Here is a 72,089-nt window from a genome sequence, read left to right as displayed (position 1 = left end):
GTCGAAAAGCTCAATTATTCTGTATTGCTATTAAAATAACGTTAAAGTCGGAGTTTAACAACAGGGTAGGCTAAAGTTATTGATACAACTCGACCCGAAGCATAACGGGATAAATCACCACCAGGTCGAAATAAAATACCTAATAAAAGAGCGATGTTAAACCCAGGGTCGGAGAGAAAGGGAGATCCCGGCCGTCTTTGTATCCCCGCAGCGCGGGATATGAGTGTGTACACGCTCGGGGAAACCTCCACTTGAGTCAAGCACCACGATGGGAAATGACAGACCTTAGGTTAAATACAGAATCATAACTGGGAAATGGTAAGGGACAAATGTTAAAACTTTTAATCATTTCTTCATGCGTCAGCGAGGGTCGGGGGGAGTATGCCCCTCCCTCCAGGTGGTGCAACACGGACAAAGACGCCTATGAGACGATTTGTAACGTCTGTGTTTTGGTTCATGAAGAAGGCCAAACAAGGGATGAATCGCACCCATGACCTCGAGGCAATTTGTAACACCTGATTGTTTGCTCGTGGATTTTATGGAGGGAGTATGACAACGGAAAATGCCGTGGGTGATACACACAAGGACACACGGACGTACGGACACACACATGAACACACCTACACACGGACAGATCCTGACACAGTAAATCAAAAGAAACCCCGCCTTGTGGGCAGGACCCAAAGGGATTTTTCGGCATAAAAGAAAGGACTCTGAGCATTGGAAACCAGTTGGACCAGGAGAGTCAACTCATCACGAGGGCGACCAATGGGTCGACTCATGAGCGAGCTCGACCGGAAGGGTCGGCTCAACTCATCAGCCGAGTCCGACCAGAAGTGTCAACTCATCAGGAGCTCGACCGAGCGGGTCGACTCAAGGGCGAGCTGCGACTAACGGGTCGGCTCGACTCTTCAGCTTCTGGGACTCAGCCGAGTTCAGCTGGCTCTCGGGGCTCGACTCAAGCAGCTCCCCGTCGCCTCTGCAGGCGGGCAAGACCCGCTTGACAGTTCAACCTGCCGCGTCAGAAGCCCCTGCTGGCAGCCAGGGTCGCGGTCTGGTGACGAGAGGACGACGGTGCGCTGCGAGCGAGCTGCGGGCGCCACCTACCGACCGGGTTCCGAACTACGACAGCGTATCAACAGGCATCCAACCAATTCCCCACGACGACAGAGGAGCGACTAATACGTATGACGCGCACCGCCCCCTCACCACACGACCCCCAGGCATCTGTTTGACATAAAGAACCGACTCCGAACACTGACTATTGAAGACAACTCTTACCACTCAAACCCACTCGAACCCATAAGCCATCCGTGGCTGTGAAGAAAAACTCGAGACCGAGTGATGGCCATCCGTCATTTGTAAGAGTATTATCTTTAATATTTAGTGGACTGTACTCTTAACCGCATAAATTCCCAACAGATCCATCAATACGAATTGATTCTTGGCACCTCCTTCCGCCGAGCCACTCTGTTGTCAGATAACCTGCGATGTATCTGTTGAGATTGGTGCCTTTAAGAATAATAACTGTTTTGATTGTGTTTTATCGCCGTATAATCTTTCAAGCATCTTTCATTCATTAACGTTAAGGTTTTCTTAGCATAGTATTTGCATGTTTTAACGACTCTCTCTCTCACTAACAACCATCGCGTTACGCGGGATCCATGTGCCGTTGTCAAGTGAAATCAGACAATCATTGATGATACTGTATTGATGCCGTGTTGACGTTCCGGGATTGAGAGTTCGCATACTATACCATAGTCGAAGTTGAATTAGTAATAAATTGATTAATACAGAAGTGGTTGTGTGATTCCTTCCTGAAGTCTATGCATAAGATCTGCTTCTGCGTTGAGATCTGAACTTGGTGACCTTAATAAACACACTAACACATACTCAGTAAATGTTAAAGCGATAACGGGGCGAACCAGGGACCTAAATAAGCGAGAATGAGACGAACCTAGACAACGAGGCCGAGTTAATCTAAGTTAATCTTGTATACTTACACCACACCTGCATAACTGCATACGATTAATTGCCTTATTCCGATCGATAACCCACCCTCGTCACCGAGGCGGGGTCTGGTTATCATAACGAATTGCATTATCATAATTACACCCACTCGCATAATTACTACAATTACCTCTCGAATTGGCATAATAAATGTGCGTAATTACATGGATTAAAGTATTTCCGGATAATTACACCTTTGGCCAAATTTCGATTGATTATTATTATTTTCACTGAATATTCATAACCCACATATACAACATAATAATTTCACCCACGCACGCATACAACACATCAAAATTTTCACACCCCACATATACAACATAATGGGGGCTCGGGTCCGGGATTTCTCGCAGACAGTTTGTGCATGAATTCAGGAACGAATCACTGTTGTGTTAATCAAAGTGGTGTGAACTAACGTTGCCTTGTGATTGTAAACGGGCGTAAAACAAAACAAAACGCGCTCTGAAGGGAAATACCAGAGTAGCAGAGTATAACAAAGACAGCTGGGCTGAAATTATTTGCTCGAGTTGAACTGACGCATCCTGTGATACAATTGTTTATAAGTGCTCTGAAGGGGAATTCTAGAGTAACTCACGCCGCACATGAGAGGTTAGAATTAAGATACACTCTTAAGTCTATTAACCACACTACGTAATAGAGATGGCACAGGATTCACAGCATTCTGAGGTTGACACACCAACGCATAACACTGATACAGAGTGGACCTCTGAGGAGGAGATGGAATCTATGGAAAAACAATATCGGGAATTTGTGTTAAAACGTACTGGACGGACTGCTAGCCAGCAGACGGAGCAGAGAGATATATGGGAGGGGTGCCATACAGAAGATGTTAAGGCCCACAGAAGGAAACTACTTAAGGACGTGATGAAATGTGGCAAAGCCAAACGTGACGTAAAAATTGCAGAAATAGCGAGGGTAGACTCGTATCTCCTCGCACAGACAGACAGAGAAAGATTATGGAATGAGGAAAAATTTGAAAGGGAAAGACAAGAGAAACTGTCCTTAATGGAGCAGGTAAAGAATCTGCACGCCCTCGTGAGAGAGAAAGAATCCGCACTAAATGCACCAGTGAAACACCCAGACGCTGATACACAGAACACATACGGGAGTAACAATTTACCACACTCCGAGCCACGTGGACGTAGCCCAGGGCCAGATCCCACAATGAGTATGGCTACTGTGCAAAGCAATTTTGATGAAGTAACACCCTCGCAAATCGAGGAGAGAGAAGAGGAAATAATAATACAAACGGGAAAACATGAGGCCGACCACCCCAACGTTAGAGAGAGACAAATAATTAACCCTAAGTCATCAGGATACACTGTAATGATAGGGCGGAAAAGGGCGGAGCTGGTGCAAGACGGGAAACATGACCTAAACAGCACACCAGGCAGACGCACGCTACGCAAGTATGACCGACATGATGCAGATGACAGAGACAGCTCACCAGAGAAACGCACCTCGCACAAACACGACCAACACGACACGGGTAACAGGAGCTCACCAGAGAGACGCACGTCACACAAGCATGAGCCATGGGATAAGCAGAAATCACCGAGCCAAGTTGACCCACGTTACAGGTGCAAAAGGCACTACAAAAGTCATGTTAAGCAGAGCCACCGTGGTGGTGACGGCTCATCTGACACTGACTCCTCTGACGATGACCAACACGACACGGATAACAGACACAGCTCACCAGAGAGACACACCTCACGCAAACATGACAGACACAGCTCACCAGAGAGACGCACCTCACGTAAACATGACAGACACAGCTCACCAGAGAGACGCACCTCACGTAAACATGACAGACACAGCTCACCAGAGAGACACACCTCACGCAAACATGACCGACATGATGCAGATGACAGACACAGCTCACCAGAGAGACGCACCTCACGTAAACATTATCAACACGACAGGGGTAACAGAGGAAGCTCACCAGAGGGACGCATGACCCGTAAAAATCACCCACGCAAAACCACCCGCACCACAGATGACAGAGACAGGAATCCCGATAACCATGAAGCACGAGACAAACATAAATACAACACCTCACCTAGCAGGCACTCCACACGTAGTAGGCAGCATGAAGGACAAGGACAAAAACACTCACCACATAGACACCGCTCAAGGAGACCACGCACACCAACCCACAAGCACGAATCACAAGACCCACGTAAGGAAAACAAGAGACACAAGCAACGGGACAGATACGAATCCTCGGACAGAGGGAGATCACGACACAGACACGGGAAACATGACAACAGTGATAGTAGAGACAAGGGTAGCTCAGGTGAGCACTCCTCAGGAACCGACACCACTGATGACGAACAACACACTTTTAACAGTAAGACACTAAAACTAATGGACAAAGCACTCGTGAGAATTCCCTACTTCGATCCACATAACAAGAACAGGGACATACACACTTACATAGCTACAGTAGAACAGGAGGCTAAGATCCGGGGTCTGGGTAAATCAGCAGAAAAGGCATGTTTATTATCAAGGAGCCTACATGAACCCGCCAGACCATGGGTAGCCTCCCTGCCAAATAGGGTGAAGAGTGACTTTAAACAATTGAGCCGAGCAGTAGTTAAGAGATTTGGGGAATACTCCACACTATCCGAAGGATTGAACGCGGCAAAGTTGATGACCCAGCGTGTAGACGAAGACCCACGAGATTATCTCCTACGCCTTAAGAAAGCATATTACGCAGGGGACGGGGACAATGCCCAGGGAGATAAGACAGTTTTAAAAGTGATGTTCTTTCAATCATTGAGACCTGAAATAGTGAGAATAGTAGGAATGATGTTGGACCCCGAGACTGCCTCCCTACGCCAGATTGAAAGCAAGGCCCACACGGCCTGGGTGAACGGACGGAAAACCACTAGCATAGCCAAAACCCACATCGTCACCAGAGATAAAGAATGCCTCGATCTGGAGGGAAGCGAATCTCCAAGGAATAATATTAGCGCCACACGGGGTGGACATGAATTCCCCCAGGAGAGGGCGCCTAACCCAATAGAACCAACACCCGGCCACAACACGCTGAATAGCGTTCCACGTGGGGGGAGGAACGAGTCAAGGGGAACCTGGCACTCACAGCCGCCACCACCATGGAATGCAGAAGAGGGCGGAGGCTGGAATTATGGAGGAGGAAAAGCGAGTGACGGGCCATACCTACCCCGCGGAGGCCGACGCCCACCAAACCAGTCACCATATCGTCCCCTACTGCCGCCTCCACTAACAATAGAGCATAGACCACCGTTAGCTAACAGGAATCGATATGCTCACCACATTAGGATGGAAAGAGAGCTCCTAGGGAGTATGAAGACTCCCATGCAAATAGCGAAGGGAAGACTACCAACTATACCCACACCGGAGGAGGACACACCCAGCGCAAAGGTAGCCCAAGTGAACGTAGGGAAGACAAGAAGCCCAGAAGCAATCATCGAAGTGGTACCAGAGGGAAAAGGGTACCATCTGGGGGAATTGATTCCCGTAGGACCAGTCGGACGAGTCCACGTGGAAGTAATACTGCAAGACACCCTGACTAGCCAGGGCCTTTGTGATACTGGAGCAGAAATATCCATGATATCCAGAGAATTATTTGACGAACTCCAGACTGCCCTCCAGAGGAAGAATGAAACACTACAGATGATGCCAAGTAAACTTACCTACTCAGGATGTGAAGGGACCCACATGCGACCATTGGGCAAAGTTATGACGAAGTTGACGTTCAACAAAATCAACATGAACCATCCCCTATATGTCGTACGGAGCCCCGGAAAAGAGTTGATCATTGGGATAGAACTAATGAATCGCCTGAAACCCATTATGAACCTTGAATCCCGACAAATTTGGGCACAATCAATGCCGGAGCAACTAAGGGACTCAGAAGATGAAGACGTTATGAGAGACTCCACGGGAATCCAAGGGATAACACAAGAGCTCAACGTCCTATCAACGACAATCAGGAACGAAGACGAGGACCCAGCAGGTATTCGAATCACTCAGCTAATGACTAACAGACTGAGAGAAGACCGAAAGGAAGCCGACTTAGAGTCAGTACCACCAAATGACCATCCCCTCATGGAGTATATACCGCCCCCTGGAGGCCAAACCTACGAACTGCAAACCGATGAAGGAGAACACGAGGGCAAGAGCGTATTACCCTCGGATGAAGCCAAGGCAACTCAACCGATAGTAACGCAAAAGGAACTTTCAACCGAGCCGCCCGAAACCACGAAGGCCTTGGACCCAGACCCAGGACAAGGAGTCTCCCTAATAGAAGAACAAATCGAACAACAAATTGAAGCAGCAGACGCCCTCGAGACCGACACTCATCGAAATGAGCTTCGTCAACTGCTCCACAAATACCACTCCCTGTTCTCAGAAGACCCCTATGATTGCGGCAAAACCGACCTACACGTGGTATCTATTCCCACACTGAAAGGAGCGCCAGCGGTATATGTGAAACAATACAAGATTCCACTGGCTGCCTACGAATCAATCCAAGAAACCTTGGAGAACCTACTCAAGAAGAATATAATTCGAGAATGCAACTCAACCTACAACTCACCGATTTGGCCTGTATTGAAACCCACAGGCAAGTGGCGACTCACCATCGACTATAGGCAACTCAACGAAACGGTTCCCCTATCTCGATGGCCAATGGCAGAGATCGACCAGAATCTCAACCAAATAAAAGGCGCAAAAATTCTCACCACCATGGATCTATCAAATGGCTTCTGGACCATGCCCGTGAAAGAAGCGGATCAATACAAGTTGGCATTTACATTCAATGGAATACAGTATACTTGGAACCGATGTCCATTTGGATACTCAAATTCACCTGCGAACTTTAACATATTCCTACACAAGGCAATGGACGACGCAAAAGAGCGAGGTACCATCGTCTATGTCGACGATATACTGGTCAAGGACTCCTCATGGGAAGAACACCGCGAGAGCCTCCAGCATACCCTCGATCAGTTAAAGGAAGCAGGCGCAAAGATTTCAATACAAAAAGGACAGTGGGCACGCAAGAGGGTGGACTACCTCGGGCTCCAGGTCGGCACTGAGGGACTGTTACCCCAAACCAAAAGACTTGGAGCCCTCCTCGCACTCAAATCGCCCACCACAGTCACGACCCTTCGGAGCTTCTTAGGGATTTGCAACTACCTTCGACAGTTCGTGGACGACTACGCAGGAATCGTTCGACCCTTAGTCAAACTACTGCAAAAAGACGAACCATGGGAGTGGGGACGGGAACAGGAAGCCGCAGAAAAAGAATTAAAACGACAGATCACAGAGGCATCCTGCCTAGCATACCCAGAGAAAGGGAAAGAATACTACCTGGAGACCGCATACTCAGATCATAGTATCAGCTCGGTACTGTACCAGAGACAGGAAGCAGAGAAACGAGTTATTGCCTATGCCAGCAAAGCCCTCCGGGGAGTGGAGATGAAGTTCTCCGAGTGTGAGAAGGCGATATTTGGAAACATCTGGGCCATACAACATTTTCGGAACTTGTTGAACGGAGAGAAGATCATCCTGGAAACGAATCATGAATCCTTGGCATACCTCAACAGTAAGAAGATTCGAGAGGGCCGCGTAACCAGCAGCCGAATAGCCAGCTGGGCACTGACACTTCAAGGCCTACCAATCACAATGAAATACGCAAAAAACAAGAAAAGTCCAATGGCCCAAGGTCTTGCCGATTTACATGATTGTACCTTTGACAGCGTAGAAGCAGAGGACGAAAAGATACCTCCGGAGGACAACAGGTACCTGCCCTTCAGGAAGGAGACATGTGCCGACCTACCAGTGGTATACATCGATGGATGCTCCCAGATGAGGGAGAACAAGCTCCACGCTGGGTCAGGAGTCATTTGGGAAACTGGCCCACTCACAGGGATTCAAGAGGGATTTCAGCTGGGACCAAAGTCAAACCAGTATGCAGAGTTGGTCGGGGTACACATCGCTGTCCAAATGGCATCCGATAACCAAATACGGACCATGGTGGTGTGCACTGATTCCAACTACGTACAGCACAGCTTCCTGCACCACCTACCCATATGGAAAAAAAACGAGATGAAGAACTATAGGAATAAACCAATTCACCATCGAGAACTATTCGAGGCCATAGATAAGATGGTTCAGAACAAGGATATGAAGATATTTTGGAAGAAAGTAAAAGGGCACTCCAAGATACCTGGTCAAGAGAAAACGGGGAACGACCAAGCAGATGCCATAGCAAAAGTGGGAAGCCTGGAAGGCACCTCGTGGAAGCTAGAAGACCAAACCGACAGAGACGGACAACAAGAGTCGACGAACCAAGACATCGCCGTGATAAGACTGGTCACAAGAAGTGGGAAGAACCCGGCAGAAGCTGGAACCAGAGCCCAATTGAACAGTGCCCAGCCTTCCGAAGACCTGATCAGAATGCAACAAGAGGACGAAACACTAAAGACCCTCGCCGATCATATCCAAGATCCAGCAGGAAAACCGATCACTACTGACAACTTGAATGACAACAAAGAGCTCGAGATCATGCATAGCCAAATCAAAAGGTTCTCAATGCGGAAAAGGCTACTGGTGTACACAAACGAAAAAGACGGTCGACCTAGATGGGTAGTCCCCTCTCAATATCGGGAAATAATGTTACAACACGCCCACAATGAACCGTGCAGCGGCCACCGATGCGAGGTGAATACGGGACAGATGCTGCGACAGGTGGCCTACTGGCCAAAAATGGGGGAAGACATACACAAACATGTGTCCAACTGTGTGTTGTAAGTACCAGCCAACGACTTCACAGCATAGGGCACCCCTACAGAGGAGGGGCACAGATTATCCTTGGGCCAACCTACAAATCGACTGGATAGGACCTGTCAACCGATCAACCAAAGGGAACAAGTACATGCTAACTGTGACCTGTGCATTCTCTAAATGGACAGAGTGTTTACCAGCACCCAACAACACCGCGGAAACGACCGCTATCCTACTGATCAACCAAATATTCAGTAGATGGGGCCTACCGTCAACGATCGATTCAGACAAAGGAAGCCACTTCACAGCCGAGGTCATCACAGAAGTGTGGAAGATGTTGGGAGTAAAAAGACAATTACATGTCGCATACCATCCACAATCCTCAGGACAGGTGGAAAGAGCCAACAGGACCATCGTGAGCCTCCTAAAGAAATATGTGTCTACCACGGGCCGCGACTGGGATACGAAACTACCCCTAGTCTTGATGGCCATGCGAGCCACACCCAACCGAGCTACAGGCAGGACACCCTTCGAGATCATGACAGGGAGGCTAATGACCCTCCCAGTACACCTGTTATATGTCCCAGCGGAGGACGAGACCCCGACGGCAATGACGCCAACTGAATACCTGACGGGACTCAGTAGTCACCTACAGAGCACATTCGCTATGGTCAGGGACCAGTTGCAAGTAGAGGCTCAGGGGAGCAAAGCATACTATGACCAAAAAGCCAGCCACGCAGAATACCAGCTAGGAGACCAGGTGTGGTACCTCAATTACGAGAAAAGAAAACAGAAGTGCAGGAAATTCCTACCTTCCTGGACAGGACCACACGAGGTTGTTGACAAAATGTCCCCAGTAGTATATCAGCTAAAAATCACAAAGACAGGAAGAGAGCAGCAATACAAGTGGGTGCACATCAACCAAATCAAACCGTACCCTGTGCTGGTGGAGCAAGATAAGGAATAAAGGTAGGAAAAGGGGGGGGGGGAACTAAACTAAGGGGCATATCACACTACAATAATGTGTAATATGTTTTCCAGGAAATGGCAGCCCTCCTGCTCACGCTCCTGCTAACGTACCTTGCCAAGCTAGAAGGGAGCCAAGAGCTGATCAAGCCAGGACCAGAATCCGGGGTGATGCTGAGAGACTCCTCCAGCTTCCTAGTAACCGAAACGAAAATAGTAACCCAACAAGTCTATGTCTCCTTGGAACCTGCCTTGGTGGTAAAGAAGCACTTCGGGAAGTTACCACCCCAAGCTACCCAAGCAACCCGAATATGGTATTATGACTTCCTAAGATACAGTGAACAGAATGTCGGAACGATCCTGAAGCAATTACAAAGAACCATGATACTTCCCCCCACCACTGTCAACCTAACACGTTCCAAGAGGTCTATCGGCCTGGGAGGGGTCTTTGGAATACTATCCGGTTTTAGTTCCTTAATCACACTAGGAGTATCCATATCCAACGCCGTAAAGATTGGACACCTCACGCAAGGTATCGAGAATTTACAGCTCGATATGCATCAGATCCAGCAGCAAATACAGCACCAACAAAAGAATCTGGTCGAAATGGGATCCACCCTCCGAGACACCGTGGTTCTCGTAAACCTACATTCTATCATGATTAACTTAACATTCCAAGAATTGAGTTCTGCAATCCGAGATCTATACGAAGAAGAGAGTATTCGAGAGCCAATTCAGTGGGTGATCCAAGACTTGTTGCGTAGCACCAGCGGCAGCATCAGTGATCTTATACAAGGACAAATTCCGTCATATCTGGTAACTCCAACACTGATAAAAGATGTGCTACAAGCAGCATCCCCGGAAACAATCAGTCCAACTCAAGTACAAATTGCCTTCAACATGGGTACAGCCACACCCATACATGTGGACCCCCAAACTAGACAGCTGGCATTTTTGCTAAATTTACCCCTGGTCAAACCCGGAAATGTATTTCGATTGCGGACAGTATTGAACGTGGGTACATGGAATAACGACATTTACTCCAAGATGGAAACTCCCGTAGTGGTGGCCTACCAGGAAGAAGGCCCCCTTAAGTACCTGGTGCCTGACCTAAACCTGTGTCAAATAATGAAAGAGGTTCATTGGCTCTGCCCAGGGGAACCATTTCTGACCAATACAGCAGAAATAATGTGTGGTCTGTCAAACCTAAGCTCTAAGGAAACTTGCAAGTTGAAGCTAAGTAAACCCAAAGAAAGAACCGGAACAGTGGCCATGATAGCTAATGCTCAGTGGTTGATTAGCACCCCTCTAGATACGGCAATTGTTTCTACCGATCAACACTCCATCACCATGGAAGTTCCGATTCCAAGCCACGTCGCACTGGTCACAATACCAAGAGGAACATTCGTACGCATAGGGGACAAGGTATTATATAACCTAGACAAAAGCCTACACCAAGCGGAGGTAGAAATAGTAGACACATTCCGAGGCCACAAGTTTGAGATAAGCAGCACTCTGTCCAACTTGTTGAACAGTAAAGAATTCCACATGGTGAAATTATCCCTCAGCGAATCAGAGATTAACATAACAGATCTTACTTGGGCGACCAAAGAGGCTGGATATCAGCGAAATCAACAGATGGGGATGGGAATCACAGGGGCAACAGGGATAATCATACTAGTCCTGGCTATTCTAACCTTAACATACCATGTGGCCAAAGTGAAGACCGAACTTAAAAGACTAATCGCAGGCACAAGCCACCTACCATTCGAGTCCAGGAGCAGGGATAGAGCCAAGGCCTGATGATGCCACCCAAGAATAACCGTAGAAACTATATTTTTAACGATATCTCCTATAACACGTAGTCAATAGAATAATTTCTCCCTTCCTTATCGTTTTACCTTCCTTTAGAATATTTTTGTTTTGTCACATATAACCATGTAAGTTGTGACACGTACGCGCGCGTTGTAAGGAAATAGCAGCAAAACTTGAGGACAATCGATGGTTCATGATGGAAGAAGGGTATACATTTTTTTAAAAATAACCCGTGGCCATTTGACCACTGGCCATTTTTGAAAGGGCGGAATGTTGTATTCTAGCCTTCTTCCATCATTGATATATAATGAATGAAAACACTAAAGCGCAGCAAACTGCAAAACACCAGGTGTTGTAGTAATGAACGGGAGGAGGGCTAAGATGGCAGAATTGCAACCTTGCTTCAGGGATAGATAAGGCCTGAGAAACGGGCATGTCACCCGTGCAAGGGCAGAGACAGTGGGAGAGTCAGCCAGACAGTTAAAGCAAAAAGCCCAACCATCTATGACCTCAGCACATGGGCAAATAATTGGGCAATGAAAGGAGCAGAGGCGCCTTTGTCTGGATCACGGCCACAGAAGGCCGGGGGGGTCATCACTGATTGTGTGTTAGGGATTTCGAGCTAATTGGAACACGTGCACACAGGGAGGAGGAACACGCCTTGTTCTCTGCAGCTGAAAGATAAACTCAGCTCAAGGTTGTGAACACAGGAGAGGGGGCTGATTAACAACCACTGCACGTCTGAACGTGAGGGGGCTTTGTCCTGAAATTGATCACACTCCCAGAGCAGAAGGTTGGATGACCACAGTGAGACGAAAATAAGGGTGTTGCTCTCTCTCTCTCAAGGCTGCAGGCTCAGCTGAACAGCGAGGCTGCGGGGGGGGGTTACCAAAAGTTCGTGTTCGCCTAGTTAAGTCGAAAAGCTCAATTATTCTGTATTGCTATTAAAATAACGTTAAAGTCGGAGTTTAACAACAGGGTAGGCTAAAGTTATTGATACAACTCGACCCGAAGCATAACGGGATAAATCACCACCAGGTCGAAATAAAATACCTAATAAAAGAGCGATGTTAAACCCAGGGTCGGAGAGAAAGGGAGATCCCGGCCGTCTTTGTATCCCCGCAGCGCGGGATATGAGTGTGTACACGCTCGGGGAAACCTCCACTTGAGTCAAGCACCACGATGGGAAATGACAGACCTTAGGTTAAATACAGAATCATAACTGGGAAATGGTAAGGGACAAATGTTAAAACTTTTAATCATTTCTTCATGCGTCAGCGAGGGTCGGGGGGAGTATGCCCCTCCCTCCAGGTGGTGCAACACGGACAAAGACGCCTATGAGACGATTTGTAACGTCTGTGTTTTGGTTCATGAAGAAGGCCAAACAAGGGATGAATCGCACCCATGACCTCGAGGCAATTTGTAACACCTGATTGTTTGCTCGTGGATTTTATGGAGGGAGTATGACAACGGAAAATGCCGTGGGTGATACACACAAGGACACACGGACGTACGGACACACACATGAACACACCTACACACGGACAGATCCTGACACAGTAAATCAAAAGAAACCCCGCCTTGTGGGCAGGACCCAAAGGGATTTTTCGGCATAAAAGAAAGGACTCTGAGCATTGGAAACCAGTTGGACCAGGAGAGTCAACTCATCACGAGGGCGACCAATGGGTCGACTCATGAGCGAGCTCGACCGGAAGGGTCGGCTCGACTCATCAGCCGAGTCCGACCAGAAGTGTCAACTCATCAGGAGCTCGACCGAGCGGGTCGACTCAAGGGCGAGCTGCGACTAACGGGTCGGCTCGACTCTTCAGCTTCTGGGACTCAGCCGAGTTCAGCTGGCTCTCGGGGCTCGACTCAAGCAGCTCCCCGTCGCCTCTGCAGGCGGGCAAGACCCGCTTGACAGTTCAACCTGCCGCGTCAGAAGCCCCTGCTGGCAGCCAGGGTCGCGGTCTGGTGACGAGAGGACGACGGTGCGCTGCGAGCGAGCTGCGGGCGCCACCTACCGACCGGGTTCCGAACTACGACAGCGTATCAACAGGCATCCAACCAATTCCCCACGACGACAGAGGAGCGACTAATACGTATGACGCGCACCGCCCCCTCACCACACGACCCCCAGGCATCTGTTTGACATAAAGAACCGACTCCGAACACTGACTATTGAAGACAACTCTTACCACTCAAACCCACTCGAACCCATAAGCCATCCGTGGCTGTGAAGAAAAACTCGAGACCGAGTGATGGCCATCCGTCATTTGTAAGAGTATTATCTTTAATATTTAGTGGACTGTACTCTTAACCGCATAAATTCCCAACAGATCCATCAATACGAATTGATTCTTGGCACCTCCTTCCGCCGAGCCACTCTGTTGTCAGATAACCTGCGATGTATCTGTTGAGATTGGTGCCTTTAAGAATAATAACTGTTTTGATTGTGTTTTATCGCCGTATAATCTTTCAAGCATCTTTCATTCATTAACGTTAAGGTTTTCTTAGCATAGTATTTGCATGTTTTAACGACTCTCTCTCTCACTAACAACCATCGCGTTACGCGGGATCCATGTGCCGTTGTCAAGTGAAATCAGACAATCATTGATGATACTGTATTGATGCCGTGTTGACGTTCCGGGATTGAGAGTTCGCATACTATACCATAGTCGAAGTTGAATTAGTAATAAATTGATTAATACAGAAGTGGTTGTGTGATTCCTTCCTGAAGTCTATGCATAAGATCTGCTTCTGCGTTGAGATCTGAACTTGGTGACCTTAATAAACACACTAACACATACTCAGTAAATGTTAAAGCGATAACGGGGCGAACCAGGGACCTAAATAAGCGAGAATGAGACGAACCTAGACAACGAGGCCGAGTTAATCTAAGTTAATCTTGTATACTTACACCACACCTGCATAACTGCATACGATTAATTGCCTTATTCCGATCGATAACCCACCCTCGTCACCGAGGCGGGGTCTGGTTATCATAACGAATTGCATTATCATAATTACACCCACTCGCATAATTACTACAATTACCTCTCGAATTGGCATAATAAATGTGCGTAATTACATGGATTAAAGTATTTCCGGATAATTACACCTTTGGCCAAATTTCGATTGATTATTATTATTTTCACTGAATATTCATAACCCACATATACAACATAATAATTTCACCCACGCACGCATACAACACATCAAAATTTTCACACCCCACATATACAACATAATGGGGGCTCGGGTCCGGGATTTCTCGCAGACAGTTTGTGCATGAATTCAGGAACGAATCACTGTTGTGTTAATCAAAGTGGTGTGAACTAACGTTGCCTTGTGATTGTAAACGGGCGTAAAACAAAACAAAACGCGCTCTGAAGGGAAATACCAGAGTAGCAGAGTATAACAAAGACAGCTGGGCTGAAATTATTTGCTCGAGTTGAACTGACGCATCCTGTGATACAATTGTTTATAAGTGCTCTGAAGGGGAATTCTAGAGTAACTCACGCCGCACATGAGAGGTTAGAATTAAGATACACTCTTAAGTCTATTAACCACACTACGTAATAGAGATGGCACAGGATTCACAGCATTCTGAGGTTGACACACCAACGCATAACACTGATACAGAGTGGACCTCTGAGGAGGAGATGGAATCTATGGAAAAACAATATCGGGAATTTGTGTTAAAACGTACTGGACGGACTGCTAGCCAGCAGACGGAGCAGAGAGATATATGGGAGGGGTGCCATACAGAAGATGTTAAGGCCCACAGAAGGAAACTACTTAAGGACGTGATGAAATGTGGCAAAGCCAAACGTGACGTAAAAATTGCAGAAATAGCGAGGGTAGACTCGTATCTCCTCGCACAGACAGACAGAGAAAGATTATGGAATGAGGAAAAATTTGAAAGGGAAAGACAAGAGAAACTGTCCTTAATGGAGCAGGTAAAGAATCTGCACGCCCTCGTGAGAGAGAAAGAATCCGCACTAAATGCACCAGTGAAACACCCAGACGCTGATACACAGAACACATACGGGAGTAACAATTTACCACACTCCGAGCCACGTGGACGTAGCCCAGGGCCAGATCCCACAATGAGTATGGCTACTGTGCAAAGCAATTTTGATGAAGTAACACCCTCGCAAATCGAGGAGAGAGAAGAGGAAATAATAATACAAACGGGAAAACATGAGGCCGACCACCCCAACGTTAGAGAGAGACAAATAATTAACCCTAAGTCATCAGGATACACTGTAATGATAGGGCGGAAAAGGGCGGAGCTGGTGCAAGACGGGAAACATGACCTAAACAGCACACCAGGCAGACGCACGCTACGCAAGTATGACCGACATGATGCAGATGACAGAGACAGCTCACCAGAGAAACGCACCTCGCACAAACACGACCAACACGACACGGGTAACAGGAGCTCACCAGAGAGACGCACGTCACACAAGCATGAGCCATGGGATAAGCAGAAATCACCGAGCCAAGTTGACCCACGTTACAGGTGCAAAAGGCACTACAAAAGTCATGTTAAGCAGAGCCACCGTGGTGGTGACGGCTCATCTGACACTGACTCCTCTGACGATGACCAACACGACACGGATAACAGACACAGCTCACCAGAGAGACACACCTCACGCAAACATGACAGACACAGCTCACCAGAGAGACGCACCTCACGTAAACATGACAGACACAGCTCACCAGAGAGACGCACCTCACGTAAACATGACAGACACAGCTCACCAGAGAGACACACCTCACGCAAACATGACCGACATGATGCAGATGACAGACACAGCTCACCAGAGAGACGCACCTCACGTAAACATTATCAACACGACAGGGGTAACAGAGGAAGCTCACCAGAGGGACGCATGACCCGTAAAAATCACCCACGCAAAACCACCCGCACCACAGATGACAGAGACAGGAATCCCGATAACCATGAAGCACGAGACAAACATAAATACAACACCTCACCTAGCAGGCACTCCACACGTAGTAGGCAGCATGAAGGACAAGGACAAAAACACTCACCACATAGACACCGCTCAAGGAGACCACGCACACCAACCCACAAGCACGAATCACAAGACCCACGTAAGGAAAACAAGAGACACAAGCAACGGGACAGATACGAATCCTCGGACAGAGGGAGATCACGACACAGACACGGGAAACATGACAACAGTGATAGTAGAGACAAGGGTAGCTCAGGTGAGCACTCCTCAGGAACCGACACCACTGATGACGAACAACACACTTTTAACAGTAAGACACTAAAACTAATGGACAAAGCACTCGTGAGAATTCCCTACTTCGATCCACATAACAAGAACAGGGACATACACACTTACATAGCTACAGTAGAACAGGAGGCTAAGATCCGGGGTCTGGGTAAATCAGCAGAAAAGGCATGTTTATTATCAAGGAGCCTACATGAACCCGCCAGACCATGGGTAGCCTCCCTGCCAAATAGGGTGAAGAGTGACTTTAAACAATTGAGCCGAGCAGTAGTTAAGAGATTTGGGGAATACTCCACACTATCCGAAGGATTGAACGCGGCAAAGTTGATGACCCAGCGTGTAGACGAAGACCCACGAGATTATCTCCTACGCCTTAAGAAAGCATATTACGCAGGGGACGGGGACAATGCCCAGGGAGATAAGACAGTTTTAAAAGTGATGTTCTTTCAATCATTGAGACCTGAAATAGTGAGAATAGTAGGAATGATGTTGGACCCCGAGACTGCCTCCCTACGCCAGATTGAAAGCAAGGCCCACACGGCCTGGGTGAACGGACGGAAAACCACTAGCATAGCCAAAACCCACATCGTCACCAGAGATAAAGAATGCCTCGATCTGGAGGGAAGCGAATCTCCAAGGAATAATATTAGCGCCACACGGGGTGGACATGAATTCCCCCAGGAGAGGGCGCCTAACCCAATAGAACCAACACCCGGCCACAACACGCTGAATAGCGTTCCACGTGGGGGGAGGAACGAGTCAAGGGGAACCTGGCACTCACAGCCGCCACCACCATGGAATGCAGAAGAGGGCGGAGGCTGGAATTATGGAGGAGGAAAAGCGAGTGACGGGCCATACCTACCCCGCGGAGGCCGACGCCCACCAAACCAGTCACCATATCGTCCCCTACTGCCGCCTCCACTAACAATAGAGCATAGACCACCGTTAGCTAACAGGAATCGATATGCTCACCACATTAGGATGGAAAGAGAGCTCCTAGGGAGTATGAAGACTCCCATGCAAATAGCGAAGGGAAGACTACCAACTATACCCACACCGGAGGAGGACACACCCAGCGCAAAGGTAGCCCAAGTGAACGTAGGGAAGACAAGAAGCCCAGAAGCAATCATCGAAGTGGTACCAGAGGGAAAAGGGTACCATCTGGGGGAATTGATTCCCGTAGGACCAGTCGGACGAGTCCACGTGGAAGTAATACTGCAAGACACCCTGACTAGCCAGGGCCTTTGTGATACTGGAGCAGAAATATCCATGATATCCAGAGAATTATTTGACGAACTCCAGACTGCCCTCCAGAGGAAGAATGAAACACTACAGATGATGCCAAGTAAACTTACCTACTCAGGATGTGAAGGGACCCACATGCGACCATTGGGCAAAGTTATGACGAAGTTGACGTTCAACAAAATCAACATGAACCATCCCCTATATGTCGTACGGAGCCCCGGAAAAGAGTTGATCATTGGGATAGAACTAATGAATCGCCTGAAACCCATTATGAACCTTGAATCCCGACAAATTTGGGCACAATCAATGCCGGAGCAACTAAGGGACTCAGAAGATGAAGACGTTATGAGAGACTCCACGGGAATCCAAGGGATAACACAAGAGCTCAACGTCCTATCAACGACAATCAGGAACGAAGACGAGGACCCAGCAGGTATTCGAATCACTCAGCTAATGACTAACAGACTGAGAGAAGACCGAAAGGAAGCCGACTTAGAGTCAGTACCACCAAATGACCATCCCCTCATGGAGTATATACCGCCCCCTGGAGGCCAAACCTACGAACTGCAAACCGATGAAGGAGAACACGAGGGCAAGAGCGTATTACCCTCGGATGAAGCCAAGGCAACTCAACCGATAGTAACGCAAAAGGAACTTTCAACCGAGCCGCCCGAAACCACGAAGGCCTTGGACCCAGACCCAGGACAAGGAGTCTCCCTAATAGAAGAACAAATCGAACAACAAATTGAAGCAGCAGACGCCCTCGAGACCGACACTCATCGAAATGAGCTTCGTCAACTGCTCCACAAATACCACTCCCTGTTCTCAGAAGACCCCTATGATTGCGGCAAAACCGACCTACACGTGGTATCTATTCCCACACTGAAAGGAGCGCCAGCGGTATATGTGAAACAATACAAGATTCCACTGGCTGCCTACGAATCAATCCAAGAAACCTTGGAGAACCTACTCAAGAAGAATATAATTCGAGAATGCAACTCAACCTACAACTCACCGATTTGGCCTGTATTGAAACCCACAGGCAAGTGGCGACTCACCATCGACTATAGGCAACTCAACGAAACGGTTCCCCTATCTCGATGGCCAATGGCAGAGATCGACCAGAATCTCAACCAAATAAAAGGCGCAAAAATTCTCACCACCATGGATCTATCAAATGGCTTCTGGACCATGCCCGTGAAAGAAGCGGATCAATACAAGTTGGCATTTACATTCAATGGAATACAGTATACTTGGAACCGATGTCCATTTGGATACTCAAATTCACCTGCGAACTTTAACATATTCCTACACAAGGCAATGGACGACGCAAAAGAGCGAGGTACCATCGTCTATGTCGACGATATACTGGTCAAGGACTCCTCATGGGAAGAACACCGCGAGAGCCTCCAGCATACCCTCGATCAGTTAAAGGAAGCAGGCGCAAAGATTTCAATACAAAAAGGACAGTGGGCACGCAAGAGGGTGGACTACCTCGGGCTCCAGGTCGGCACTGAGGGACTGTTACCCCAAACCAAAAGACTTGGAGCCCTCCTCGCACTCAAATCGCCCACCACAGTCACGACCCTTCGGAGCTTCTTAGGGATTTGCAACTACCTTCGACAGTTCGTGGACGACTACGCAGGAATCGTTCGACCCTTAGTCAAACTACTGCAAAAAGACGAACCATGGGAGTGGGGACGGGAACAGGAAGCCGCAGAAAAAGAATTAAAACGACAGATCACAGAGGCATCCTGCCTAGCATACCCAGAGAAAGGGAAAGAATACTACCTGGAGACCGCATACTCAGATCATAGTATCAGCTCGGTACTGTACCAGAGACAGGAAGCAGAGAAACGAGTTATTGCCTATGCCAGCAAAGCCCTCCGGGGAGTGGAGATGAAGTTCTCCGAGTGTGAGAAGGCGATATTTGGAAACATCTGGGCCATACAACATTTTCGGAACTTGTTGAACGGAGAGAAGATCATCCTGGAAACGAATCATGAATCCTTGGCATACCTCAACAGTAAGAAGATTCGAGAGGGCCGCGTAACCAGCAGCCGAATAGCCAGCTGGGCACTGACACTTCAAGGCCTACCAATCACAATGAAATACGCAAAAAACAAGAAAAGTCCAATGGCCCAAGGTCTTGCCGATTTACATGATTGTACCTTTGACAGCGTAGAAGCAGAGGACGAAAAGATACCTCCGGAGGACAACAGGTACCTGCCCTTCAGGAAGGAGACATGTGCCGACCTACCAGTGGTATACATCGATGGATGCTCCCAGATGAGGGAGAACAAGCTCCACGCTGGGTCAGGAGTCATTTGGGAAACTGGCCCACTCACAGGGATTCAAGAGGGATTTCAGCTGGGACCAAAGTCAAACCAGTATGCAGAGTTGGTCGGGGTACACATCGCTGTCCAAATGGCATCCGATAACCAAATACGGACCATGGTGGTGTGCACTGATTCCAACTACGTACAGCACAGCTTCCTGCACCACCTACCCATATGGAAAAAAAACGAGATGAAGAACTATAGGAATAAACCAATTCACCATCGAGAACTATTCGAGGCCATAGATAAGATGGTTCAGAACAAGGATATGAAGATATTTTGGAAGAAAGTAAAAGGGCACTCCAAGATACCTGGTCAAGAGAAAACGGGGAACGACCAAGCAGATGCCATAGCAAAAGTGGGAAGCCTGGAAGGCACCTCGTGGAAGCTAGAAGACCAAACCGACAGAGACGGACAACAAGAGTCGACGAACCAAGACATCGCCGTGATAAGACTGGTCACAAGAAGTGGGAAGAACCCGGCAGAAGCTGGAACCAGAGCCCAATTGAACAGTGCCCAGCCTTCCGAAGACCTGATCAGAATGCAACAAGAGGACGAAACACTAAAGACCCTCGCCGATCATATCCAAGATCCAGCAGGAAAACCGATCACTACTGACAACTTGAATGACAACAAAGAGCTCGAGATCATGCATAGCCAAATCAAAAGGTTCTCAATGCGGAAAAGGCTACTGGTGTACACAAACGAAAAAGACGGTCGACCTAGATGGGTAGTCCCCTCTCAATATCGGGAAATAATGTTACAACACGCCCACAATGAACCGTGCAGCGGCCACCGATGCGAGGTGAATACGGGACAGATGCTGCGACAGGTGGCCTACTGGCCAAAAATGGGGGAAGACATACACAAACATGTGTCCAACTGTGTGTTGTAAGTACCAGCCAACGACTTCACAGCATAGGGCACCCCTACAGAGGAGGGGCACAGATTATCCTTGGGCCAACCTACAAATCGACTGGATAGGACCTGTCAACCGATCAACCAAAGGGAACAAGTACATGCTAACTGTGACCTGTGCATTCTCTAAATGGACAGAGTGTTTACCAGCACCCAACAACACCGCGGAAACGACCGCTATCCTACTGATCAACCAAATATTCAGTAGATGGGGCCTACCGTCAACGATCGATTCAGACAAAGGAAGCCACTTCACAGCCGAGGTCATCACAGAAGTGTGGAAGATGTTGGGAGTAAAAAGACAATTACATGTCGCATACCATCCACAATCCTCAGGACAGGTGGAAAGAGCCAACAGGACCATCGTGAGCCTCCTAAAGAAATATGTGTCTACCACGGGCCGCGACTGGGATACGAAACTACCCCTAGTCTTGATGGCCATGCGAGCCACACCCAACCGAGCTACAGGCAGGACACCCTTCGAGATCATGACAGGGAGGCTAATGACCCTCCCAGTACACCTGTTATATGTCCCAGCGGAGGACGAGACCCCGACGGCAATGACGCCAACTGAATACCTGACGGGACTCAGTAGTCACCTACAGAGCACATTCGCTATGGTCAGGGACCAGTTGCAAGTAGAGGCTCAGGGGAGCAAAGCATACTATGACCAAAAAGCCAGCCACGCAGAATACCAGCTAGGAGACCAGGTGTGGTACCTCAATTACGAGAAAAGAAAACAGAAGTGCAGGAAATTCCTACCTTCCTGGACAGGACCACACGAGGTTGTTGACAAAATGTCCCCAGTAGTATATCAGCTAAAAATCACAAAGACAGGAAGAGAGCAGCAATACAAGTGGGTGCACATCAACCAAATCAAACCGTACCCTGTGCTGGTGGAGCAAGATAAGGAATAAAGGTAGGAAAAGGGGGGGGGGGAACTAAACTAAGGGGCATATCACACTACAATAATGTGTAATATGTTTTCCAGGAAATGGCAGCCCTCCTGCTCACGCTCCTGCTAACGTACCTTGCCAAGCTAGAAGGGAGCCAAGAGCTGATCAAGCCAGGACCAGAATCCGGGGTGATGCTGAGAGACTCCTCCAGCTTCCTAGTAACCGAAACGAAAATAGTAACCCAACAAGTCTATGTCTCCTTGGAACCTGCCTTGGTGGTAAAGAAGCACTTCGGGAAGTTACCACCCCAAGCTACCCAAGCAACCCGAATATGGTATTATGACTTCCTAAGATACAGTGAACAGAATGTCGGAACGATCCTGAAGCAATTACAAAGAACCATGATACTTCCCCCCACCACTGTCAACCTAACACGTTCCAAGAGGTCTATCGGCCTGGGAGGGGTCTTTGGAATACTATCCGGTTTTAGTTCCTTAATCACACTAGGAGTATCCATATCCAACGCCGTAAAGATTGGACACCTCACGCAAGGTATCGAGAATTTACAGCTCGATATGCATCAGATCCAGCAGCAAATACAGCACCAACAAAAGAATCTGGTCGAAATGGGATCCACCCTCCGAGACACCGTGGTTCTCGTAAACCTACATTCTATCATGATTAACTTAACATTCCAAGAATTGAGTTCTGCAATCCGAGATCTATACGAAGAAGAGAGTATTCGAGAGCCAATTCAGTGGGTGATCCAAGACTTGTTGCGTAGCACCAGCGGCAGCATCAGTGATCTTATACAAGGACAAATTCCGTCATATCTGGTAACTCCAACACTGATAAAAGATGTGCTACAAGCAGCATCCCCGGAAACAATCAGTCCAACTCAAGTACAAATTGCCTTCAACATGGGTACAGCCACACCCATACATGTGGACCCCCAAACTAGACAGCTGGCATTTTTGCTAAATTTACCCCTGGTCAAACCCGGAAATGTATTTCGATTGCGGACAGTATTGAACGTGGGTACATGGAATAACGACATTTACTCCAAGATGGAAACTCCCGTAGTGGTGGCCTACCAGGAAGAAGGCCCCCTTAAGTACCTGGTGCCTGACCTAAACCTGTGTCAAATAATGAAAGAGGTTCATTGGCTCTGCCCAGGGGAACCATTTCTGACCAATACAGCAGAAATAATGTGTGGTCTGTCAAACCTAAGCTCTAAGGAAACTTGCAAGTTGAAGCTAAGTAAACCCAAAGAAAGAACCGGAACAGTGGCCATGATAGCTAATGCTCAGTGGTTGATTAGCACCCCTCTAGATACGGCAATTGTTTCTACCGATCAACACTCCATCACCATGGAAGTTCCGATTCCAAGCCACGTCGCACTGGTCACAATACCAAGAGGAACATTCGTACGCATAGGGGACAAGGTATTATATAACCTAGACAAAAGCCTACACCAAGCGGAGGTAGAAATAGTAGACACATTCCGAGGCCACAAGTTTGAGATAAGCAGCACTCTGTCCAACTTGTTGAACAGTAAAGAATTCCACATGGTGAAATTATCCCTCAGCGAATCAGAGATTAACATAACAGATCTTACTTGGGCGACCAAAGAGGCTGGATATCAGCGAAATCAACAGATGGGGATGGGAATCACAGGGGCAACAGGGATAATCATACTAGTCCTGGCTATTCTAACCTTAACATACCATGTGGCCAAAGTGAAGACCGAACTTAAAAGACTAATCGCAGGCACAAGCCACCTACCATTCGAGTCCAGGAGCAGGGATAGAGCCAAGGCCTGATGATGCCACCCAAGAATAACCGTAGAAACTATATTTTTAACGATATCTCCTATAACACGTAGTCAATAGAATAATTTCTCCCTTCCTTATCGTTTTACCTTCCTTTAGAATATTTTTTTTTTGTCACATATAACCATGTAAGTTGTGACACGTACGCGCGCGTTGTAAGGAAATAGCAGCAAAACTTGAGGACAATCGATGGTTCATGATGGAAGAAGGGTATACATTTTTTTAAAAATAACCCGTGGCCATTTGACCACTGGCCATTTTTGAAAGGGCGGAATGTTGTATTCTAGCCTTCTTCCATCATTGATATATAATGAATGAAAACACTAAAGCGCAGCAAACTGCAAAACACCAGGTGTTGTAGTAATGAACGGGAGGAGGGCTAAGATGGCAGAATTGCAACCTTGCTTCAGGGATAGATAAGGCCTGAGAAACGGGCATGTCACCCGTGCAAGGGCAGAGACAGTGGGAGAGTCAGCCAGACAGTTAAAGCAAAAAGCCCAACCATCTATGACCTCAGCACATGGGCAAATAATTGGGCAATGAAAGGAGCAGAGGCGCCTTTGTCTGGATCACGGCCACAGAAGGCCGGGGGGGTCATCACTGATTGTGTGTTAGGGATTTCGAGCTAATTGGAACACGTGCACACAGGGAGGAGGAACACGCCTTGTTCTCTGCAGCTGAAAGATAAACTCAGCTCAAGGTTGTGAACACAGGAGAGGGGGCTGATTAACAACCACTGCACGTCTGAACGTGAGGGGGCTTTGTCCTGAAATTGATCACACTCCCAGAGCAGAAGGTTGGATGACCACAGTGAGACGAAAATAAGGGTGTTGCTCTCTCTCTCTCAAGGCTGCAGGCTCAGCTGAACAGCGAGGCTGCGGGGGGGGGTTACCAAAAGTTCGTGTTCGCCTAGTTAAGTCGAAAAGCTCAATTATTCTGTATTGCTATTAAAATAACGTTAAAGTCGGAGTTTAACAACAGGGTAGGCTAAAGTTATTGATACAACTCGACCCGAAGCATAACGGGATAAATCACCACCAGGTCGAAATAAAATACCTAATAAAAGAGCGATGTTAAACCCAGGGTCGGAGAGAAAGGGAGATCCCGGCCGTCTTTGTATCCCCGCAGCGCGGGATATGAGTGTGTACACGCTCGGGGAAACCTCCACTTGAGTCAAGCACCACGATGGGAAATGACAGACCTTAGGTTAAATACAGAATCATAACTGGGAAATGGTAAGGGACAAATGTTAAAACTTTTAATCATTTCTTCATGCGTCAGCGAGGGTCGGGGGGAGTATGCCCCTCCCTCCAGGTGGTGCAACACGGACAAAGACGCCTATGAGACGATTTGTAACGTCTGTGTTTTGGTTCATGAAGAAGGCCAAACAAGGGATGAATCGCACCCATGACCTCGAGGCAATTTGTAACACCTGATTGTTTGCTCGTGGATTTTATGGAGGGAGTATGACAACGGAAAATGCCGTGGGTGATACACACAAGGACACACGGACGTACGGACACACACATGAACACACCTACACACGGACAGATCCTGACACAGTAAATCAAAAGAAACCCCGCCTTGTGGGCAGGACCCAAAGGGATTTTTCGGCATAAAAGAAAGGACTCTGAGCATTGGAAACCAGTTGGACCAGGAGAGTCAACTCATCACGAGGGCGACCAATGGGTCGACTCATGAGCGAGCTCGACCGGAAGGGTCGGCTCGACTCATCAGCCGAGTCCGACCAGAAGTGTCAACTCATCAGGAGCTCGACCGAGCGGGTCGACTCAAGGGCGAGCTGCGACTAACGGGTCGGCTCGACTCTTCAGCTTCTGGGACTCAGCCGAGTTCAGCTGGCTCTCGGGGCTCGACTCAAGCAGCTCCCCGTCGCCTCTGCAGGCGGGCAAGACCCGCTTGACAGTTCAACCTGCCGCGTCAGAAGCCCCTGCTGGCAGCCAGGGTCGCGGTCTGGTGACGAGAGGACGACGGTGCGCTGCGAGCGAGCTGCGGGCGCCACCTACCGACCGGGTTCCGAACTACGACAGCGTATCAACAGGCATCCAACCAATTCCCCACGACGACAGAGGAGCGACTAATACGTATGACGCGCACCGCCCCCTCACCACACGACCCCCAGGCATCTGTTTGACATAAAGAACCGACTCCGAACACTGACTATTGAAGACAACTCTTACCACTCAAACCCACTCGAACCCATAAGCCATCCGTGGCTGTGAAGAAAAACTCGAGACCGAGTGATGGCCATCCGTCATTTGTAAGAGTATTATCTTTAATATTTAGTGGACTGTACTCTTAACCGCATAAATTCCCAACAGATCCATCAATACGAATTGATTCTTGGCACCTCCTTCCGCCGAGCCACTCTGTTGTCAGATAACCTGCGATGTATCTGTTGAGATTGGTGCCTTTAAGAATAATAACTGTTTTGATTGTGTTTTATCGCCGTATAATCTTTCAAGCATCTTTCATTCATTAACGTTAAGGTTTTCTTAGCATAGTATTTGCATGTTTTAACGACTCTCTCTCTCACTAACAACCATCGCGTTACGCGGGATCCATGTGCCGTTGTCAAGTGAAATCAGACAATCATTGATGATACTGTATTGATGCCGTGTTGACGTTCCGGGATTGAGAGTTCGCATACTATACCATAGTCGAAGTTGAATTAGTAATAAATTGATTAATACAGAAGTGGTTGTGTGATTCCTTCCTGAAGTCTATGCATAAGATCTGCTTCTGCGTTGAGATCTGAACTTGGTGACCTTAATAAACACACTAACACATACTCAGTAAATGTTAAAGCGATAACGGGGCGAACCAGGGACCTAAATAAGCGAGAATGAGACGAACCTAGACAACGAGGCCGAGTTAATCTAAGTTAATCTTGTATACTTACACCACACCTGCATAACTGCATACGATTAATTGCCTTATTCCGATCGATAACCCACCCTCGTCACCGAGGCGGGGTCTGGTTATCATAACGAATTGCATTATCATAATTACACCCACTCGCATAATTACTACAATTACCTCTCGAATTGGCATAATAAATGTGCGTAATTACATGGATTAAAGTATTTCCGGATAATTACACCTTTGGCCAAATTTCGATTGATTATTATTATTTTCACTGAATATTCATAACCCACATATACAACATAATAATTTCACCCACGCACGCATACAACACATCAAAATTTTCACACCCCACATATACAACAGCACCCACCAACCTACCCAGTCACTAACTCACACACTTAATTACTCACCAACTTACTCACCCACTCACTCACCCACTCAATCAGCGACTCACCCATCCACACACTTACCCACTCACCCACCTCACTCACCAATCAACCTCACTTACAAACTCATTCCCTCACTCACTCACCAACAGGGCAAACGGGATGAAGGCCAGTTTAAAGAGGTGCGTTTTCAAAATGGAAAAAAACAGCTCTAACGATTCAGATTGTCTGATACGTAAAGACAAAGCGTTGTTTCAGTATTGAGAGCTGCACAGTGCAGGCAACAGCCCCATCACCCATTCACCCACTCACGCATCCAATCACCCACACACTCCCCCACTCACCCACTCACCCACCCACCCACTCACCCACTCACACACCCATTCTCCCACTCCCACTCACTCACCCAGCTACCCACCCAATCACCCCACGAATAGAGCCTTGACCTCGGGGTCCTTAGAAGGAGGCGACCCGTAGGCTTCAGGGGTCTCGTTGGTTTATGAGCGAAGATCGGTCCCTGTAGACAGTGGTTCTTAACCTGGCGTGTACGCAGCCCCTATGGGTGCGATATGCCCTTTCTGGGGGGTGTGAGACGTGGCCAGACTTTTTTTGAAGCTAAATCATCGAAAAACAAATTAAGCACGGGCACGTATGTTTATCAAACCCCCAGGTATTTAGTAACATTATTAAAACAATTTACGATTGAGAACCAAAGGAGTGCAAGGCTGCAGTCAAGGTTAAGAACCACTGGTCTCAAAATTGCGGAGGCCATCCCATTGCGTGGCTTGTACAGGTATGGTCCAGATGTCTGGTGACCAGTGTTGAATATATTGTCATTTAAAGAATATATTTAAAAATATTGATAAAGTAATATATTCTTTGGTTCTTTCGGTTAAGTCACGTCTAAAAATAAAATAATACATTAAAATAATAGCGACGTTTCGATTGCAACACAAGCAATCATCATCAGGCATAAAAGAAATAGCAATACAAATCTAACTAGAAAACTATAGACAGACATACAAGCAGACAGACATTACAAGGACACACAGAGAGAGGACATATATCGGCACAGAGAGAGGGGTCGTTTCTGTGACGGTCCCTTAAATATAGAGAGGGGGGCGGGGACGGAGAGAGGGAGGGGGCAGAGAAAATTAGCATATCAATGAGTGGACGGCAACGTGTTGCTGCTGCGCAAGTAAGATGACGACGTGGCACGGCACACAAGCTTGAAAATTAGGAGAAAGGCACACTAAAATTAAATAACCTCGCAAAATATCGAAATGTGATGTAATGCAACACAGAGAGTCGGTCAACACACAATTAACGCATAGCCTGGTTGATTACGTATTTCAAAGATTGCTAAGTTAGAATTTAAGTGTGACTTAACCGAAAGAACCAAATAATAATTCCTGCAGTCACAAAAGCTCCAAAATTAAGATTGAACCACTTCTACGGGGAAGTTTTAAGCTTATCTTTTTTCTCTCTCTGACCATTTGTTCTCTCTGCCTGTGTCCTCTCTTTTGGAATTTTCACACTTAAATTCTAACTTAGCAATCTTTGAAATACGTAATCAACCAGGCTATGCGTTAATTGTGTGTTGACCGACTCTCTGTGTTGCATTACATCACATTTCGATATTTTGCGAGGTTATTTAATTTTAGTGTGCCTTTCTCCTAATTTTCAAGCTTGTGTGCCGTGCCACGTCGTCATCTTACTTGCGCAGCAGCAACACGTTGCCGTCCACTCATTGATATGCTAATTTTCTCTGCCCCCTCCCTCTCTCCGTCCCCGCCCCCCCTCTCTATATTTAAGGGACCGTCACAGAAACGACCCCTCTCTCTGTGCCGATATATGTCCTCTCTCTGTGTGTCCTTGTGATGTCTGTCTGCTTGTATGTCTGTCTATAGTTTTCTAGTTAGATTTTTATTGCTACTTCTTTTATGCCTGATGATGATTGCTTGTGTTGCAATCGAAACGTCGCTATTATTTTAATTTATTATTTTATTTTTAGACGTGACTTAACCGAAAGAACCAAAGAATAATTCCTGCAGTCACGAAAGCTCCAAAATTAAAAGTAATATATTACAACAAAATTACGTAAAATATGTTCATGTATGTAATTATATTATATTCTTGGCTATTTCGGTAAAGTCATGTAGAAGGGAAATAATAAAATAATACAAATATATAATTTATTGTGATTAACTAAAAATGTGTGTTAAGGGTAATTAGAATTTTCTGTGTAAAATATTGTTATGATTAATGTGTATGTGATTTTGTGTGTCTAGGGGCATGTACGTCTGATTATGATTTTGTGCAATATCATTGTGTAGGGGTATTCACGTATGATTTTGTGTCATTATTATTACGTAGTGCAATAATTATTGGCTCTCTCGTTGTTGAGGGGTATGTTAGTGTGATTGTGTGTTAGTGATTATGTGTTTGTGTGATTACGTGTTACTGATTGTGTTTGTGTGATTATGTGTTAGTGATTATCTGTTTGTGTGCAGTTATGATGTGGTGCGATTACATTATTAGCATTGGCTCTCTCGTTGTCTAGGGGTATGTTTCACCGATCGTGATAATATCAATGATTCTCTCTATGATTTTATGATCGCTTTAACATTTATGATTCTCGCTTTGACAATGACGTGTGTAATTACGTCAGGTCTCGGGATTCAAATCTCACCGCAGGAGACAATTCGTCACCACGACAATGATGCATGAGAAAGGAAAATAGCACTCGGAAACCTGTTTTTAATCTAAGCAACTTTAATATCAACTTACTATATTATCCAGAACTCTTATCAGCAGGAGATAATAGCAACGACAATACCCATGCAAATATACCTATCAAATGTTTAAAAGGCATCAATCATCAGATTTGCAAGATTTTACGATTGAAAGAAAACAAACCGCTAATATCAAAATTATCGTATTCATGCAGGCATGTGGGTTAATAAAACAAATGCTTATCAAATGGTTAGAAGAACATCAACGATCGAATCTCACAATCACGTGATAAAAATAAAACAATAGGATGTCTCATGGTAACGCGACCATACACAATTCCCTTATTGTGGTGTGTGAGGCGTGCAAGCTGAGATTATTCTTGGCCCACCACCTGTACAAGGTACAGTTACAAACAGTGAGTGAGTGTAAAGTTCATGTTTCTCCTTTCTGAACAACACCTCAAGTCCCACAACGAAGTTGCAGCACGGCAGGCTTGGTCCACAGTTGCAGTGCGCTCGCGGCCCTACTGCTCGCCGCTCCTTCGCACCATTGTCTGTGCATCGTGCTCGCTACACGCTGGAGGGTGCTCGGGGTTCCCGGGTCGGCACGCTCGTGGTCAGCCGCTAGCTGCTGCGCTGCACGGCTTGCAGGTAATCTGCACGCCAGGCTCCATCGGCAGTTGCAGTGCTCTGTGGGCACGCTGCTCCTCATTCCTTGTCAGCAGCTGCCTGCTTCGCGCGAGCACCCTTGGTGCCCCCCCTCCCCTCCCTCGGGAGGTTTCCTGCTGTGCGCCGTTGTCTCACTTCTCCTCGCTCTCTCCAAAATTCATCAAGACTCTTATCATCAGAGTATCAGTCACTTGCTGAACAGAACTTGTCCAGCCTATAGCTTGGACAACATTTCATGCACACTCGATATTGGTGTATAACTCAAATCTCCACTTAACTTATCACACGTCTAATAGGGGTGCATTCGCACCCCTATTAGCTTCTCACAACTCTTAGCTTAGTACAGTACAAATTCTCCAAGTCCTTGACTCTCCAAGTGGCTCTGCAACATAAGGAAAAACGTAGAATAAAACTTTCAGCGATACTCAGAGTCTGTCAGCACATAACTCAACACTTAGCAACACAGAGCCTTTGCCTCTGCAAGACTCGACACTTATGGTTGATTCTGAGGCCCATATCCCGGAGTTTGCCTCTGCAAGACTGACTTGTATGATTTTCGTATGTTATATAGGGACTTATTCCCTAAGACACATCAAAAGCCCAAAGCTCCTCCTCCTATCACGCCCCTTGCATTGATCTGGTCAGTCTAGTTGCTCCATTGTGCAGGCTGCCTGGACATCATTTGTGTATCAAACCCCCAGGTATTTATTAACATTATTAAACATTTTTACGATTGAGAACCAAAGGGGGTGCAAGGCTGCTGTTAGGGTTAAGAACCACTGCTGTCAATATTGCGGGGGCCATCCCATTGCGTGCCTTGCACATGGGTAGTCCAGATATATGGTCACCCCTGTTAAATATTGTTTTAAAAATATAAAAAAATATAAAAAAATATTGATAAAATAGGTTTAAACAATACGTTAAAAATGTTAACGTATCTAATTAATTGTGATTAACTAAAATGCGTGCTAAGTGTAATTAAGAATGTTTGAGCGCAGATGTTCTTAATTGCCCCTGGTGTGGTGTGTGTCTCGAGCCTTGTTTATTATGGAACGGCCTTCCCCCCTCTTTAGGTCGACTCATCCTTAATATGAATTCCTGCTGCGGAAAGCAATGACAGCCACTGGGAAGACAAAGGCGGTTGGGCAGCCTCTGCTTATACCCCTGGAATACATATTATTCTGGTCGTGGAGAATTTACGTAATTCGTATTATGCGTTTTTTTAGAATGCGCTAAATCCAGACATGGAGAGAAAAAAAACTTTTACGTTAAAATAGGCAATTTCACTCTTAATATTTTTTTTTGGAAAAGGCAAATACCCAACACAGACGGGACACAGAGGACTTTTTCTAGATATATATCAGATTAGAGACACAAATTCATGTACGGGAGTATACAAACGGGACATAGACGGCTTAATATAAGCGGTGAGTGAGAACGAGAGAGACAGACCGTAGGTCCGTGTGTGAGGGTGTGAATGAGGGTGAGCGAGTGTGTGAGTGAATGTGAGTGAGTGTGTGAGTGTAACTGAATGCGTAGCCGGGTGTGGGCTGCTTAGCACCCGAAGGGTGCTGAGCTGTCACCGAACCGGCTCTCCCGGGATGCTGCGAGGATGTTTTGGCTGCAAACCCCGCGTCGGATGGCGCTGCCTGCCTGGCAGAGGTCGCAAACGGGTTTTTATTCCTTGCCCATACCTGGCCGCACCAGGGTCGCAAATGGGTACCCGTACCTTACCCGAAATGAGTGACAAATGGTTACTCACCAGTGACTCACGGCCTACCCGTACCCGGCCGCACCAGGGTCGCAAACGGGTACCCGTACCTGGCTGGGTAATGGTAGCCGGGTATCGGGTACCCGATTGCGACCTCTGCTGCCTGGCCTGGAGCCACTGCGCTTCACTGAGCAGTCTCTGCTGCTGCTGCACCGAGGAATGAGCCGTGGACATCGTGGGAACCCCCTTCGCTCGCATTGGTGACCTTGTAGAAGAAATCCTTCAAACGCAGTGCCGCGTTTTTATCCGTTAGTAAGTAAAGTGGACGAGTCCAGGCAGTGTGTTCAGTGCAATCCATGTCGGGCTTTCCCACCAGTCCGATTGGGGTGTAGAGTCCAATGCGTTCGTTATCTGCTGTAAAAAAAAAACGCAGAACCCAAGAGAACGTCTCCGGGTTCAAGCAAGCGTTTAGAGTACAGTATTGAGATTATTTGGCTGCCATGCACATCCTACATGATGAGCCACTTTGTTGAGCTATCATTTGTGATGGGCAGGTCGCTTCGGAAAAAATAATCTAATAGCTCAGTAGGATTTATCTGGTAGAATAAAAATAGTTGAGTTTTATTCTTATTTTTTCTTTACAATAATGGTGAACACCGAGCATTTATATTGCTGCGTGTGCATGCGTGTTGAGTAGCTGTGCGTGTGAATGTGAAACAACAACTATCTCGGCCTCGCTGTGCGCTGCATTGCACCGCTAGTCGAGTAGATAACCTTGCGTTCAATAAACCCTCGGAGCCAGGATGAACGTCCAACTCCAATCGTCATTTATTGATTGTAACAAGGTAAAACTGGTGAGAAAACACAGATACAGCATCTGTTATAATCCGGAAACACCAACACAATGAACACCACAGCATCAGAACATTGTCTTAGATAACAATAGATCCTGGACGGACTAGGACCCCACATTACCACTGAACAACTAGACAAAAGCACAAGCCGGTGTGTTGCATACAGGCACATCGTGTATTCATCCCACTGCACCCCAAATGTACAGCATTACATATAACACTAAACTGTGGATGAGATGCTTCGTCATCTTTACTCTCAGGATCGCAACATAGGCACAAGTCTGACTCGACCTACTAAATCACAAGTAACATCCACAATAAGGAAAGTCGCAGGCTTCGTTACAAACTAGGCCTCGTATATACTACAACAACTTAACGGCACTATAAAGGCATTTACATCACTATAACGGTCATTCCAACATTACAACAGCATTGCCAATATTATAGGAATATAAACAACTTACAGACAATGATTCTTAAGCTCCCACAATGGACAAGTGCGGCTGTGGTCTCACTGAGATGCGATGCGTGCCGCCATCTTCATTTATCTGTGTAATGGCCGACGCCCGCGTAGTACAGTGGAAATCTAAAATCGTAACTTCCTGGTCACGTGACCAAAATTAGCATTAAAAAACAGGAACTTCCTGTGAACGTACGCTCCACATCTGCCGTGAGGCAAGACAGCAACGCAGGTGAAGTAAGCGGTGGGTGCGGCTGTGAATGGCCGGCATGGGGATCTGCAGTCTCGGACAAGGTGAGAGTGAGAGACGGTGACATCGCCAGCAGTGGGTGATGGAGGCAGGTAGAGTTGGTGATAGATTCACACTGCTAGCAAAAGGCTCAAGATTCCAGGATCTGTCACGGGAGGCGACGAACAAATTCCATCTCGGATGCCACGATGACATTCAAGCAACTTGTCACGTTGGGGTAATTACACGGAGATAGAGTTACAGGACATCATGACATATCTACAACTATACGAACTATATTTTTTACTCTTAGCAGGTAAGGCTCACTCAGCTGTGTAGCTATTTGTTCATAAACGACCTGGCCACAAATGATGGCTTATCACGTGGAAATGTATTGCAGCCAAATACTCTAAACGCATGATGTTGATTGTAAATGTAGAGGGAAAAACCGGAGGACCCGGAGAAAAATTCACGCGACCACGGAGAGATAGAGAGTTAGAGACGCAAACTTTAAATATAAAGCAGGCGTCAGGATTGAGATAAAACCCACCAACTCCTGTATACCGGGTGAGAGAGATAACATCTTGCCACCAACTTGCTGTAGAAGGATGAGTTTATCTCTCGACACTCATCTCACGAATGATCCACCGCAACTGAGCCTCACCGATTTATATTAACAACAGCACTCATTTCTTGAAATGTCAAGGTGTGTACAGTAGCCGTGTTCACCTTGAGGCTGCTGTTTGCACACCAAGGGGCACGGGTTCACATTCCAGGCAATGTCTCGTGATGTCAGTGACGACAATGAAAACAGTTTAAGTATTTTACTTCCTTCTTCACCGTCGCTATAAGAGAGAGGTCCTGGTCCAGCGTCTCTCTGAGCCACACAGCGAGCGATCCCAGCAAAGCCATGGGTCATGGCGAGCGCGACTCCCAGTGAGAGTGTGAATAGTAAGCTGTGCTGCTCCATCTGCCTGAGCACGTTCGTCTGCCCCTCCACGCTGAGCTGTGGACACTCGTTCTGCCTCCCGTGCCTGGAGGCTGCCTGGGAGAAGGCGAGCAGCTTCAGCTGCCCGCAGTGCCGAGCGACCTTCCCTGTGCGACCCCAGCTGAGGAGGAACGTGGCCCTCGCCAACCTGGCAGAGCAGCTCAGAGTTGGAGACAAGATGGCCGCAGCCATCGCGTGTGACAACTGCGGTGATGGCCAAACTCCTGCAGTGAAGACCTGCCTGAGATGTGAGATGTCCTTCTGTGCGACACACTTGAGGCCTCACTTGGAGAATCCTAGGCTGAGAGAACACCTCCTGGTGGCTCCCATCGCAAACCTGGAGGAGCGAAGATGCAAGGAGCACAGAGACGAGCTGAAGTACTTCTGTGAACAGGATGAGATATCGGTCTGCACAGGCTGCACCATCACTGGAGACCACTCCGGACACAGAGTCATCACAGTAGAAAAAGCGCAACAGATAAGACAGGTGAAGTGTCATGTTCTGTTGTAATCCACATTGTTACAGGAGGCTGAGAGATTCACATCAGTAGGTCGTGAGCTCCTGTTGAGACCAAACGCCCCTTTACAGGGAGACCTAGGTAGAGGTGGCATGGGGGCTCAGACATCAGAACACTGAGATGGTAACGCTGTAATGCTGAGTTGGAATCTAGTCGGGTGCACATGGTTTAAACCGGATTCTCAAGAGTTGATGGTCTAAGCCCAGTCAACATTTGACAGCATGTTAAATCATATTTTACATGAGAATACAAAATATTAGTTTGACTAAGTGAGAAACGTTACTATGTATAGTAGGGCGTGTGAGTAGCCACTACATCCATCACTAGAAGAGGTTTAAAATATTTTAGAATGCAAGTAATATTTGTCAATGATGTTGTCTTAACAGGCTATTGCATTGCTCCACGGTAGTTCCAATTGGATTCATCGTCTGAATACATGACACGAACAGTGCAATCGGGATACAATCGTGGGAAAAGTAAAAATATGAATGGAGACGTATGCAGAAATATAATGACAACAGAAGTGTGTATGTGTGTTGAACTTCTTTCGTAGCCAACCGTGCTAATCAGAGATGCGGGATGATCAATCAGTGATCTACCAATGTCAATGGTGAGCACTGCGTATTTTTTTATTTATCTACCACACCGCAGGAGGAGCTCAGAGTCAAGAAGAAGGGGAGAGATGAGAAGAGGAACATGGCAGAGTCACGGATACGGACGCTCAGGGACGACTACCGGCGTGTGGAGGTACAGAGAGAGACGGCAGTCACACATATCCCTCTTCTGGTTTTCCCTACGAATCTTGTTTCATTAAACCTCGCTCTTATAATTGACGAGCACTGCCCCAAGCGTTGGCGTGGGATATAACATTGGTGAATTGCAAGCGGTGTGGATTTCAAGCGAATCGTTTCCCAATGACAACTCGCTGGCTGCCTATTTTCAATCTACAAAATCAACGAAATCAAACTTTAAAAGAGCAAGGTGTGAGTTCGTTCCTGTATTTGTCCGTCCAGATTTGTTTTTCAAGCCTGTTTATTTGAGCATGTAAACTTTCTGAATGTTAACCTTCAATAAAATATTGATTGTGTAATTTTAAGCGTCAGTAAATATTTTATTTAAAAGTTTATTTAACATTACATCCGGTTTACGACGGCCAGATTTGCAACACACGTTTACGACGTGACGAAAAGGCCACCACTGATAGACACAGAAACTTCATTTGACGCAATTTCCAACATGACAGCAGTTTTGGTTTAAGGAGTTGGGGGGGGGGCGACGGAATCGATCCACGCTGGACGAAGCGTTAGCGACTTGTCTTGTCGATTGCTTTATTGATCACAACCACAATGCTTGCTATACTCATTGATATGCTGATTTTCCCCGCCCTCTCCCTCCCCCCGCCCCCTCCCCCTCCTCTCTATATTTAAGGGACCGTCACAGAAACGACCATCTCTTTGTGCCGATTTGTGTCCTCTCTCTGTGTGCCGTTGTGATGTCTGTCTGCTTGTATGTCTGTCTATAGTTTTCTAGTTAGATTTTTTGTTGCTCACACAGCCGATTTGTGTCCTCTCTCTGTGTGCCGTTGTGATGTCTGTCTGCTTGTATGTCTGTCTATAGTTTTCTAGTTAGATATTTGTTGCTCACACTTAAAATTCTAACTTAGCAAATTTTGAAACACGTAGTCAACCAGGCCATGCGTTAATTGTGTGTTAACCGACTCTCTGTGTTGTATTACATCACATTTCAATATTTTACTAGGTTATTTAATTTTCGTGTGCCTGTATACTCCTCTCTATGTGTGCCGTTGTGATGTCTGTCTGCTTGTATGTCGGTCTATAGTTTTCTAGTTAGATTTTTGTTGCTATTTCTTTTATGCCTGATGATTGCTTGTGTTGCAATCGAAACGTCGTAATGTGTTGTTTTATTTTGATTTATTATTTTATTTTTAGACGTGACTTAACCGAAAAGAACCAAAGAATACTTGCTATGGGAGCTTGCGATTCCTCCCTTTTGCCCTCCCCCCCCCCCCCCCTAAATCTGGACTGCACCAACTTAGCCTGAGTGCAAGGGAGAGTGGACGTGAGAATTGCCTTCTAAATCATCATTGTTTGTCTATTTCAGCACATTTTAATTTAAACAATAGAGCAATGTCACGTGTATTTGTTCTGTAGATTCAATGACCTTTGACATAGTTTACTCAGAATGTGCTCGGCAAGATCATTTGTTTCAGATTAATTCGTATTTGCCTCCGACGCATAGTTTGGTAAATCCAAAGTGGGATGGACAGACAGTTCCGAATGCTATCCATAGAGATGTTTTTTTATTTTATTTTCACCAGATAGACACAACGTGTAGCTACAGACAGACGTATTTCTTATACTACCCATGCCTATGATGTTTTCCCCTTATATCCAATTCAAGCTGCCAATGCACACGTCGCTGACCTCCATGTACATAATCGAGGTATGGTAACAATCATTACCTGTGTAGTGTACTAATTCACAGACACTAGTAGGAGGTACTCTCTCTCTCTCTTTTTTAATTCGGCCTTCCCAGCCTTAGGTGATAACTACATACCGGGTCCAGACAGCCAACATGCTTCCAAATCCACAGCTTGAAGAGGACGAAGATCACGACGATGACGGCATGACGAGTTCTGACTGCGAGTCGAAGCTCACCTTTTATCCTGCCCAGCATGGCCAGGCTCCGCCCTCGGCCCCACACTCCTCTGGGTTCCCCAGAAGGCTCTGTGCCTTGCCCAAAGGTCCAACTGGTAGAACGTGCTGCTACCCCTAAATCCATTGTCTACCAATCTCCAAGCACCACGCGCTACAGTGACTCATTCATTGTCACTACATTACCCCCCCTCCCCCCCATGAAAAAAGAACCAGCCATCCCGGCTGACCTCCATACATCGCGTAGCGGGACGACGAACACAGCAAAATCCACGCATCATTCGCAATGCATGGCAACAATCCAGCCCCCAAAATAACAGCAACCCAACGACGAGTAGGGGCGGTCATCTAAACCGAAACGTCTTGGAATGGGTCCTTGTCGCCGGTCCCTCGTTTGGGCCTGCCACGAGTCCCCCAGGGACACTGGGGGTGACTCACAGCTGGCCCAAAGTGTGTGGTCCTCCCCGGGACGAAGATGGAGGAGAGGAAGAAGCGGGTGGCAGTCGTACCATCCACCCGGTCCGCCTGTGGGCGGCACCGCCAGCGGTGCCATGGGCATCAAGCCCTGGGATCCTGCGGATGGAGGAACAGAGTCTTGCAGAGGCGCAACCTCCGTAAACATACGTCCATCTCTGTTGGCCACATGACACACCCGGCCATCAAATGGTGAAGATGAAATTACCTCATAAGGTGGAAAATATGGTTTCAGTCATGACGGGTGCATATATCAACGCCTGCGACCATCCTGGATCCGTACACACTGCAGTCTCCTAACCACGATTACCTCCACCAGGCCCTGCCATGGCCTATGTAATTTAGGAGATCTGCCCACAGGCACCTGGGGAAATGCAGCCATGCCCTCTCCCCATGTTTCCACGATTTCTCCGATTCCTTAAGCCCAGGCAGTTTTTCATTTGCAGCCTGACGTTTGGCCGAATTTCCCAGGGACGCCTCCCGTTCTTCCGTCAACCACTTTAAGGTCAGGCTCAGTCCCTAAAAACAAACTCGGAAAATATGGTGGCGGATGCCCCCATATCTATGAGCATCCGCACATCAATACCCTGCTCAAATCCACCTATCGTGGATGCTGTCAGCGGTAGGTTACATTCGGAAGGACTCGATACCCGTCCTTGATTGGTAGTGATGGCGGAATCCCCTGCTCGCTGCCCCCAAGTTGCAGCCCCCTTCTCCGGCTCTTCCTTACCCAGCTGCCCAACCAGCGCCATCACCGAGGAGAACAGCTCCATGATATGCGTGCTGAGTGCCCGCCTCTCCGGGACCCCCCACTGCGGTCCTGGCTGCCGGGGCTGCCTGGGAACCCTCCTTGCCGTCGCCCTATAGCCCATTTCCTCCTTAAGGATTCGAAAGAAAAAAAAGGAAAATTACTAACAACCCTACAACAATAAAACTAATTTTCGTTAACACTCCTGACACTGAATGTAGTGCACTAAATCACAGACACGAGAAGGAGGTACTCTCTCTTTTTTTCCAACCTTCACAGTCTTAGGGGAAAATTGCAAACCCCAGAAGGCTCCATGCCTTGCCCACAGGTCCAACTGGTAGAACTGGCTGCTACCCTTAATTCTATTGCCTACCAATCTCCCAGCGGCACGTGCTACAGTGACTCATTCTATGTCACTACACCTGTACAACACCACATTGCATCGTTACATTACGAGTGACTCAACAACTTAGCACTGTCTGTGTAGGAGTCTGTGCATGGGATCAAGGCACGGATCAGCCGAGAGTTTGAGCGCCGGAGGGAGCAGTTGAGGGAGGAGGAGAGGGAGGCGCTGGAGCACGTGGACGAGGAGGGCTGCTCCGTGCTGTCCCGCATCCAGGCGGACATCACTCGCTACGAGAGCAGAGCACGTGGCCTGGAGCAGGAGATCAACCAGCTGCTCACCGCCCTCACTGTGCAGGACCCGCTCTACTTCCTGCAGGTGGCACCACCTCCATTCACTCGCCGCGGTGGCTTGGGGAGGTTAACTATCTCGCCTGGTATGCAGGAGGTCGTGGGTTCCATACCAACCCTGACGTCTGCTGTATATTTGGAGTTTGCGTGTGTCTCTCCCCCTGGTCGCGTGGATTTTTCTCCGGGTCCTCTGGGTTTTCTCTCCAAATTTATAATCATGCATTTAGAGAATTTGGCTGTGATACGTTTCCACGTGATTGGCCATTTTGCTGAGCTGTCATTTGTGGCCAAGTTACTTCTGAAAAAGAGCGACATAGCTGAGTGGGCCTTACTGGTAACATATGTAAAAGTTCACTTTATTCAAAGTTCAACACACGAGTTGTTGACGTCATTAAACTACTCGTGTAGGTGCTGGACTAGACCTGTAAAGAGCGGTTTTCTCATGTTTAGACGTCTGTCCGTGTCCAATTAAACGAACCCCGTTTTCACCATTCTCTGTTTGCAGGTATTCATGTATTCCCTGATGTCGCGCTCCACTGTTAATAGCAGGCAACTATGTGGAGGTGGGGCATCTATTTAGGATGTCAATGTTAATGTGAAATGCGGGTTTGTGTTTTTCAGGATCCCGTGCATGAAAATCTCCGGTCAGTAACAACCCAGACTCAAACTCGAGCTCTGTCTGCCACCTGGTGGACAAATCAGCAAACGGTCGTGATGTGATTCCTAATAAACCCAATTGTATGCAGTCGTATCCCATATGGTCAATTGTATCCCATACAGCCAGTCCTCGGGTTATGCATGTAATTTGTTCATGAGACTCGTTCATAAGTCGAATGGTTCGTAAGTCGGAAAACAATAATGCACCGTATTTAAATGCCGATATGGTTATAAAATGTCTTACGGTTCATCAAAGATGGAAGCATTGCTAAACTCATAATTAAGAAAAAAATGTACATTTGCATCTAACAATGTAAAAAAGTTGACTGTATAGTAAATTAAACGTAAAATAAATTAACATACATAGAAAAGAACGTTATTTTCACTTACAATGATGCTAGCCTGTAGTCGGAAGGTTGGCAATGAGTCACCACAACAAACAGGCACGCATGCACACGCAAAGACAAAGACACCCCAACGACAACAATCCCCCATGTAGCCTTAACAGGCTGTTTGGGGCAAGTACTCTCAGCGAGCTGCGCCTGAGATGGCCGCCACTGTGGCACACGATGAGGTGGGTGGCCAGCGTCACGACCCGCTGCTTTTGTCGCCCCAGTGGCGATGTTTATGCACCACACCAGTTATTCATTTGAGGTTGAGGTCCTATTTACATAATCGTCACTGGTGTTGATCGTGAGCAGGAATGAATTTTATTCGCCTGGTTGGTAGCATAGCGCTCTAACTATTACACTACCACTCCCTTCACACACACGCACTCCAAATAAAAATACCCCCGTTAAGCCTTATGAAGGCTTGGTATGGCACGCGAGGCGGTGGGTGATCAGCATCACGGCCCGCTGCTTTTGTATCCCTGGTGGCGATGCTTAAGCACCACACCAGGTACTGGTTTTTGCCGTGAGAAAGAATCGAACTCGGGTCACCGCTTTCATAGCGCAGTGCACTCACCGCTACACTAGCGCTCCCCACACCAATATCAATACCTGCCATTCGCAACTAAGTGACCGTGATGTCACCACCGCGCCTGTACCATGCCAGGTGCACTTTGAGGCCACGTGAAATGTCAACGGCTCACTGACAGTAGGTCTCGGGACAGATCCAGGTGCCATGGGTTGGCACTTGACTGAGATGACTGGTAGATGCACGAGGCCGACTCATTACATATCGCGGAGGATCGCTCCTCTGTACAAAATAGTTATGCGTTTTAGTTTGCAACTGCGAGTTTGCATTTTAAGTTGAAGTACATTTTTTTTATGGAAGCTGGTTTGTAAGTATGGGCATTCGTAAGTCGAGGGCTTCCTGTATTGTCTATTTGTAGAGAGACATGGACCCTCATTAGACTGTGAGTCTCGTGCTGTGAGTGTAGAGAGACATGGACCCTCATTAGACTCTGAGTGTCACATGCTGTGAGTGCAGAGAGACATGAACCTTCATTAGACTCTGTTTGTGCCCTGTGCTATGAGTGCAGAAGGAGCTCCGTCTCTCAGGAGACTCAGGATGACCCAGCCCCTGTCTCCAGCCGCCTGAACCTCGCAAAATTAATCTCAGTGGGAGGCGTCCGAACGAATCTCCTGGCTGCTCTGTGTAAGTATCTCTGCTTCACTCATACCTGCAGCACCATTCGCTACAAACACAAGATCAGCACCACGAGGCGGACCTGTGTCGTGTATTTAAGCCCGGCGAGAGTGCACTTGCCAACTTGGGAGGGGGAGACTTGAGGTGGATTCAGCGAGAAACGCGGTCACTGAGGTGATAACAAAGAGAGCCTAAATGTTCAGTTCATTTCAGTTCATTTATTAGGTACTAGCAGAAGTACCCGGCGTTGCCCGGGTGAAAAATATATTTCTTAATAACCTTACATATATACACAGATACTAAGGTATTGTCAAAGCCCGGTGGGCTTTGACAATACCTTTCACCACTCACCACTCACAACTCACCCTCACCACTCATCCTCACCACTCACCACTCCCACTCACTACTCACCCTCACCATTCACCCTCACAACTCACCAATCACCCTCACCAATTTCCCTCACCACTCACCCTCACCACTCACCCTCACCACGCACCAATCACCAAACACCCTCACCACTCACTCTCACCACTGTCCCTCACCATTCTCCCTCACCACTCACCACTCACTCTCACCATTCACCCTGACCATTCAGCCTCATCACTCACCCTCACCACTCAACCTCACCGTCACTACTCACCATTCATCCTGACCAATCACCACTCACCACTCTCCACTAACCCTCACCACTCAACCTCACCACTCACCCTCACCACTCACCCTCAAAACTAACCACTCTCTCACGACTCACCCTCACCCCTCAGCACTCACCCTCACCACTGACCCTCACCATTCACCCTCACCACTCACGCTCACCACTCACCACTCACCCCTCAACGCTCACCACTCACCCATCACCACTCACAACTGCCACTCACCCTCACCACTCACCCTCACAACAACCACTCACCCTCTCTGCTCACCACTCACCCTCAGCACTCACCCTCACCACTCACCCTCACCACTCACCCTGACCACTCACCCTCACCACTCACCCTTACCACTCAACTTCACCACTAACCCTCACCATCACCACTCACCCTTACTACTCACCACTCAACCTCACCACTCTTCGTCACCACTCACCCTCACCACTCACCCCTCACCATCACCACTCACCCTCACCACTCTCCCTCACCACTCACCACTCACTCTCACCATTAACCCTCTCCATTCAGCCTCACTACTCACCCTCACCACTCACCCTCACCACTCACCACTCACCATCACAACCACGACTCACCCTCACCACTCACCCTCACCACTCAATCTCACCCTCACTACTCACCATTCATCCTGACCAATCACCACTGACCAATCACCACCCACCACTCTCCACTAACCCTCACCACTCAACCTCACCACTCACCCTCACCACTCACCCTCAAAACTAACCACTCTCTCACCACTCAGCACTCACCCTCACCACTCACCCTCACCACTCACCCTCACCACTCACGCTCACCACTCACCCCTCACCGCTCACCACTCACCCATCACCACTCACAACTGCCACTCACCCTCACGACTCACCCTCACAACAACCACTCACTGCTCACTACTCACCCTCAGCACTCACCCTCACCACTCACCCTGACCACTCACCCTCACCACTAACCGTCACCACTCACCCTTACCACTCAACCTCACCACTAACCCTCACCATCACCACTCACCCTTACTACTCACCACTCAACCTCACCACTTTTCGTCACCACTCACCCTCACCACTCACCCCTCACCATCACCACTCACCCTCACCACTCTCCCTCACCACTCACCACTCACTCTCACCATTCACCCTCACCATTCAGCCTCACCACTCACACTCACCACTCACCCTCACCACTCACCACTCACCGTCACAACCACGACTCACCCTCACCACTCACCCTCACCACTCAACCTCACCCTCGCTACTCACCATTCATCCTGACCAATCACCACTGACCAATCACCACCCACCACTCTCCACTAACCCTCACCACTCAACCTCACCACTCACCCTCACCACTCACCCTCAAAACTAACCACTCTCTCACCACTCACCCTCACCACTCAGCACTCACCCTCACCACTCACCTTCACCACTCACGCTCACCAATCACCACTCACCCCTCACCGCTCACCACTCACAACTACCACTCACCCTCACCACTCACCCTCACCACTCACGCTCACCACTCACGCTCACCACTCACCCCTCACTGCTCACCACTCACCCATCACCACTCACAACTGCCACTCACCCTCACCACTCACCCTCACAACAACCACTCACCCTCACCGCTCACCACTCACCCTGAGCACTCACCCTCACCACTCACCCTGACCACTCACCCTCACCACTAACCCTTACCACTCACCCTTACCACTCAACCACACCACTAACCCTCACCATCACCACTCACCCTTACTACTCACCACTCAACCTCACCACTCTTCGTCACTCAACCTCACCACTCACCCCTCACCATCACCACTCACCCTAACCACTCTCCCTCACCACTCACCACTCACTCTCACCATTCACCCTCAACATTCAGCCTCACCACTCACCCTCACCACTCACCCTCACCACTCACCACTCACCGTCACAACCACGACTCACCCTCACCACTCACCCTCACCACTCAACCTCACCCTCACTACTCACCATTCATCCTGACCAATCACCACTGACCAATCACCACCCACCACTCTCCACTAACCCTCACCACTCAACCTCACCACTCACCCTCACCACTCACCCTCAAAACTAACCACTCTCTCACCACTCACCCTCACCACTCAGCACTCACTCTCACCACTCACCCTCACCACTCACGTTCACCACTCACCCATTCACCGCTCACCACTCACCCATCACCACTCACAACTGCCACTCACCCTCACCACTCACCCTCACCACTCACACTCACAACAACCACTCACCCTCACCGCTCACCAATCACCCTCACCACTCACCCTCACCACTCACCCTGACCACTCACCACTCACCCTCACCACTCACCCTAAAAACTAACCACTCTCTCACCACTCACCCTCACCACTCAGCACTCACTCTCACCACTCACCCTCACCACTCACGTTCACCACTCACCAATTCACCGCTCACCACTCACCCATCACCACTCACAACTGCCACTCACCCTCACCACTCACCCTCACCACTCACGCTCACCACTCACGCTCACCACTCACCCCTCACTGCTCACCACTCACCCATCACCACTCACAACTGCCACTCACCCTCACCACTCACCCTCACAACAACCACTCACCCTCACCGCTCACCACTCACCCTGAGCACTCACCCTCACCACTCACCCTGACCACTCACCCTCACCACTAACCCTTACCACTCACCCTTACCACTCAACCACACCACTAACCCTCACCATCACCACTCACCCTTACTACTCACCACTCAACCTCACCACTCTTCGTCACTCAACCTCACCACTCACCCCTCACCATCACCACTCACCCTAACCACTCTCCCTCACCACTCACCACTCACTCTCACCATTCACCCTCAACATTCAGCCTCACCACTCACCCTCACCACTCACCCTCACCACTCACCGTCACAACCACGACTCACCCTCACCACTCACCCTCACCACTCAACCTCACCCTCACTACTCACCATTCATCCTGACCAATCACCACTGACCAATCACCACCCACCACTCTCCACTAACCCTCACCACTCAACCTCACCACTCACCCTCACCACTCACCCTCAAAACTAACCACTCTCTCACCACTCACCCTCACCACTCAGCACTCACTCTCACCACTCACCCTCACCACTCACGTTCACCACTCACCCATTCACCGCTCACCACTCACCCATCACCACTCACAACTGCCACTCACCCTCACCACTCACCCTCACCACTCACACTCACAACAACCACTCACCCTCACCGCTCACCAATCACCCTCACCACTCACCCTCACCACTCACCCTGACCACTCACCACTCACCACTCACCCTCATCACTCACCCTAAAAACTAACCACTCTCTCACCACTCACCCTCACCACTCAGCACTCACTCTCACCACTCACCCTCACCACTCACGTTCACCACTCACCAATTCACCGCTCACCACTCACCCATCACCACTCACAACTGCCACTCACCCTCACCACTCACCCTCACCACTCACACTCACAACAACCACTCACCCTCACCGCTCACCAATCACCCTCACCACTCACCCTCACCACTCACCCTGACCACTCACCACTCATCCTCACCAATCACACCCTCACCAATCACCACTCACCCTCACCACTCTCCTTCACCACTCACTCTCACCATTCACCCTCACCATTCAGCCTCATCACTGACCCTCACCACTCACTCTCACCACTCACCACTCACCGTCACAACCACGACTCACCTTCACCACTCACCCTCACCACTCAACCTCACCACTCAACCTCACCCTCACTACTCACCATTCATCCTGACCAATCACCACTGACCAATCACCACCCACCACTCTCCACTAACCCTCACCACTCAACCTCACCACTCACCCTCACCACTCACCCTCAAAACGAACCACTCTCTCACCACTCACCCTCACCACTCAGCACTCACCCTCACCACTCACCCTCACCACTCACGCTCACCACTCACCCCTCACCGCTCACCACTCACCCATCACCACTCACAACTGCCACTCACCCTCACCACTCACCCTCACCACTCACCCTCACAGCAACCACTCACCCTCACCGCTCACCACTCACCCTCACCACTCACCCTGACCACTCACCACTCACCCTGACCACTCACCACTCATCCTCACCAATCACATCCTCACCAATCACCACTCACCCTCACCACTCACCCTCACCACTCACGCTCACCCTCACCACTCACCCCTCACTAATCACCACTCACAACTGCCACTCACTCTCACCACTCACTCTCACGATTCACCCTCACCACTCACCCTCACAACTCACCACTCATCCTCACCAATCACACCCTCAACAATCACCACTCACCCTCACCACTTACCACTCACCCTCACCACTCACTACTCACCCTCACTACTCACCCTCACCATTGACCCTCACCACTCACCCTCACCACTCAACCTCACCCTCACTACTCACCATCCATCCTGACCAATCACTACTGACCAATCACCACCCACCACTCTCCACTAACCCTCACCACTCAACCTCACCACTCACCCTCACCACTCACCCTCAAAACTAACCACTCTCTCACCACTCACCCTCACCACTCAGCACTCACCCTCACCACTCACCCTCACCACTCACCCTCACCACTCACGCTCACCACTCACCCCTCACCGCTCACCACTCACCCATCACCACTCACAACTGCCACTCACCCTCACCAATCACCCTCACCACTCACCCTCACCACTCACCCTGACCACTCACCACTCATCCTCACCAATCACACCCTCACCAATCACCACTCACCCTCACCACTCTCCCTCACCACTCACTCTCACCATTCACCCTCACCATTCAGCCTCACCACTCACCCTCACCACTCACCCTCACCACTCACCACTCACCGTCACAACCACGACTCACCCTCACCACTCACCCTCACCACTCAACCTCACCACTCAACCTCACCCTCACTACTCACCATTCATGCTGACCAATCACCACTGACCAATCACCACCCACCACTCTCCACTAACCCTCACCACTCAACCTCACCGCTCACCCTCACCACTCACCCTCAAAACGAACCACTCTCTCACCACTCAGCACTCACCCTCACCACTCACCCTCACCACTCACCCTCACCACTCACGCTCACCACTCACCACTCACCCCTCACCGCTCACCACTCACCCATCACCACTCACAACTGCCACTCACCCTCACCACTCACCCTCACCACTCACCCTCACAACAACCACTCACCCTCACCGCTCACCACTCACCCTCACCACTCACCCTGACCACTCACCACTCATCCTCACCAATCACACCCTCACCAATCACCACTCACCCTCACCACTCACCCTCACCACTCACCCTCACCACTCACCCTCACCACTCACGCTCACCCTCACCACTCACCCCTCACTAATCACCACTCACAACTGCCACTCACCCTCACCACTCACCCTCACGATTCACCCTCACCACTCACCCTCACAACTTACCACTCATCCTCACCAATCACACCCTCAACAATCACCACTCACCCTCACCACTTACCACTCACCCTCACCACTCACTACTCACCCTCACTACTTACCCTCACCATTGACCCTCACCACTCACCCTCACCACTCTCCCTCACCACTCTCCCTCACCACTCACCCTCACCACTCACCTGTCACGCTCACCACTCACGCTCACCACTCACCCTCACTACTCACCCTAACCACTCACCCTCACTAACCCTCACTCACCCTCACCGCTCACCACTCACCCTCACCCTGACCACTCACCACTCACCCTCACCAATCACCACTCACCGTCACAACCACCACTCACCCTCACCACTCACCCTCACCACTCAACCTCACCACTCAACCTCACCCTCACTACTCACCATTCATCCTGACCAATCACCACTGACCAATCACCACTCACTACACTCCACTAACCCTCACCACTCAACCTCACCACTCACGCTCACCACTCACCATCACCAACCATCCTCACCCCCACCACTCTCCCTCACCACTCTCCCTCACCACTCAACCTCACCTTAACCACTCACCTTCACCACTCACCCTCACCACTCACCCTCTCCACTCACCCTCAGCACTCACCACTCACCTTCAGCACTCACCCTCACCACTCACCCTCACCACTCACCCTCACCACTCACCACTCTCACTACTCACCACTCTCACTACTCACCCTCACCACTCACATTCACCACTCACCTTCTCCACTCACCCTCACCACTCACCCTCGCCACTCACCCTCACTACTCACCACTCATCCTCACCAATCACACCCTCATCAATCACCACTTACCCTCACCACTTACCACTCACCCTCACCACTCACTACTCACCCTCACCACTCTCCCTCACCACTCACCCTAACCACTCAGCAGTCACGCTCACCACTCACGCTCACCACTCATCCTCACTACTCACCCTAACCACTCACCACTCACCCTCACTCACCCTCACCACTCACCCTCACCCTGACCACTCATCCTCACCAATCACACCCTCACCAATCACCACTCACGCTCACCTTCACCACTCACCCTTACCACTCACCCTCACTACTCACCCTTACTACTCACCCTAGCCACTCACCCTCACCACCACCACTCACCCTATTCCCGTTTTTAAAAAAAACTTGCTTACGTGTCGCCAAGTATGCTTAACATTTCTTACAGACACACATTCACTAATTTAGCTTTTGACTTTACACATACAAAACGTCAGCTTGTACTACTGTCATGATAGCAGGTACCACCACCACAGTGATGGTGAGTGGTGAGGGTGAGTGGTGAGCGGTGAGGGTGAGTGGTGAGGGAGAGCGGTGAGGGTGAGTGGTGTGTAGTGAGGGGTGAGTGTTTAGGGTGAGTAGTGAAGAAGAGTGGTGAATGGTGAGGGTGTGTGGTGAGTGGTGAGGGTGAGTGGTCAGGGTGAGTGGTGAGGCTGAGTGGAGAAGGTAAGTGGTGAATGGTGACGGTGAGTGGTGAGGGTGAGTGGTGAGAGTGGTGAGTGGTGAGTGTTGAAGGTGAGTGGTGAGTGCTGAGGGTGAGTGGAGAGGGTGAGTGGTGAGGGTGAGTGGTGAAGGTGAGTGGTTAAGGTGAGGGTGAGTGGTGAGGGAGAGTGGTGAGGGAGAGTGGTGGGGGTGAGGGTGAGGATGGTTGGTGATGGTGAGTGGTGAGCATGAGTGGTGAGGGAAAGGGGTGAATGGTGAGGGTGAGTGGTGAGGGAGAGTGGTGAGGGTGAGTAGTGGTGGTGAGGGTGAGTAGTGAGGGTGAGTGGTGACGGTGATTAGTGAGTAGTGAGGGTGAGTGGTGAGGAGTGAGGAAGAGTGGTGAGGAAGAGTGGTGAGGGTGAGTGGTGAGCGTGAGTGGTGAGGGAGAGGGGTGAGCGTGAGTGGTGAGGGTGAGTGGTGAGGGTGAGTGGTGAGGGTGAGTGGTGAGTGGTGAGGGTGAGTGGTGAAGGGTCTGTGGTGAGTGGTGAGGGGTCTGTGGTGAATGTGTGGTGAGTGATGAGTGGTGAGGTGGTGAGGTGGTGAGGTGTTGAGTGTGAGTGGTGAGAGTGAGTGGTGAGGGTGAGTGGTGAGGGGGTCTGTGGTGTGAGTGGTGAGTGTGAGTAGTGAGGGGTCTGTGGTGAGTGTGAGGTGGTGAGGTGGTGTGAGTGGTGAGTGTGAGTGGTGAGGGTGAGTGGTGAGAGTGAGTGGTGAGGGTGAGTGGTGAAAGTGAGTGGTGAGAGTGCGTGGTGAGGGTGATAGGTGAGGGTGAGTGGTGAGTGGTGAGAGTGAGTGGTGAGAGTGAGTGGTGAGGGTGAGTGGTGAGGGTCAGTGGTGAGTGGTGAGAGGTGAGTGGTGAGGGTGAGTGTTGAGGGTGAGTGGTGGTGGCGAGGGTGAGTGGTGAGGATGAGTGGTGGTAGTGAGGGCGAGGATGATTGGTGAGGGTGAGCGTGAGTGTTGAGGGAGAAGGGTGAGTGGTGAGGGTGAGTGGTGAGAGAGTGGTGAGGGAGAGTGGTGAGGGTGAGTAGTGGTGGTGAGGGTGAGTAGTAAGGGTGAGTGAGTGGTGAGGGTGAGTGAGGGAGAGTGGTGAGGGAGAGTGGTGAGGGTGTATATATTTGTGCCTATGATGACAGCAGTACATGGTGACGTTTTGTATGTTAAATGTAAAAGCAAAATGTGTGAATGTGTGTGTCTGCGACACGCAGTTTGTTAAAAAGGGAATACAGTAGGGCGATTCTAAAGTAATCTACAACCCTTGATTCCTTCGCAACTATTGCAAAGAATAGCTTCTTTTCACGCTTGGGCTACATTTTTAATTACAGAGTTTTATTTTCATTGGTATGTTATGTTTGAAAGTTTTCAGGAGTTTTTATTAATATTTTTGCCCCGGTCAACGCCGGATATTTCCCATTCGTAGCAGTTTTTATCGACTCTATAATCAACTTATTTTAAACGGGAACAGGGCGATTCTAAATGAATCTACAACCATCGATTCCTTCGCGCGATTCAGAGAATCGATTCTTGGCGCGTCGGGTTTAAAAGTAATTACACAGTTGTATTTTCATTGGTATGTAATGTTTTAAAGTTTTCAGAAGATTTTAAATGTATTTTCCCCCCAGGCAACGCTGGGTATATCGAGTTTATAGCACAAAGTCTTCGCCTGACACGTATGGGGTGTCGAAGCCTAGTACCGTGCAGAGCCTCCGGCCTCGCCTAGATCGCCCACCCGGCCGAGGCTAGGGGCGCGGAGGGGGGGTGGGGGTAGCGCCCCACCCCCCCCCGCGCTACAAAAATACTGTCTAATCGCTATAATTGTATTATCTACCGACCCTATAATAGTAAGTGCACACATTGGGGTGGGGGGGGGAAGTGAAACTTTGATGTATTTACCTCAGCGTCGCGTGTTAATGCGTGTGCATATTTTTAACGGGAATTAAAAATGGCGTCCACCCCGCAGCGACAGCGTTGCTGCCCGTTGCCAGGGGCAACCGCCGTGGTCAGCGCCGGTCGGCAATATTAAATAAATAAATAAAGAGAAATCGCACAAAATCGGACCGATTTAAAGGCGATGGACGAAAAATCGGAAATGCCTAAGTTCACCGCGGGGCCGGGGACGTGCCCACCTGCAAAAAAAATTCTTCCTAAACCCCACGGCCCGAGCGCCAAATCCCTCGAAAGTGAGCGTACGCAGAGGGACAGACGGACAGACAAAAAGTGACGTTTATAGGTAAGATAACCCTGTGAGCCATGCGGCTCTTGACTCGGGTGCAAAAGCAACAAAAAAACAACATAAACGAGAAACATCTTGAAGTGACTACACGCAACAGAAAAATCCTGGAAAAAACAGCAAAGTCTTCCAGAAGAAACACCGTATTTCAACGCTGTGTGCAAAAATCCCAGTGGGATGCAAGTCAAACAATAACTATAAGACAATGTAGATTAAAGTTATCAGGCTAACTCTGTACTACAACAAACAAATATGGCTAAACCAAAACGTTTTCAAAATCACCAAAATAAAGCTATAAAAACAATGTAACAGTGATCATAGGAACTGTGATTCAAATTTAACAATAAACGATAAACATAACATACTCTTTGGTTCTTTCGGTAAAGTCACGGAGGTATATTAAAACAGTCTGCATCAGCAGCAGACCATGCTTTCCCACCTGATAACGGACGCTTGTGTTGCGCCCGAAACGTCGTAATTTATTTTATTTTATACTTACATGACTTTACCGAAAAAAACAAAGAGTATGGATTCCTGCAGTCACGAAAGCTTCAAATCAAGATTGATATACATACCATGTACGACCAAAACTCTGCAGCCATAGTTGGCTGCATGAGTCACTCCATAACAGCAGGAGTATCAGTATCAGAATCAAAAAATGTCAATACACCTTTAAAGATCAGCACACTATCATCAAAACTCAAGATCATACTTTGCAGCGGTCATCTGGAATGATACACTTTATTTTAGGCCATTCTGAATAGCAGTGGCAGCTAGGGGTGTACAACTCCTCTAGAGCAGTTTTGAGTGAATATCTCACAGGTAGTGATCCAAGTTGCAGTTTATTGGCAATAGCATTCCAGACCCTGGGGGCATCAATAGCAAAGGCCCTTCCTCCAGTATTTGTACGGCAATAAGGAATGTGAAGCTGATAAATGAGCGAAGACCTTAGGTCACATTTGTTCTTCGAACCAGTGAGGAGATCCAGCAGGTATTCTGCACATTTTTTTGTAAGTACATCGTGAATAAATAAGATCTGATGCACAAGCCGTCGAACATTAAGAGATGTTAAGTTTGACCCAATGTCGAGATCACAGTGGTGGGTCCTATTTGGGCAGTTCAATGCAAATCTTAAGGCCGAGTGATAAATTGTGTCAAGCTTCTTCAGTACAGTACTGGGGGCTGATTTATATACAACTAGTGGTAAATACCCGGCGTTGCTCGGGCGAAAAAGACAGACACACACATGGACTTACACACAGACGTTGACCCACACATAGAAACACATCGATTTAGACGCACACACACACATATGGTGAAACCCAGGATGGATCGTTAGCAGGCCAGCCTAATCGTTTCTAACCGGCGAAGATGTTCCATTAGGGGGGTGCACGTTTCGCAAGCGTAGAGAAGGGAGGGAATTACTGTGGCCGAGAAGACCTGGAGCTTCATGTGGAGCGAGAGACCAGGTAGCTTCCACACAGCGTAACGCAGCCAATGAAAAGATATGGCGCTCGACTGATTTGGAGTGAGAACTCTGCTGTTAAACTGAAGCCGGTCATGAGCACACTGGCCAGGTATGGGAATCTCTCCAATCTCTCCACAACTGCCGCATCAGCAATTGTGAGTTGTGGGGGTGGATTGTCCGATGGTACAAAATACCCAGGCAGGTGCTTAGTTTTGGTGGGGCTGATGGTAAGGCCCCACCTCTTAGTGGCAAGCTCCAAGTTCAGCAGCAGTGCCTCCAACTCCTCCTCTGAGTGAGCAGCAATGACCAGAGCATCGGCATACATAACATGGTTGAGCAATAGGTAGCCATCCCTTGACCGCACACGGGCATCGATCAGCCTCCCATTGTATCTGTACCATATGGTAATTTCTCCAGTACAGCCATCGAAGGCTTATCGAACTACGTGGTCAAAAGATACAATATGTTAAATAATGTGGGAGACAGAGGACATCCCTGTCACACCCAAGGTGTACAGGGAATGGCTCTGACTCCTGGGCAGGAAGTTTTACCCGGGTCCACTCACTATCATGAAGATCCTTGATGATCATGAGCAGCTGGTCAGGGACTCCGAAAGCATTTAAAACAACCCAGACGCCAGGCCTACTGATGGTATCATAGGCCTTGAGCAGGTCAATAAAGCACAATTCACTCACACGCACACATGGACCTACAGACACGCAAATAAATGGACTTACACTGACTCACATGGAGCCACGCACTCAAAGCGACTAACACACACGCCCATGGACTGACACACACGCACATATCGACTCACACACACGCATTAACTTACACACACACATCGAGTGACACACACACGTGTATGGACTTACACAGACATGTGGACTAACACACACACATATGGACTGACACACACATACACATCGATGTACATATACATATCGACTGACACACATAGACACACAAACGCACATTGACTTACACACTCAGATGGAGCCATGCACACACATAGACTCACACACACGCATTCACTTACACACACACATTGAGTGAAACACACACGTATGGACTTACACACACAGCGACTGATACGCACACACATGGACTGACACACACACAAACACTTGTACGTACACACACACACACATGGGGCGTTGTCCGTTTGAAAAAGACAGACACACACATGGTCTGAGACACAGACATGGACTCACACACGTAGAAAGCCATCGACTTACACGCACACAAACACATATGGACTCACACACACAGACATCGACTTTAGGGACACATGTAGTTTCTGCACACGAACATTCCAATAGTAATATTAGGAAATGTATTAGTTTTATAATAGTAAAGAATGAAGCAGAGTTGATATGTGTACACAAACATTATCATTGTAATATTTGTAAATGTATTTGTTTAATAATAGTAAACAATAAACCTGAGTTCTTAGCAAAAGATTCAATAACATTGTACTTTCCATTGGTGTGGTGACGCCTCGTCCCGTGCAGAGCCCGTGGCCTCGCCTAGATTGGCAAGGCGGAGGAGGTGAGACAATGCCAGGCTGCGGGCTGGGCCGCGACCCCCGCCCCTCCCCACCATCCCCCCGCCCGAGCCAGAATAATACTATGTAAGCGCTTTAATAATATTAAATTAATATCGAAGGACTTTATAGCAGTAACTGCACGCATTGGGGTGGGGGGGGGGAGAGGACATCACACTGTGAAGAGAAATCGGCAGCGTGATGTGTATATTTATTCCATGTAAAACGCGTAAAATAAAATGTCCCCTGTGAGCTCGACCGAACGTGCATCACTTGGCAGGATCCGCCTCCCCCACACAATTGGCGTGAGTTGGTACGGTCGATGGCCCGCAATAAGTAAATAATTTAACAAAAAGAATGCCACAAAATCGTTAATTTATACGACTTTAAAGTTTACGGACGTGAAAACGGAATAGCCTATTCCCACCGCGGGGCTTAGGGCGTGCCGGCTGGCAAATGTTTTAGGACTTAAACCCCACCATCCGAGAGCCAAATCCCCCGCAAACGCGCGCGTGGAGACTTTTATATATAAGAAAAAGAAAGAAAGAAGAAGACTAGCGGGAAGTTCCCGGCGTTGCCCGGGTGAAGAATATATTTCAAAACTTCTCTTAAAAACATTACATATACATACACAGATACTAAGATATTGTGAAAGCCCGGTGGGCCGTTTGCCCATTTCTCGACCAACACAATTACAAGAGGCTTGCAAAAAGTCAAAAAAGTTGTAGAAAGTGTGGGGTAAATAGTTGATGTAAAACGTTTCCGAAAATTGTGGATCCCCCCGTCAAAAAATATCTTTACCCCCGCGTAGGTATATATGCCTACACACCCTACATACAACAGAGGAAGCGGTATCTATTGACTGTAGTAGTATCTACTGACTGTACAGTAGTATATACTGAGCCAGTAGTAGCCACTGACTGTGTAGTAGTATTTACTGATTGGAGTAACGACTGACCGTAGTAGTATCTACTGGCCCTACAGTAGTATCTACTGACTCTCGTAGCTACTCACCATAGTAGTATGTACTGACTGTATAGTAGTACAGTGAGGGAAAAAAAGTATTTGATCCCCTGCTGATTTTGTACGTTTGCCCACTGACAAAGAAATTATCAGTCTATAATTTTAATGGTAGGTTTATTTGAACAGTGAGAGACAGAATAACAACAACAAAATCCAGATAAACGCATGTCAAAAATGTTATAAATTGATTTGCATTTTAATGAGGGAAATAAGTATTTGACCCCTCTGCAAAACATGACTTAGTACTTGGTGGCAAAACCCTTGTTGGCAATCACAGAGGTCAGACGTTTCTTGTAGTTGGCCACCAGGTTTGCACACATCTCAGGAGGGATTTTGTCCCACTCCTCTTTGCAGATTTTCTCCAAGTCATTAAGGTTTCCAGGCTGACGTTTGGCAACTCGAATCTTCAGCTCCCTCCACAGATTTTCTATGGGATTAAGGTCTGGAGACTGGCTAGGCTACTCCAGGACCTTAATGTGCTTCTTCTTGAGCCACTTCTTTGTTGCCTTGGCCGTGTGTTTTGGGTCATTGTCATGCTGGAATACCCATCCACGACCCATTTTCAATGCCCTGGCTGAGGGAAAGAGGTTCTCACCCAAGTTTTGACGGTACATGGCCCCGTCCATCATCCCTTTGATGCGGTGAAGTTGTCCTGTCCCCTTAGCAGAAAAAAACCCCAAAGCATAAAATGTTTCGACCTCCATGTTTGACGGTGGGGATGGTGTTCTTGGGGTCATAGGCAGCATTCCTCCTCCTCCAAACACGGCGAGTTGAATTGATGCCAAAGAGCTCCATTTTGGTCTCATCTGACCACAACACTTTCACCCAGTTGTCCTCTGAACCATTCAGATGTTCATTGGCAAACTTCAGACGGGCATGCATATGTGCTTTCTTGAGCAGGGGGACCTTGCAGGCGCTGCAGGATTTTAGTCCTTCACGGCGTAGTGTGTTACCAACTGTTTTCTTGGTGACTATGGTCCCAGCTGCATTGAGATCATTGACAAGATCCTCCCGTGTAGTTCTGGGCTGATTCCTCACCGTTCTCATGATCATTGCAACTCCACGAGGTGAGATCTTGCATGGAGCCCCAGGCTGAGGGAGATTGACAGTTCTTTTGTGTTTCTTCCATTTGCGAATAATCGCACCAACTGTTGTCACCTTCTCACCAAGCTGCTTGGCAATGGTCTTGTAGCCCATTCCAGCCCTGTGTACGTCTACAATTTTGTCCCTGACATCCTTGGATAGCTCTTTGGTCTTGGCCATGGTGGAGAGTTTGGAATCTGATTGATTGATTGCTTCTGTGAACAGGTGTCTTTTATACAGGTAACAAGCTGAGATTAGGAGCACTCCTTTAAGAGTGTGCTCCTAATCTCAGCTCGTTACCTGTATAAAAGACACCTGGGAGCCAGAAATCTGTCTGATTGAGAGGGGGTCAAATACTTATTTCCCTCATTAAAACGCAAATCAATTTATAACATTTTTGACATGCGTTTTTCTGGATTTTCATCAGGGGATCAAATACTTTTTTCCTTCACTGTATATACTGACTGTAGCAATATTGACTGACTGTAGTGGTATATACTGACTGTTTTAGTATCTACTAACTCTATATAGCAGTGTCTACCAACTCGATAGGAGTATCTGCTTTCACTACAGCAGTGCATACTGTGGTGGTATGTGCTATGATTACAGCAGTGCATACTGCTGTGGTGGTACCTGCTATGATTACAGCAGTGCATACTGTTGTGGTGGTACCTGCTTTCACTACAGCAGTGCATACCGACTGTGGCGGCACCTGCTATGATTACAGCAGTGCATACTGCTGTGGTAGTACCTGCTATGATTACAGCAGTGCATACTGCTGTGGTGGTACCTGCTATGATAACAGCATTGCATACTGACTGTGGTGGTACATGCTATGATTACAGCAGTGCATACTGACTGTGGTGGTACATGCTATGACTACAGCAGTGCATACTGCTGTGGTGGTACCTGCTATGATTACAGCAGTGCATACTGCTGTGGTGGTACCTGCTATGATTACAGCAGTGCATACTGCTGTGGTGGTACCTGCTATGATGACAGCAGTACATACTGTGGTGGTACCTGCTATGATGAGAGCAGAACATACTGTGGTGGTGGCACCTGCTATGACAGCAGTACATACCGAGTGTGGTGGCACCTGCTATGATTAGAGCAGTACATATTGTGGTGGTGGTACCTGTTATGATGACAGCAGTACATACCGAGTGTAGTGGTGGTACCTGCTATGATGAGAGCAGTACATACTGTGGTGTACCTGCTATGACGACAGCAGTACATACTGTGGTGGTACCTGCTATGATGACAGCAGTACATACTGTGGTGGTGGTACCTGCTCTGATGAGAGCAGTACATACTGTGGTGGTGGTACCTGCTATGATGAGAGCAGTACATACTGTGGTGGTACCTGCTATGTTTACAGCAGTGCAAACTCACCACTCACCCTCACCACTCACTACTCACCACTTTCCCTCACCACTTACCACTCACCCTCACCACTCACCCTCACCACTCACCCTCACCACTCACCCTCACCACTCTTCCTCACCACTCACCCTCACCACTCACCCTCACCACTCACCCTCACCACTCACCCTCACCACTCACCCTCACCACTCTTCCTCACCACTCACCACTCATCCTCACCACTCTTCCTCACCACTCACACTCACCCTCATCACTCACCCTCACCACTCTTCCTCACCACTCACACTCACCCTCACCACTCACCCTCACCACTCACCACTCACCACTCACCCTCACCACTCACCCTCACCACTCACCCTCATCACTCACCCTCACCACTCACCACTCACCCTCACCACTCACCCTCACCACTCACCCTCACACTCACCACTCACCGTTACCACTCACTGGTGAGGGTAAGGGTGAGTAGTGAGTGAAATGTTAAGCATACTTTGCGAAATGCAGTTTTTAAAACGGGAATATGCCGATTCTAAAGGAATCTACAACCTTCGATTCCAAAGAATCGATTCTTGGCGCGCTCGGGGTTTAATTTTTAATTACAGAGTTTTATTTTCATTGGTATGTTTAGTTTTAAAGTTTTCAGAAGTTTTTTAATGTATTTTCCCCCCGGGCAACGCTGGGTATATCGACTCTATAGCACAAAGTCATCGCCTGACAAAGTGGCGTGTCGAGGCCTAGTATCGTGCAGAGCCTCCGGCCTCGCCTAGATTGCCCAACCGGCTGAGGCTGGGGGCTGGGCCGCTATCCCACCCACCCCCGCGCTACAATAATACTGTTTAATTGCTATAATTGTATTATCTACCGACCCTATAATAGTAATTGCATACATTGGGGTGGGGGGGAGAGAAGAGGACGTGACACTTTAATGAATTTACCTCAGCGCCGCGTGTTCATTTTTGTGCATTTGGAACGGGAATGAGAAATGGCGTCCACCCTGCAGCTACGGCGTTGCTGCCCGTTGCCAGGGGCAACCGCCCGTTGCCAGGGGCAAGCCTTGGTCAGTGTCTCTCGCATGTGCAACGGCATGCTTCGTCGTGCGCCAGTCGGCAAAAATAAATAAATAAAGAGAAATCTCACTAAATCGATAATTAAACCGCTTTAAAGTTTGGAGACGAAAAAACGTAAATGTCTATTCCCACCGCGGGGCTCGGGGCATGCCTCCCGGCAAAATTGTATTTGTTAAACCCCACGATCCGAGAGCTAAATCCCCCGCAAGTGAGCGTACGCAGATGGACGGACGGACAAAAAATGCCTTTTATAGGTTAAATGTCACAGTAATCAAGTAGAGGCAGTATGGTAGCTTTTATCAATTCCAAACGGAATATGGGGGGGGGGGGGGAAGCAGTGCTTGTGTCGATACAGAAAACCATTTTTTTTTTGTCTTTTTACCAATATAATCAATGTGATCTGGAAAATTTAGTTTTGAATCAAAGATGACCCCAAAATACTTATAGATCTTGACTTGCTCTATTTGATGATTATTTAAGGAATATAATTGGGGGAAAATAACTTCCTGCTTTAGTCCTGGTGAGAAGCATAGCACCTTGGTTTTGGAGGTATTCAGGACTAGTTTAAGAGCAACTAGCTGATGTTGTAGTTTATTGAAATTACCCTGGAGCTTAGCAATCACGTCATCTGGAGAGCGACCAGCAGTAATCAGTATCATTTCATCTGCAAACAGATTTACCCTGGAATGATCCAGGTCAGTGCCCAAGTCATTGACATGAAGAGAGAACAAGAGGGGGCCGAGGATGGAACCCTGTGCAACCCCTTTTGTTATCTTAACACTGTTTGACCTCCAACCATCTGTGAAAACAGTTTGGGTGTGAGAAGAGAGGTAATTTTAAACATTCTACTGCGTGTTCAGAAAAACGGAGGCAACTTAGTTTACTAAGCAGGGTGTTGTGGTACACTGTATCAAAGGCTTTGGACAAGTCAAGAAAAAGACAGGCACAGTACTGCTTATTATCAAGGTTACTGTAAATGTGATTCAGAGAGTCTAATGCAGCAGATGTGGTGCTGTATTTTTTTCAGACCCCAGATTCGTTTCGATGTAATAGATTGTTGTCGGACAGGAAACTGCTAATTTGGTAGTTCAATCATTGTTCAAAATTTTTGATCAACGGGTACAAAATTGAGACAGGTGGGTAGTTATTTGGATCATATTTAGGGCCCCCTTTGTGAAGTGGACTAACATAGGAATGTTTCCATTCTAGAGGTACTGATGCTTCTTTGATGGACAGGTTGAAAATATTGGCTATAGGTTTGTATATTAGGTGACCAACAGTTAGCAGGGCAAAGACGGAAATACTATCCTTTCCGGTAGAGGAGGACAGTTGTTTCAGAACATTATTTTCATGGATAGGCTGCAAACTAATTTCGTTTAATGTTTGGACAGGGGTGTAGGAAATTGCATGAGCAGGGGTGACTCCCAATACATTATCAAAAAGGTCACCAGCTTCAGAAAAATGGAGGTTAAAATTGTCGGCTATTTTTGGGGTTCTGAAAAATAGTCAACCATTTTAGTTAAGCGCAAAAGGCAGATTATCTGTGTTGGATGCCTTTCGATACATTTGATTGTTTTCAGCTCAGGATAAGCAGGTGCAGGCGGGTGGCCTGGGTGAGAGTAGATAGAGAGACGCCAGCAATTAGGGAAAGAGGAAGTGATTGGCTGGCTGCAAATACAAACGCGGGGTAGGCGCTAAGAAGGCGAGAGATAGAGGCGAAAAGGGAGAGAACACGTGCAAGAGACGCCGGAAAGACGCCGGATTGATGAGGGCCATCTGAAGGCACGCATTGAGGAGGGGGATATAAGGGGAACGTGTGAGGCAGTTGGGTTGAGTTGGTTGGAGATGAAGCAGTGAAGAGATTCAAGAGAAGTCCGGGACCTCACCCTCCAGACCCCCGCTGGGGGAAAGGGCGAGATTGGCGGTGCGGTTGTAGACAGGCTAGCAGTGGAGAGGCTAGCGGAATCTTTAGTTTGAGTGTGATAGGCTAGCGGGATGAGAAGCTAGTAGAGTATAAAGAGAGAGTCCGTGACAGGCTAGGGGAGCGAGAGAGAGAGTAAGCTCGAAGTCGCAGGCTTGCAGAGGAAGAGTTCGCGACAGGAGGACGTGATGTTGAACAAGAGGAGAATCCGTGTGGGATGCTGTGAATAAAGTGACAGGAGAAAAGATCAAGTTGTCCGCGTGATAAAACACCACACTACACCATTACTATATGCATTTGTCATACGCGTGATAATTACAGTGTTAGGTATCAACGCATCACGTACCACAACAACACAACAGACAACACGACGACAGCGTGTGTGTACACGCCAAGTGCACTGCTCGTGCCGCTACTGCGCACGCGTTGCCATGACCGCTGTGTGAGCGTCGTCGCTGTCCTTACCACAGATGGATGCTCACCGACTCTGGACACAAACTCAGCCTACGACTACCTCCAGATTTCCTCGGATCTCAAGACAGTGACGCAGAGCGATGTCCGCCAGCGTCGCCCCCATCACCCACACCGCTTTGATTACTGGTCACAAGCCCTGTGCTCTGAGAGCTTCTCGTCGGGTCAGCACTACTGGGAGGTGGATGTGGTGAGCGCGGGGCGGTGTTGGGTTGGAGTCGCGTATGGGACGATCCCACGTAGAGGGCGTGGAGCTGAGTGCAGCCTGGGAGGGAGTGACGTCTCCTGGTGTCTAGCGAAATATGGCAACAGCTTCTCAATGTGGCATGGCGAAGTAGAGACCTCACTGTCGGTGCCGGAGCCTCCACAGAGAGTCGGGATTCATCTGGACTGGGACGCGGGGCTGCTGTCGTTTTACAGCTCCGACTCCATGGCGCCGTTGCACTCGTTTCACCAAACCTTCGCTCATCCCCTACATCCTGGGCTGTGGGTGTATGGGAGTGGTGACTCAGCGAGGATTGTGGATCTGAGTGGTGCGTCCTGAGAGAGGTGAACGTGAACAGCGCAGAGGGCAGACGCCACGACGCACGGCGCTCGCCACCCTCGTCACTGCCAAGCGCAGTGCCACGCCCGTGACTGGCTGGTGGCTGTCGGTGGCTCGGGGCTGCGTGGCTCTCCATCACAAAGGGGGGGCGGGGGCTGAGCGTAAACAATCCTCACAACCTTCATGGGGTGGGGTTATAAAATAAGTTCCGCTCTGTGTGTGTGTGAAGCCAACGTGGATGTATTCACCCTGCCAGAGGAGTGTGACTGTAGTTTAGGGGTGCAGTGGTTAGTAATGGTGAACTGGGATGTGTTTATACACCGGTGGTGTAATGGATTTAGGGAGAGATAAAACAACAATAATAATATTGATTTTAAAAAGTATAACATGTTCACGGACAGTGGAATTGAAACGCTTGTTTCGTCGATTCTACAATAAAAGTACAGAACAACAACAATGTAGTTGTGTACAGCGTAATTCGTGCTCACTGCATCCCACAACGCTGCTCATTAATTAAACACGACGACCAAATCCTCTACACAGCCACTGCCAAGCAAATTAAAACTTCAAATTAATAAACAAATAAACAGATGGCGCCAAATGCAAAAGGCGCCAACAATGCTGCTGTCATGGACGTGGTGACGTCACCAAGCACGCTCCCATAAACCGGTGACGTCACCACGTCACCCCTCCCCCTCTCCCCCTTCACCCCTCCACGCCCGCCCCTCACCACTGCACCATCTGTGAACACAAAGAGCTTCACAGCTCATCGGATTCCTCCTGCACTAAAAACACAGATTCAGACGTTCTGGATTCCCGCCACTGGGGGAGTCCCTCGCTGTGACGTCACCACGTTACCGCGTTGACGACAACAAAAACAAACTGAGGCTCTGAGGGGCAACCTGCAGCCTCGCTGCTGTGACCCAGCACTGTGGGGGTGGGGGGGTTGGTGGATCACCACTGACGCTGCTGGGAACTCCCCGCGAGGGCGCCACGTGGCCCTGGTGCTCGCCAGAAGGTGGTGGAGCAGCAACAACAACAAACAACACGACAACCACCACCACAACAACCATCACCACTACCACAACCATCACCACCACAACCACCACAATAAAAACCACAACAACCACCACCACCAAGCGTGAACTTCACCCAGTGACAGGGACTGGGAACCAGTGGCGGCTCCTGCAAAATCTCTCAGGGGGGGCAAATGTCTGGATGATTGATAAGGATAAGGTCCACCCATGCAATGAATAAATTAACAGCTTAAGCATGTAAAGGCAACTTCACTTCTTTAATATTAATGAAAAATAAAGTGACTCTTACAATACATCTTGTTTGTTTATATACTCACTATTAAAACAAACCACTCAAGTTTATTTTATTAAAGATTCCACTAGGTGGCGATAAATTATATTGTTGGATGAAACGTGCTTACGTATGATGACGTAAGCACGTATGATGACGTAAGCACGTTAGTGCATGCCCTCCCGGAAGCCATAGAGAATGCATTGCAGCGCCCCCGTTCGAAAAAAAACATCTTTGAATGTAAGTCTATGGGGCCACTCGGGGCGATTCTCAGCCGTAGTGAAATCGCCCAAAAAGAGGCGGTACTCCACAGAACGTGACATGACGCTGATTGGACTATATCCAGAGGCTGACAGTGACGGCTAGCGTGACTCTGTGGTTGAATGACATTGGTGGTGCGTCGCCCAATCGCCCAAATGAAGAAACCGCCCCTGCTGGGAACTAAAAATAAAAATCGGCCCCAGGCTTTTTGTAAACATGCCGCACACAAATTCGGACTATGGGCAACATTTATTTATACAGGGTGCTTTAATAATTATATATATAATAATGATTAATACAGGTGCTTCAATAACTATATATAATTATGTATACAATAACTATATATACAGGGTGCTTCAAAAAATGTGAGCACTTCTGGGACTTTGAAAAAATTCCACTAGAAATGTGCCTCCGGACTCGGGAGACCACCTGGAGAAGGTTCCAGGCAATGCGTTGACAATGATCGCGAATTAACATTACGTTTGTTATCTTTTAATTTTACTCTGATCACTGATGACATTTGATTTGCAATGTTACCATACAAGTCCAGCCCACCAGTGCCTCCGAATTGGAATCTACTCCCTCCCTCCTTCCCCTCCCTCCATCCCCTCCCTCCATCCCCTCCACTCCCTCCGGGTTCTCCGTTTTCCTCCCATAATTTTTAAGCCCCTAATAAAAAATTGCCCGACGCCACTTAATTTGCAGAGGAGGAGCTCAGAGCTCGCGGCAATCGTTGGTGGCGCCGGCTCCTCGCCGCCTGGTTGCTGCCTATCCCGCTCCTTATCTGTGGATCCTCCCTCCTAGCGCCTCTAAGGTCGTCCTCTCTGCACGAGAGCGAGCGACTTACCGTGCGGCGTGCTACAAGTTGAAATCATCGTTGTTTTTGTTGTTATTATTCTTGTCAACCCACAACTGGACTCCCGCACCTCTGATTAGCACAGTTGGCTACGTACGTTGCGAAAGAAGTTCAACACACGTACGTACGTAGATACGGACAGAGGCCACCCGATGCCGTGCGGGTTGTGGGAGTTCTTTTTCCGTACTTCGCCACGCTGGCAAGCGCGGGTTGTGAAGACGGGACGCGTAGACAGACGCTGGGAGCCTATCACAACGCAGGGACAGCCACGGATGTCGCTGCACTGCCCCCTGCTGCCCACGACGTCGTCTCAGCGTCGCAACCGCAGGGAGCGTCACGGAGACGAAGGCGAGGAGCGTCAAGGAGGGTGTCACGAACCTGCTCTACGTGGCGCCATCTGGCCACCTCAAAGCTCCTAGCGTGACCCTCGCCTTCAAAAGGCTTCGTCACAAGCTGGGTTCCATCGTGCGGTGTTCATCAAGATGGTCGTGAAGCATGCTCAGTGATTGCATTCCACTGCCATCGCTACGCTAACGGAGTGTCTCCCCCCTCCTCTCCTTCTCCTCCTCCCCTCTCTACCTCCTCCGCCTCCTTCATATTTAATGATCTTCATAAGTTTAACAAGCAATTATTATTTCTTTCTGTTCAGGATACCGACAGCAAACCAAAGGGTGACAATAGGATGAGATGTATCGTGGTTCACAAGACACTGACACGAGGCTCAGAGAATAATTCCACATCAAAGCGCCACAGCGGCTAGGAGCTGTTAACTACCTCGCCTGGTACAGAAGGTCGTGTGTTCGATTCCGGCCCTGACGCCTGCTGTATATTTAGAATTTCCGTGTCTCTCTCTCCATGTGGTCTCGTGTATTTTTCTCCAGGTCCTCCGGTTTTACCTCCACCTTTAGAATTATGAGTATTTGGCTGCTATACATTTCTTCGCAATAATCCACTGATTCACCTGTCATGTGTGGCGAGGTCACGTCTTGGTAAATCGCCCGATGAAGCTGCGTGTTGTTGTAGTCACCAGCGAAACGTCACGGTACTCAAATTGTCAACGTTGTAGTCACGTAGTGGGTTTACTCTCCAACACACAGCCGGTTAGTTTTATGTGTGGTGACGTCGCCACGCATGTTCCCATGCAGAGTAACTGTGGTGCGCGTCTCTATTGCAACTAGCCTCTGTGTTAATCAGAGGTTTAAATTGAAGTTGATCAAAAACACTTACATCAATCTTTTGTATCACTATATGGCAGCACAGCCCTGACTAATAGAGATAGTGACAAAGATCCCCTGTAAAGCTTTAGCAGACTGTTGAAGGCCGGAAATGTGGCAACAGATGGGGTGGCTAGCACAACGCCCGGCCATCTTTATCTCCGTAGTGGTGATGTTTACTACACACCACACCAGGTACACATTTGGGACTGATTCGACCAGGGGGAGGCCCACGATCGGTTAAGATCATTCGTCACCGGCGTTGGCAGCCGTGAGCGGGAATTGAACTCGTTTGGCCAGGGTTGGTAGTGCAGCGCTCTGCTAACCACTGCACCACCACTCCCCACGCCGGGTGGCAGCGCAGGTCTGAGCAGCAGAGACACAGACACCGTGGCACTCCCATCACGTGGAGACCCCACGTGGAGACGTCTCAACGTGAATTCGCGCCGTTGACGTCGCTCCTTCACACCGTTGCCGTAGTCTAGGATGTATCACACTAAACAACTACAATCACACCTCCGATTACACTGGGTAGTAAGTGTTATTTCGTAATCGCTTATGCCTACAAAGTATAGAATATGGCTATTATTCCCCACAAACTTCGCTTTGTGACCAGGACACTGATATTTTGAAATTTACCTTTTTTCAATGAGAAAACGAGCAAATTTGTATCTTTTCGTTCACATAAAGTCAGAAAAAAACCAACAAATTAATCAAAATTAACATGTATTTATAATAAAATAACGCAAAAATGACTGCAAAATATTTAGAAGTGAGTAGTTTTTCGAGATTTACGATTATACCGTATATTACTTTCACGAATCAGCCCCCAAATGTATTCTCCCATCATGTTCTCGTTATACTGTCCTTGGTAGCAGCGTTCAAAGTCCAGTATATCCTGGTGGAAGCGCTCGCCTTGCTCCTCCGAGTATGCTCCCATGTTCTCCTTGAATTTATCAAGATGAGCATCAACGAAATTGACTTTGTGGGACATCCTACAGCCCATTGTGCTGTACTTCTTCACCAGAGTCTCAACCAGCTCCACATAGTTTTCGACCGTGTGATTGCCCAGGGAGCCACGAATCACTACGACAAAGCTGTTAGCTTCTCCACTGCTAGCCTGTGCGCACTCACACTTAGGATTCCGCTCGCCTCTCCACTGCTAGCATGTCTGCCCTCACTTCACCAACCTCGCCTATGCCACCAGTGGGGGTTCAGCCATCACCACTGGAGAGGGCGAGGTGTGGAGCGTGTTTCTCAGATTTCTCTTGTGTTCACTCTTGTCTTCACTCCCACCAACTCAACTCCTGCATCACACGCTCCCATTTTTATCCTGCTTCTCATTAACTCCTTATTAATTAAGCTGACGACCTCCCATCCCTTACGCCCGTGGCTTCCACCGTTATCGTCTCAATCTCCAGACTCCGAGACGCTTACACCGTGTCTGCATTTGCAGCCAGCCAATCACCATTGTGCATCGTAATTAGCTTGCCGTTCATCTCTCTCGCCGCACCTGTCTGCCCCGATGCGACCTCACTGTCCGTAACTTGCACATGCGTGCACCCCACTTGCAAACTCCACACGCGTTTACTCCACTACACATGTAAACAGTACTGTACACTTGAGAAAGAGAAATCGTGAGCGGCTGAACCTCTACTGCCTCCTCGCTGTGGGCTGGTAACACGGCGTGGCCTGAGAGCCGCGATGGGTCTCAGCAAATTCTCATGACAAAATTATCATGACATGGCTATCACTCATTCCCCCATAGATTTAATCAATTCATCATCATCATTTACTCTCGTAAATTTGGCTATCACCAAATTCTTGCATCAAAGATTTGCCCATTGCTTCCTGTCATGTATTTCATTTATTACATTAATTTGTACCGTTGTTAGTTCTCAATAAAGCACATTGGTTACGGTGCTATGTAAATCTCGTTAAGATAAGATAGAAATATGTAAAAGCAACGTCAATGACAGAGCAGGCAGTGCTGCATGGCGCCACGCTATCAATAACAAGTAAATATGCAAACTATTATTTATTTTATCTTTAGACGTGACTTAACCGAAAGAACCAAATAATAATTCCTGCAGTCACGAAAGTTCTAAAATTAAGATTGAACCACTTCTACGGGGAAGTTTTAAGCTTATCTTTTTTCTCTCTCTCTGGCTACTTGTTCTCTCTCCCTGTGTCCTCTCTTTAGAATTTTCACACTTAAATTCTAAGCAATCTTTGAAATACGTAATCAACCGGGCTATGTGTTAATTGTGTGTTGACCGACTCTCTGTGTTGCATTACATTACATTTCGATATTTTACTAGGTTATTTAATTTTAGTGTGTCTTTCTAATTTTCAAGCTTGCGTACCGTACCTCGTCGTCATCTTGCTCACCGCTGTCTGTTCTCTCTGCCTGTGTCCTCTCTTTGGAATTTTCACACTTAAATTCTAACTTAGCAATCTTTGAAATACGTAATCAACCAGGCTATGCGTTAATTGTGTGTTGACCGACCCTCTGTGTTGTATTACATTACATTTCGATATTTTACTAGGTTATTTAATTTTAGTGTGTCCTTCTCCTGATTTTCAAGCTTGCTTGCCGTGTCATCGCACTTGCAGCATCACCGTTTGTCGTCCACTCATTGATATGCTAATTTTTTCTCTGCCCCCTCCCTCTCTCCGACCCCGCCCCCCTCTCTATATTTAAGGGCCTCATCACAGAAACGACCTCTCTTTTTGTGCCGATGTGTGTTCTCTCTCTGTGTGTCCTCGTGATGTATGTCTGCTTGTATGTCTGTCTATAGTTTTTTCTAGTTAGATTTTTGTTGTTATTTATTTTATGCCTGATGATGATTGCTTGTGTTGCAATCGAAACGTCGTAATATGCTATTATTATTTTTTTTTATCTTTAGACGTGACAGAACAGAAAGAACCAAATAATAATTCCTGCAGTCACGAAAGTTCTAAAATTAAGATGCAAACTATACTATGAACCACATTCGCTTCCAAATCAACAGAACCAACCGAACTAAGATATGTGTATATATATTTAACCTGATAAGTAACATTATGCAGGATTAGCAGCATCAAAGGGAGGGGATAGGGGTAGCATTAATAAAGGGAAGGAGTGTTAATAGTATGTAGCTGCAGCAACCAAAACCAACACGTAAACAACTAAAGTATAAACTACATAGTATCATCAGTATAATAATTGGTTTTTTACCCTTCTATCTGGCAACAAAACTGACACCTTTTTACAAGGAGTCATGTTTGCATAGACCGCAATACCTGCAGTCATAATACAAACAAAAAGACATAACTCTGATAATGTGCACTGTCCTGACATTATCAGAGTTATGTCTTTTTGTTTGTATTATGACAGCAGGTATTGCGGTCTATGCAAACATGACTCCTTGTAAAAAGGTGTCAGTTTGTTGCCAGATAGAAGGGTAAAAAACCAATTATCATATTTTTACTGGCAAATGAGGTTCCCATAGTGTAGATCATCAGTATACTTACTATACTCTACAATAAGCTGAGTTACTAACAGAAAGTAATACATTACAATTCTACGTCGTAAACATTATATAATATGCTTCCATCTAAACTTTATTCTCTTACATCACACGAGTCTATACCGTACTATATACTGCCATAGACAACCCCAACATTAAATTATATACTGTATTGCTATAAACCACACTAAACCTTATACATTGTAATGTAACACTATGTATTATTCTACCCACCCTAATGTATATCACACTGCTATATATTCACTATACAATTACGATACTATATATTACTTTGTACATTGAATTAAGCACATACATTTTTATACTATTTGTTATTATACATTGTACCGTTGACCGTCGTGTGAAAGATACTAAGAGGAATAAACAAGATATGTCAATGCAGTGGAGCAAAGAATCCATTCCCTGCGGAGAATACAATGCCAGTGAGTGGAACGCGGTCTGAAAGTCACCGTAAACGTGAACACAATCAGTTAAGATCCGAAATGGTTTATTACGTCCTTCCAATGATTGCTAAGCCAGAATCCATCTTCTCGGTTGAAATTGTCTCTGTGTTTGTATATGTGGATCGCCTCATGAACGAATCTCTCATGATAGCCAGATGGCTTGCAGAGAACCTCTGTCTTGGAGAAGTCAATGTCATGTGAGCCCAATGAAGAGATGCCGCGACTCTAAGGTAATACCAAACGCATTTACACTAACATCTACTGCTGTAACTTCTTCTAATGCTAAACGAATTCTGTCTAGAACTAGCTTAGCTCTTATCTCAGAGAAAATCAGACTTACGCGCACCGATCTAGATCAGTTAGATAAGACACTCTACAAATCACACTTATATTTGAGTGCAACAATGTCCACATCGGATTGGGAACATGTAGATAAAATGACTGCCTCTTCAGCTGCCGCTATGTCGACCAAATGTAAGGACAACTTGATTTCCAAATTCAACCACCTCTCAAACAAGAAACCGGACCCACACATTGAAAAGCTAGATGTTAACAAAGTCGTAATTAATCGCAGTAACAGTTGTATTTCTGAAGGTCTGAAATCCGTTTTAGCTAAAGGACTAAGCTTTGCAGTCACACCTAGACACATACCAGTTAATGATATAATTGCTAGAGTAGATGTAGCTCTCAAGGGCCTGAGTCACATCGCTGCAGACGTAGCAAGATCTGAAATGTCTGCAACCCTCAAAAACGCTAAGATGCCAGCTAGCAACATCAGCAAAGATGAGCGTTTTGAATTAGCTCAATTAAAAAAGAGGGATGACATTGTCATCCTCTCAGCCGACAAAGGCAATGCCACTGTCATCAATGCCACTGTCACCAAACAGTTCTCGTTGAAACCTTCTGCAGCCAGGCCACCAAGATTATACGGCTTGCCAAAGATACATAAAGAAGATACACCTCTTCATCCCATTGTCTCTACTATCAACTCCCCCACCTATAAACTGGCTCGTTTTTTTTGTCTGAAATCCTACGGCCTTTCACTGGAAAAACCACCTCTGCGGTACTAAACTCTACTGACCTGGTATCGACAATCAAGGGGATTGCCCTGTCCCCAGACGACCTGCTTGTCAGTTTTAATGTGGTTTCCTTATTCACCAAAGTTCCTGTACCTGACACCATCGCAATCATTGAAGACTTGGTTCATCAAGGACTGAATGCTGGGGTACCCCCCTGGTGAGACACTGCTTAACCAATACATACTTCACCTAGAATGGAACTTTCTACAAGCAAACTGAGGGCACCCCAATGGGTTCCCCCCTATCTCCGGTTGTAGCCAACGTCTTCATGAATAAATTTGAGACTGACGCCATACAGATTGCCACTCTGCGCCCGACCTTATGGAAGAGGTACGTAGATGACACTTTTGTCATCTGGCCACATGGCCGGCCTGCTCTAGACCAATTTCTCGACCACATCAATTCCATACACCCAGCCATCAGATTCACCATGGAAGTCGAAAAAGATGGCAAGCTACCCTTTTTGGATGTCCTAATTAAAAGGAGACCTGATGGTTCAATGAGTCACTCTGTCTACAGGAAAGCCACCCATACGGATGCTTACCTAAAACCGGATTCACACCACCATCCAACCCAGAAGAATTCCCTCA

General features: G+C 47.9%; 1 protein-coding gene across 1 annotated transcript; it reads left to right on the top strand.

The window, feature by feature from the left end:
- Window positions 1–34,749: 34,749 nt before the first annotated feature.
- On the top strand, window positions 34,750–62,922 carry LOC144947511 (E3 ubiquitin/ISG15 ligase TRIM25-like). Its single transcript, XM_078876731.1, has 6 exons — window positions 34,750–35,494; window positions 36,177–36,272; window positions 39,910–40,143; window positions 40,737–40,759; window positions 42,259–42,374; window positions 62,261–62,922. The coding sequence occupies exons 1-6, from the start codon at window positions 34,937–34,939 to the stop codon at window positions 62,803–62,805; spliced, it is 1,572 nt and encodes a 523-aa protein (XP_078732857.1). The 5' UTR covers window positions 34,750–34,936; the 3' UTR covers window positions 62,806–62,922.
- The last annotated feature ends 9,167 nt before the right edge of the window (window positions 62,923–72,089 follow it).

Source organism: Lampetra fluviatilis, chromosome 45 (assembly GCF_964198595.1).
Source record: "Lampetra fluviatilis chromosome 45, kcLamFluv1.1, whole genome shotgun sequence".
NCBI classification, from domain to species: Eukaryota; Metazoa; Chordata; class Hyperoartia; order Petromyzontiformes; family Petromyzontidae; genus Lampetra; species Lampetra fluviatilis.
Note: the sequence above shows the minus strand (reverse complement) of the source record. Positions and strands in the feature narration are given on the sequence as shown.

Coding starts and splice junctions, on each gene's coding strand:
- LOC144947511 (XM_078876731.1), top strand. CDS start 34,937: ATGGCGAGCGCGACTCCCAGTGAGAGTGTGAATAGTAAGCTGTGCTGC. Junction 40,144..40,736: donor ACCCGCTCTACTTCCTGCAG/GTGGCACCACCT, acceptor TGTGTTTTTCAG/GATCCCGTGCATGAAAATCT. Junction 40,760..42,258: donor CCCGTGCATGAAAATCTCCG/GTCAGTAACAAC, acceptor CTATGAGTGCAG/AAGGAGCTCCGTCTCTCAGG.